This window comes from Gossypium arboreum, chromosome 1 (assembly GCF_025698485.1).
Source record: "Gossypium arboreum isolate Shixiya-1 chromosome 1, ASM2569848v2, whole genome shotgun sequence".
NCBI classification, from domain to species: Eukaryota; Viridiplantae; Streptophyta; class Magnoliopsida; order Malvales; family Malvaceae; genus Gossypium; species Gossypium arboreum.
In genome coordinates this window covers 4,205,852-4,277,301 of record NC_069070.1, presented here as the reverse complement: position 1 = coordinate 4,277,301, position 71,450 = coordinate 4,205,852, and the positions used below count along the sequence as shown (strand labels likewise).

Here is a 71,450-nt window from a genome sequence, read left to right as displayed (position 1 = left end):
ATTTAGATTCGATAAAAAGTTATGGAAAAGAGGTTTAATTGGTAAAATGAAAATGTATTAGACAAATAACAACTAAAATGAAAACATAAACCATCTTAGAATTTCTATAAATATGGTAGTAAAGAGCTTAATTGTTTAAGTGTTAGGTTTAAGGGAATGCTAGAGTGATGGAAATGATCTGATTTATGTGTTTCATAAGCTGATGAATAATTAATAAAAAATTGAATTCGCCAAAAGAAGATCGTAGGAGAGGAAAAGTAATGGAGTAAATTATTGTGGCGAATTATCATTCTGCCAGATAAGTTCACGCAATAGGAACAATCTGCCATTTTAAAAATCCAGAAGAAATGCTTCAAATTGAATATCTGCCTTACTTTTTGACTTAGGGATATCCGCAAAATAAGCTGCGATTTAATTATTTGAATTTGTGCACGTGACAAAAATAATCCGTCGAGGCGATCCACCACCTATTGGTCCGCGGTATGTTCCGCCACGATAGTTTAAAGTATGTAATTGTTTTGTGAATTCGCATAGTAACCCCTTGTGATTCAAGTCCGATAATCGGGCCGAGCAAGGGGTGTTACAGTTTAGGTACTTTCTTCAAACTATACAATGACTTAACTAATTTGTAAACTTTATTTTTATTTCCAGGAAGTATAAAACCTTTTGATTGTTTCATAAATACTTCTTCATTTAAGTCACCATTTAGAAAAGTTGTGTTAACATCCATTTTATGCACATGCAACTTATAAATATAAACCAGTGCCATAAGAACTCCAATGGATGTTATCCTCGCTATCGGTGCATAAGTATCAAAGTAGTCAACGCCTTCCTTTTGTTTAAAACATTCAACAACTAATTTTACTTTAAAGGTTTGTATAGAACCATTAGTGTTGTATTTCCCTTTGCACACCTATTTTACAATCAATAGGTTTAGAACCCCTAAGTAAATCACTTAAGATTCATGTATTATTGGACAACATTGAGTTCATTTCATCATTTACAATCTCTTTCTAAAAAGATGTATCTCTTGAAGCCATTTTTTCACTAAAATTCTTAGGATCTTCTTCTAAATTTAAAAGAATTGGTGTTTTGTATAACAATTTGGTTTTATCTCCTTTAACTAAGAAGATGATTGAATCTGGAGAAACAAAGTCTAAATTAATAAAGTCAGAATGTAGATGTTGTTCTTTTCTCATTCTTTGACTTCTTCTTAGTTCAATTGGTTCTTTTCTTTTATTACCAATTGCGGATGCTAATTCAATTTGTTTCTCATTTCATTTATCACAAGCAACATTATCATAATTTCATTCACCACAAGCAATATTATCAAAAAACAATTCATCATAAGCAAAGTTATTAGAAACAAACTTATTTTCTAAGAATTCTGCATATATGGATTCAACAATAACGTTACATTTTAAATCAATTAATCTATAAGCCTTAAAGTTTTTTTACATAACCAACAAGAACACTTTTTATACTTCTAGGGCCTAATTTTGTTTGATGAGAATCAAATGCTTTATAATAAGCTATACACTTCCACATTTTCAAATAATTTAAACTTGGTTTTCTGCCATTATTTCATAATCCATACGGTGATACTTGTAACTTTTTTAATGAAACTCTATTAGTAATATGACATCTTGTTAATAATATTTCACCCCCAAATATTATTAAGTAACTTAGCATTTAACAACATACTGTTAACCATATTAACTAATGTTCTATTTTTCTTCTTCTTTTTTCGACTATACCATTTTGTTTGGGTGCATATTGTGTCATTCTTTAATGAATTATTCCATTCTCTTCACAGAATATAGATAACGAATCTGGAAAATATTTAACACCTCTATCACTTCGAAGAATTTTAATTTTTCTTCTCCTTTTGATTTTCCACCAGAGTATAAAATTCTTTAAATTCCTTAAAGGTTTCCTCCTTTGTTTTAATCAAGAAAACATAGGTGAATTGAGAATAATCATCAATGAACATTATAAAGTATCTTTTTCCTCCTCTAGTTAGCACACCATTCAACTCACAAATATCAGAATGAACAAGATCTAATAAATTAGCATTTCTTTCTACTTTTGGAAAAGGTTTCTTATTCATTTTAGATGTCACACAAATTTCACATTTACCAACACGACCTTTCCTGTAAGATAAATAACCATGCTTGGACATATATTCCAAAGATTGATCATTCAAATATCCTAGTCTAGCATGCCATAAAAATGAAGTTCGTTCAACAGTATAGACAAAAGCAATATTCATATTATTGATACTTAGTTTGAACATACCATCACATGAGTAACCCTTTCCAACAAATACAAATTTCCTAGAAACAATGACTTTATTGAACTCTAGAATAATTTTGAACTTGTTCTTACACAAAATATATGTTGGTACAAGATTTTTCCTAATTTCAGGAACATGGAAAACATCAAGCAATTTCAACTGCTATCCTAAAGTAAAATTAAGTTCAACAATTCCTTTTCTTAAGACCTTAGCAACACAATTGTTTCCCAATAGGATCTCTTCTGGTTTCTCACACTTTCCATGTATTGAATTGTCTCTTGTTGTTGTGCACATGAATAGTAGCACCAGAATCTAGCCACCACTCGGAAGGTTTTGTTACTGTAGCCATATGAACTTCAATAACCATGCTAATTTGCATTTCAGATACCATTGCAACAAGTTCTTTCATATCTTGTTCAACAAGATTGGTTGTGTTTGTGTTTACTATGCCAAGATTAGTTTTTTTTCCAAAATTTTTGAAATCCTTGATAAAATTTCCTTTCCTTCCATAATGGAAACACATTTTATAAGTCTTTATTTTCTTGGTCCGGTTGAATTTTTTTTCTGAATTCGAGGCCTTTTTTTTTTTAACTTTTCCCATAACTCTTTTATTGGACAAGGTTAACACTCGAACCAAAAATGAGTGCATCACAAGTGCGATTTCAACCTCAAATTGTAAATAAGTAAGAAAATTATGCATAGTAAATGATTCCGGAGAATGCAGTTTCTGTTGAAAAAATATTGTTAAGAAAAATGATTTTAAGTCTCAACGAAAAATTAAAATTGTGAAAAACAAGCATTAGATAAAATTATCCAGAACTTATCATAAATTCTACAGAGTTATACTCAAAATCTTGCAATTTCAAGTACATCCGATCATATTTCGATGATTTATTCCACGATTAAGTGGATACTACATTATCATTTTTTTTTGTTTCAACCCTTCAGATACAATATTAATCAATTTCAACTTTTTGAACATATTTAATAACCAATAATTCAATATTCAATCAAATCTTTAAGCAAGCAAGGTAGATATTCATAGCAAGAGTAAATTCATACCAAATATAATATTTTCCTCATTCACAATTTCAATATGAGATCCATTAAAGTGAATATCTTTTAAAACTAATGCATTAATCATCACAAATTTTGTTCTTTCGGGTATTGGTATATTATCTCTTTTAGAAATTTCAACTAATTTTGTGCTACCGAATGATTATCTCTTTTGAAGCTTTCAACTAATTTTGTGCTATCAAATAATTATCTCTTCTAGAGTTTTCAACTAATTTTGTACTACCTAATATTGCATTAATATTTGTTTGTTTCAATGCCAATTAAGATAAATACTTCCTACTTGTGAGGATCAATGATCAATGATCTTTCGATGCGACAGACATGTGACCAATAATCTTTCATATCCCATTGATAACATAAGTTATCTCTACCTTTTGAAGGATTATTTTGAGAACTCTTATTGTTATTTATTTATTTATTACTATGTTTTCTTTTTTTATGATTATTGTTATGTCACTTATATTATATCCTTTAATTTTTTTTATGCTTTCATTCACTTCGGAGAATGCAACAAATCAAGTAGGATGAACTTTTAAATGTCCCAACATATTCTTTCAATATCACAAAAGCTTATGTTTGAGGACAAGCAATATTTATTTAACCAAAGAACATTTGATAAAAAAAGAATATGTACTCAAATATAAAGCAACATGGTATTATACAATTTTTTATAGACAATCATTTGAAAATTATATGTTACGAAGGTTCATTAGTAAACTTTATAAACCTACCAATATTTGATAATCTAACTAGATAATTCAATAAGGTTTAAATAAAAAAATCACAACCATACCTCAATTAAAAATATGTCAAGTTCCTTACTAATCTAAAATTTTACTAATGCTTGTACAATGATAAATCAAAAAATAGGAATCAAGATCCACTCTAATATTAAATCTTTCAACATCTTTATCAATGTATAAATAAAACCAGTTAATCATAGAATAAAAAAACAATAATCGTAATATAAGACATTCTTGCAAATCTCTGCACAACTTCAAGACTTTTTGTCGTTAATTTTGGCTTTCTTTAATTCTATAGGGTAAGAAACTGTTTGAATTTATAAATCTTGGTGTGTATCAATAAAAATTCTAGGGTTGCCGAGTGATGGAAGTTAATTGAGACATTGCTTAGGTTGTGGCATTGAATCCTATTGCAAGCGTTGTGTTTATTTTTTTTGTTGCCGGGTTAGAAAAAGTTAATGAAGGCAACTGGCAAGTGGTTAGAAAAAGATAGAAATGATTTGGGGTGTGGATTTCCCAAAAAAAAATCCGAGTTATCAAATAAAATATGGGTGTGTTTAAAATAGTGAAAAATAAAATTAAATATGATGTTAATAACGTATTATGAAATAAAAGAATAGCGAAAGTAAAAACAAGAAATGAGAGAGCAAAAGAGAAGTACGTATTTTTTATCGCTCAATAAGATGCTTACAATACTTCTCCAATGTTTATATTTATAGATGAAATAAATATCAACTTCTAATTAATATTAGAATCCTATAATACATCAAACTTATCTTGATTTTATGGACATCCACTTGACAATAAAATATTTATAAAGTATTTTTTCAAAACTTTATAAATATATATAAATTCAAAAATTAAAAATTTTAAAATTATATAATGCTAAATTATGATTTCTTTTTAAAATCTAAAATGATAAATTTGAAGCTTTAAACAAGTAAATTATTAAATCAAGTTTATCCTTCTAATTATCTCGTTTTCCTCTTATTTTTTTAAAAGAAAGTTATTAAATATATATGATATTTATATTCTTTAACTTGGAATTTATCATATTGTTAACAAGATTTCAATATGGTCAGTTTAATTTTTTAATTTAGCTCATATAATTTTTTTACTCAACTCGAATTTCATTTTAATTGACTCTATTCTAAACAAAAAAAAAATCAAGTTAGAATAATAAAATAGTACTCGTCAACTCAACAAATTTAAAATTTTTTCACTTGATTCAACCGAATGCTCATCCCTACTTAGAATGATGGGAATATCAAAAGGGTTCAGGCATCAAAGTGAATAATAGTTTCTTTGCGAGTGTTAAACCAACTCTTTATATAAAAAAAAAAAGGCTAAACCAAGAAAGGTAAAGGAGTAGCTAGCGAATTATGAAAATAGCTTTGGCAGAAAGTAAATCTTGAAAAGTCTCTTCTATATTTTGGTCCAAACACTCTGATAAAAAATATGGAATTAATGCAATTTTGGAGGTAATTATGGTGAATGATCCAGATTTGCAATTGGAATTGCTATTAGTTGTGGGAAAAAATAAAACAAATGCAATCAAGAGATTCATTGGCATATACCAAAGGATCCAGAGCTGGTGGAAAAGGCTATTGTCTTATGGTGTCAAAGAGATAATTATAAAATCAATTTTACAAGCTTTGCCTACTTATGCCATTGTGAGTGCCATTTGTAGGTTCAAGTAGGCAAGAAAAAGAAAGGACCGTGGTTGGTCTACGTTGGCTTAGGATACTATGATGATGCCTAAGGTAATAGGGGGCTTGGTTTTAGAGATGTTTAATTGTTTAACTTAGCCTTGATCATAGAGGTTGATGAATAGCTGATATACTCTTTGCTTTCAAGTACTTAGTGCAAAATATTTCCCATTGGTGATGTTATGAGTATGAAGTAAGTTGGTTAACCATCTTTTGTTAGGACCAGTTTACTTGTAGGTGAGAGTGTTCAGACATAGATGGTATGGCCTTGTCTCATTGGTACACTACTGTGCGGTGCGAAGGTAAGTATAGTGTTGGCTCCTGATTAAATTGGATGGAATGTTGCTTTTGTTTAATGGTAGTTCTTTCAATCTCAACAGTTGATATGAGGACAAGTAAAGCAAGGGTTTGGGGATGTTGAAAATATACTATTGCAAACAAAACCATTAGTACTGACAGGAAACCAAACTAAGTGTAAAATTCCCAGTAAAGATTGAAGGGGTTATAGACGATCCCACTTAAAACCCAATCTATTCGATAGAATATCGGACTAGTGTAATTTAGTAAAGCACCATAATTTTTAGAGAGCAAGAACATGAGAGAAAAGAGAGAATTGAGTTTTCTTGTGGTGTGAAAAATGAGTAGAATAGCCTGCTATTTATATTGTTTTCAGAAAAGGAAAAAGGGTAAAATAGCAGTGTCAATTTTTAAAAATAGTAAAGGATTTTCCTCAACCGAAAAATATTCTACAACAGAAAATATTTTGAAGAAATATTTCTGATTTTGCATTACCAATATTCTCCCCAATAATAGTAAAAGAATTGAAAAATTCTGTAAACATGGGAAAAGGTAAAACGTGAGAAGAGTAATAGAGAAATTAGCTGCTTAAGCACTAGGACCTTATAGATTTGAACTAGTACGTAGTGAAATGAGTGATTCTTCTTTTTAAAAAGTGAATAAATATTGAACTTGTTAAGATAGAGGTTAACTCATGACACACAACTAATTTCAGCTCCAATTGAGTTTTGCGATAGACCAACAATTTAGCCAATATACCTCGGGATGTTGGTAAGTACTCTAGAAAAATGACCTAACGTCTTTTATAGAAGGTGGCTAATCCTTCACACTTACGCAGGTGATTTCATCAAGTCTATCAGTATAGACCACCCAGACCAAGGTTATGAAATCATTAAGAGCATTTAATAAGCTCAACCTCTCAGTTTTATAATTCAGTGAATTCATCATGTCCGTCTCAATAGAACCACCCAAACTTTGGGATATGAATTCTTTAAGTGTAAGAAACTCAACCTCACACGTCAGTGAATTCACCAAGTCTGTCTCACTAGGACCACCCAAACTCTAGGCTATGAACTCATTAAGAGCAATGAGCTTATCTTTATGCATGTACATTATGCGCCATAGGGATAGGTAAAGATTTACACTATGAGTTTTTCCATGGTTTCATTTGACCATATTGAACTTAGAAGACTAAATTGGTATCCACCATGAATTCCTCAACTAATGGGTTGAAGACCCATCCCCCTCGACGAATCAAGAACCATTTTCCTACATATCCCTTTGGTTAGTGGATCAGCTAGGTTCTTCTCAGATTTTATGTACTTTGTAACACCCTAGGCAAATCCCATATTGGCAAAGCATGGGAGAGACCTGCGTTATATAAAGGGGTAGCAACACTTAAGTGGAAAGAGGTCTTTTGAAGGTGTATGAGCCCTCCCAAGAACAAAGTTATGACAGCTATGAGTACCCAAAGTAAACAATATTTTACCGGGATGGGAAATTTATCAATGTAACACCCTAGGCAAATCCTATATTGGCAAAACACAAGAGAGACCTAGCCTATATAAAGGGGTAGCAACACTTAAATGGAAAGAGACCTTTTAGGGGTGTATGAGCCCTCCCAAAAACAAAACCATTAGGGCCATGGGCGCCTAAAGTAGACAATATTTTACCGGGCTGGGTGTTGACTATGACACACTCCATGGCAAGTATTTCATTTTTTATTAAGTGTCTCACATATTCATGTCTTATGCATATATACTTTTTCTTACCATTATAAGCTTGAGTTTGAGTAGCACAAATGGCTGCTTGTGAATCATATAATAAGGACATATGAGGTGTAGGTTTCCTTTATAAGAAAATCTTTGTAAACAGATTCTTGAGCCACTCAGCCTTTGCCCGGCTCAGTCAAGAGTTATAAACTCTGATTCCATTGTGGAGTGAGCAATACATGTCTGTTTAGTAGACTTTCAAGAAATAGTTGATTTATCTAAAATAAAGACATACCCACTTGCAAAGTTAACTTTATCAGTTACCCAGTTTGCATCACAATATCTCTCTAGGACTGTAGTGTATCCAACTTTCAAGTTATTGTACTTTAATTTCACTCAAAATCATTTGGGGAAAGTTTAACCTTGATAGCATAATAACTGGCAAACCATGTCACTACTTTTCCCAACTTACTATGTGATGCCCTCATTGACATGAAGCCACACTTTTAGTAACCTTGTTGCGTTAAGTTAGCATTTTAGTCTCAAGTCTATCTTAAGCCTTCAAGGCCTAAGGTTATGGTCCATTCAATTTGTTAAATATGACTCCTATTTTCAGTCAAATTTAAAAAATAATCTTTCAGTTAAACTCTATTTACTTGTTTCAATCAAACACTGATTAGTTTAAATTATTTTATTATTATTTGACTTATGAATTTAACCTATAAATAGGCTCTTTTACAACCCTAGAAATATGACACCCATTCGATATTATAACTCATAACACATTTAGAGAATTTTGTGTTTACATTTTGAGGATTCTTTGTTTTTGGGTTTTTGGGTTTAGTCTTTATCTCCATCTTTTTTACTCTTCGTTCTTTTTCTATTATAGTAAAATTATGTTTGCCCATGAGGGGTTTTTCCACGTTAAATTCGTGCGTTCAATTTCTCAATTTATTCCGCTATTTTTTCTTGCTCGTTGCTTAATCGGGTTAATCCTAACAAGTGGTATCAGAGCTAGTTCACATAGATCAGCTCATTCAAAGATGGCAACAACAAGGTTTGAAATTGGAAAGTTTGATAGTGAGACAAATTTCAATCTGTGGCAAGTTCGGATGATGGCAATTCTAGTTCAATCTGGTTTGAAAAAAGTTGTTACCGGGAAAAAGCCTGAAAATCTAAATAAAACAGAATTGGAAGAACTTGATGAAAAGGCTTTGTCTGAAATCCAATTGTGCCTTGCGAATATGGTATTGCAGGAGGTATTGATGGAGAAGACCTCATCTGCCTTGTGGAAAAGGTTAGAAACTCTTTATGCGACTAAGTCTCTGGCTAACCATTTAGTGTTGAAACAACGTCTATTTACGTTTCGCATGAAAGAAGGTGAGCTTCTTAGAGATCACATCAGTCAATTCATTACTCTTTTAAATGATTTACAGAATGTTGAGGTTCATATTGATGATGAAGATCAAGCTATGCTATTATTGTGCTCTTTACCTCCTTCATACAAGTCTTTCAGGGAGATCCTGATTTATGGCAGAGACAAACTCTCATTTGAATATGTGAAGGGTCATTTGTTGAGTAGAGACAAACTCGACAATGAGCTTCATTTGGATAGCAAGACAGATAGGCAAGCTTCCGTATTGGTAGAATCAAAGAAACGAGACAACAAGTGTCGCTATTGTAAAAAGTTAGGTCACGTCAAAGTAGATTGTTATAAACTGCGAAATAAAAGAGCTGCTGAGAGTAACGAGGAAGATGTAGCTGGTGCTAATTTGGCCGATGAAAATGGTGATGATTTCTTGTTAGTGTTAACAAGCGATAATTCCAAGCTCACGTCCGAGTGGATCCTAGATTCATGATGTTCTTTCCACATGTGTCCCAATAAAGAATGGTTCTCCACAAACAATTTGGTTAAAAGTGGAGTTGTACGCATAGGAAACGATTCATCTAGTAAGGTAATTGGTATTGATACTGTTAAAATTAAGATGCACAATGGGACGGTTAGGACACTTTCAAATGTCAGATATGTACCTGATATACGAAAGAATCTCACCTCCTTGAGTATTTTAGACTTGAAAGGATGCAGAATTAACATCAAGTCGAGTGGCATTAAAGTATCTCGTGGAGCTCTTGTTTTGTTAAAAGGTAAAAGAACCAGCAGTCTTTATATTTTGAAAAGTTCTACAGTGATCGGTGAAATCGAACGTCCCTCATCCGTTATAGAGTTGAAGTCAACTTGTTTGGAGCGAAGACAACTTGGTCATAGGAGGGAAAAAGGTATGACCGTTTCATTGAAGAGAGGTTCTCTTTTGGATGCAGATTTTGAAAAGTTAGGGCACTGTGTTCGTGAAAATCAGACCCAGGTTAGTTTTGATTTAACAGTGTACAAGTTGAAGGCTAGAAGTCTTCCAGTTTCTAAGCACAAATTCGACTCAGTTAATTCCCTGCATAGTTCAAGATAGGCTCGTGACGGGCTTTGGCAAAGATGGCGTTGTGGAAATATAAGTCAAGGTGGAGATTTATTAAATATGACTTTGATTTTCAGTCAAATTTGAAAAATAATCTTTCAGTTAAACTCTGTTTACTTGTTTCAATCAAACACTAATTAGTTTGAATTATTTTATTATTATTTGACCTATGAATTTAGCCTATAAATAGGCTCTTTTACAACCTTAGAAATATGACACCCATTAGATATTAGAACTCATAACACATTTAGAGAATTTTGTGTTTACGTTTTGAGGGTTCTTTGTTTTCGGGTTTTCGGGGTTTAGTCTTTATCTCCATCTTTTTTACTCTTCGTTCTTTTGCCATTATAGTAAAATTATGTTTGCCTCTGGTTTTTTTATCCTCTTTGGAGGGTTTTTCCACGTTAAATTTGTGTGTTCAATTTCTCAATTTATTCCGCTATTTTTTCTTGTTCATTACTTAATCGGGTCGATCCTAACACAATGTGTATTGGACTTAGTATCATCTCAATTGTTAGTGTAGTCTTGTCTATGCCCGTTCCTCCACCGAACACTTGGATTCAATGCTACAACATATAATCATCAGGTTACAACCTTGAGGAACCCTTAATGGTATGACTCTTTGTCGACTGAATATTACCATGCCTTTGATACTTAAAAATGCATCCCTCTGGATATGGCACCAATCGCACTCTTGTGACCCTAACACTAAAGTTCTCAACATGAAAAATTTGAACACATTGGTCATCCCTAACTTAAGCCCTCTCGGTCCCTCCATGGTCACCCCATTGGATGTGGCCATCTTGGCCAGTCGCAACACATGCGGCATCACCGAACCAGGTTGATCTCAATATCAATTTTAGACTTTAATGCTCATTCACGCAAACTCTATCACCCTACTTCTTTCCCCTCACAATCTCATAGGTTGCCTGAACAAGATATCCTCCCACTAGTTCTCTTATTCAAGCCCTTAGACTAGATAATCTTGTAGTCTACTTTGTTTAAAAATTTTGTGACGTTTGGACTAGCTCCACCAAATCTAATGTATTAGTAACTCATTATGGACAAAGGCATTGTAAGCCCTATCCCAAACACAAGGATCCAGCGATCCGTTCATGGTCCTCCAAACAACTCAAACTCAAGGGTCCTCTGACCCACTTAAACTCAAGCTCGCTAGGCCTTCCAAGCCCATCTTGACTTCAATGGCCCACCAACACAGATAGAGCTTGCAACTACTCTAATGCTATTTAGGCACACCCTTGCACTACTCAGGTTCCTTCAAACTGATTGCCTCAATATCATACCAACATATTTGAATCAAATTTTTCCTTCGTTGTCTATTTTTTTTCCTCTCTTCTGAGATCGAACCCTAAGACCTTTTAGGAACTCAAGATACAAAGAGTTTACAATCAAGTCTCATAGGCTCAACTTTCAACTTAGGATGGGCAAGCCAGAGTGAAACCACCCGAGATCTGAAGCAACAAAGCCAAACCTGCGTTCCAACACCTTAAAGCCCCCTACTCAGCTTACAAGTTCGCGTTACCAAACTCGGTTTCTAAATTGCTTGTAGGAGTCTTCATTGGTTCTAGCAACGAGAAACAAAAACGATTCTCATGTTCAAACAGTAACAAATAAATCGCTTTTAAATTGTTGGAAATATACTACTACAAACAAAATAGTTAACACTGACAGGAAACCAAACTAAGTGTAATAAATAAAGCAATCACTATGTCGTTGAAGAACTACTGTCTTAGAAACAATTTCGCCCTGATCAATGTAATTGAAAATAGACGTTGCCCCAAGGTTAACACAGTACTTCTAAATTCGTACACTTGAATTAGGAAGATGGAACTCAAAAGGATTGCCCTTCTCGTAAAAGTCGGGAAATAAACTAGAAGAAACCTGAGTATTCAATTCCCAGGAAAGATTGAAGGGTTACAAATGGTCTCACTTAAAACTCAATGTTCTAGACAAAATATCGCACTAATGTAATTTAGTAAAACACCAAAATTTTTAGAGAGCAAGAACAGGAGAGATAAGAGATAACTGATTTTATTGTTTTCTATGTTGTGAAAAATGAGTAAAATAGCCTATTATTTATATTGTTTTCTGAAGGGGCAAAATGGTAAAATAATAGTGTCAGTTTTCAAAAATAATAGAAGATTTTCCCCAACAGTCAGAAGATTTTCCTCAATCGAAACATATTCTACAACAAACAATATTTTAAAAAATATTAAATATATTAAAATTTTAAAATTAGCTATACTTAACATTTTTTAATATATTTAATTTCTTTAAGTTTTAAAATTTTAAATATATTAAGAAAATATTTTTGCCTTTATCTATTAAAATATATATTAAGTACATAAATTTATGAATGTGTACTAAAATTAAAAATTAATATATAAATTTATAAATGTGTACTAAAATTAAAAATTATAACCAACACATAGATATTTATTAATTTCATGCAAGAAAATAGTTAAAAGGAATAATAATAACTAAATAGAGATCGGTTCCATGTAATCAAAACACGTTGAGCAAAGTAGTGCTTAATAAGAAAAAAAAAAGACTAAAACGATTTTTTATTTAATTCATAATTAATTTTACTGTTTAAATCGATCATCGATAAAGTGTAATCTTTATATTCAGAAAAGATTTTGATATCTACATAATATAAAAAATAAATACAATATAATTAATGATTATATTGCAATAACTATAAAATATAAAAAAATTGAAATAACTTACTTTTTTTTTTCCACTCTTTTCTTTCTTCCGAAGGGGACCAATCCCTATTATATAACATTGCTTTTTTATTTAATTTATATTTAACTTTATATCTAATCACATCATTGACATGATGTGATTTTATAATATATATTTTACTTTTAATTTAAATTTTTACTTTTTAATATATATATTTTTAAATAAACATATTTTTCAATAAATAAATCTTTTTTTAACAAATATTTTTTATTTTTAATTAATTTAAATTTCATTTTTTAAATAAAATATTATTTTTAATTTTTAAATAGAATTTAAAAATGGTTTGAATATTTTCGCTTTTTATAAAAATAACACAAAATTTAATTCATTAGCAAAATAATCTATTTTTTAATTAAGTACAAAAATGACCTAAAATCTATAGTAAAATTGGTGGAGCTAAATTAAAAAATAGGTCATTTTGATAATTAATTAAATCTTTTAAGTTATTTTTTAAAAAGCTGAATATCTTTAAAAATAATTTAAAATTACAATTTAAAATATTATAAAAAATTAAATAATATTTAAAAGGGTTTTACCAAAAAATATAAAAATAAAATAAAATACCAAAATAGGTTGTTTCAAAAATTAAGTACCAAAATGATACATTTGTTTTGGTGGAGGGTGGTGCATAGGCGGCACCACTCTGAATTTCTGACCCAAAACAGTAAAAAAATAAAAAATAATGATTTAAAAGATTTAGGAACTGTTATGTAATTTTTCCATTTTGAATGGTCTTTGAAAAGGAAGGGCAAGGTCCCCTAGCAGTGTGGCGGCACCAAAATTTAGATTTGGATAATTTCATTTTAAGCCTTCCTTATTTATTATTTTATTTTTATTCCCTTCAACTCACTATATTGTGTTTAAACAAACCATTAACCTATTTTTAGAAAATAATATGTTATTTGGAAAATAACTAATATTGTAATGAGATACATGTTTTATTAGGTATAAGTATTTAAATTTTGTTTTTGTAATGTGATACATGCGTAAATCTATATATATATATATATATATATATATATATATATATATATAATCATATTAGTGAATCTACTAATACATACTTCATCCGGATAAAGTATGCATTATTAAAATTAAATTAAAATATTAAATAAGAAATAAAATTATAAAACAATATGTTATTTGGAAAATAACTATTATTGTAATGAAATACATGTTTTATTAGGTATAAATACTTAAATTTTTATTTTGTAATGTGATATATGCGTAAATATCTATATATATAATCATATTAGTGAATCTGCTAATACATATTTCATCCGGATAAAGTATGCATTATTAAAATTAATGGTTTGTTTAAACACAATATCTTTGAGTAGAAGGGAATAAAAGAAAATAATAAATAAAGAGGGCTTAAAATGAAATTATCTAAATTAAAGTTTGGTGCCGCCACACTCATGACAACCATTCAAAATGGAAAAATTGCATAATAGGTTCCTAAATCTTTAAATCAAAAATGGAAAAATTTCATAATAGGTCCCTAAATCTTTTAAATCATTATTTTTTATTTTTTACTGTTTTGAGTCAAAATAATATTTAAAATATTATAAAACTAATAGCAAATTTAAAAGTTTAAAATATTTAAATATTTTATATTATTAAAAATATATTTAATATTTAAAAATAATATTTAAAATTTTAAAAATAATTTCAAAATATATATTTAAAATTTAGAAAAATATATATTAATAAAATATTATAAATTTTTTAAAGTTAATAACAATAAAATAAATAAATAAATAAACATAAAAAACAAAACATAAAAAAAAGTCAAAAAAGTAAAAAAAAAAAAAAGAAACTGCCATGGCAGGTAGGGAATCTGGTGGCGCCATATTAATTGGCTCCAACAGAAAATGGTTACTTTTTTTAAGTCCCCCATATTTTCAGAAATTTTAATATTTCCCTAATATTTATATAAGTGACGCCATTCTAAATGGCTCAACCAAAAAATTAATTTTTTTATGCTCCATGAAAAAACCCATCTTTCCTTTGTTATTTGCTGAGAACTGAGACTGTTTACCCAAGGCAGTAAAATGAATTTCTGAGACAACCCCAGCAGTAGCATATATTAGTCATACCTAAATCTAATTTCCTTAGGGTTTGAACCCAACCCAACTTTGAGAGACTGGGGATTTGAATCCACAACTCGTAGGTGGAGAAATCAACTCTTTGAGTGTGGCTCCCTTAGGTCGATTTTTGAGAACTACGAGCCTATCCATGATGGGCCATTTTCGGACCCCTAGATAGTCCTTTTGAGTTCATGGCTACAGGGCTTTGAAGGAGCCATGTTTCGTTCACTCTAAATCTTGGGGGATGTAACATAATGAGCTCATAAAAAATGAATACATAAAAGAGAATGTTTTTGAATTTTTGAGCTTATGATTGCTATAGTATAGGTGAATTAATCAAAGAGAGAAAAAAATGAAGTCAATCTTTTTTTTTTTTTTCTTGGGAAGTAAAATGCAGCGAGTCTTTCACTCACGCTTCCGTTCATTTTCCATGTCAGAAGGGAAAATATCACCACAAAGTATCATATCTTTGCAGTCAATCCAAATTTAATGAGAATACATAATCCAATTAATGTTAAAATAGGTTTAAATGCTATACTACTATATGAATCCACCAATTTGGTCTGTCACCAACATCCCTTTGAATATCGTTGTTGTTGTCGTTCCCACAGCCATCTTTTCATCGTTCAAGCGGCCAGTGGACCATACGATCAGTAATTGTATACTTTTTCAGCGTAATTTGTCTTTTCTTTTGGTTCCGCCCAAACAGCAATTAGCTTTACATTTAACAAAGGCTCGGATAGTACTTGGATGACATCTTGAAGGCTGCAAGGTCTTTAATGTGCTGCTGCTGCAAACAATCTGTTCTACTTTCACCCTCGTTTATGTCGGTGTTGCATCCCCATACACGAACTGCAAGTTTTCGACATTTAGGAGATGGTTCTTGCAAATACGTCTTATACCAGTTCACAATGTCTGCCTTTTGGATGCTTCTGAGTTCCTCTGCTTCCGCCTTTGATAAGTCAAACATGTACCTGACAGTTGATCCCATAAACAAACAGTTAACATACAGCATGGAGGAGAAGAGGAAGGCACAATGCTATTTTACATATAATATATAAACATCTCACACCAGCAAAACCCTCAATAATATTCTCCACTCAACTGATACATCTACTGAACCAACGCAGAAGCACAAAAGAAACAAAAGCAATAGTCTTGGTGAGGAGAAAATTAACAGCCGGTATGGACTAACATGACTACCACCTACTCTGCACAAGGTTGTCATATGATAGTTGTAATGCCACAAACCGAATAATTCTTTCCTCTTCAACTTCTACTTATTGACCTAAATATAAAATTTTAGCGCTTAGAAACAGAAAATCATGTTTCACCAACCAAAGTACCATACGGATAGTACCTATTATCAACAATCTGATTCCAAAGGCGATTGGTTTCATATAAGAGGGATGGATCTTTTTCCAGCAGCTTAGCTGTTAGTCCACTCCTATAACTCTCAAACGATTCATCATCAAGGCCTGCCTGCAATGCATTAACAAGTAAAACAGACAAACAACGTTTTTATTAAAAGATAACATAAGGAATACAGCAGAGCGTGCAATGAAAAGATAGCTGACTCAACACTGACCAACAAATCTGCCAAGCTGTTTATGAAGTTGTCTGTTCTCTCCTGCAAGTAAACCGGGCTATACTTGGAAGACTGAATACAGAAACAAAAGCCATAAACCCGATAGGTCACTCGTGGGCTACATTCAACAACATAACCAAGTTGCTCCTTTGTCCTATATTCCAAATTGAATAAACAATTAGATAACTCATTTTAATTTTTCAACTTAGCATTTACCAAAAAATAAAGGGATATATATATATGAAATGGCATGCTATCACATTCAATTTACACACGCATACAAACAGATTTTAGTTCGTAACTAGCGCAACCTAGACAATAAAGATCTCAAACAAGGCATGACTGCAGCCTCCACAGAATCAGGACAACCCTTTTTTACAAACAGGAAAAAGATCAAATGAATTTCAATCAACCGGCTTTCCCCAAAAGACAAGGAAAATTTTTCACTTAATTTGCCCATTTTGGTATGCTTATGTGCTCGAACACCTAAGACAGGCTAGCAGTATCAAAGATTGATTAGCACATTTTCAGACTTTCAGCCTCAGAAAAATACCTTAGCTGATTAAAAAGCGGTTCTTCCACAATTTCATCAAAGAGATCTATCAAAGCCTTCAATTTTACTGCTTCCACCCCTGCTTCTGGCTCAATTTGGAAATAAAGCTGCAACGCAAGGGCAAATGATGTAAACAATAATAGCATAAAGCATTAATAAGCAAAGAAGATATTTAACTGATATTTCATAGAGAAACTGACCATCATCATTTACCTCGAGCACTGAGTTCGTTTCAGACTTATTCTTTACACTGACATCTCTCACAAAGTTGGCACCAGAGGGAAAACATATCACTTGCTCCTTATGTCTCATTGTGACTGGCATCGTTTGTACAGAAAAGTTGCTTTTGAATATATTTGATATGTCAACTACTTCTTTTTCTAACAAATTACCATGGAAAAGGCCCTCAATATAAATCTGTCCAACATATGCAGTTAGAATTTAAACAAACTCAAACAAATGTCCTTTAAGAAGTAAACAGCAGTAACTATCAAAAAATAAACCCAAAGATTGAATTAATCGATTCATGTTACTATCAACAGTATCATGAAACATCAGGAAGTAGCAAAACAATCAACTTTTGGAATCTGTCGTTCTAATTTCATAGTAAATGCATCACAGGTGGGAAGACTAATTGTATTTTTACGTTTTCTTTAAAATGTTTTGGCTCCATTCATGTGTACATATTGTAAAAAGAATAATAAATAAATTACATTTACGATTCAAATGGGAAAATAACTCTTCTTAGAACAACCACTTCCCACTTTCAGAGGTGATTTAAGTGTAAGCACAAAATGCATTCCAAATAAGAAAGTTAATGATACTTTATCCAATCTTGAGATCATTAACTACAAGAATATTTTGGGCAAAAAAGAAAATACAAGAAAGTCCACCCAATCAAAAGAAAATTTAAGCTGATGGAAGAAAACAATCTTATGAACTTGCCAAAAACCAAACACCATGTGTCGGTGTTACCTGGGAACGGAGCTCAGGAATAAAGGCCCTCAAGTCGGATAGAGAAATGTCATTTAGAGAAGAAAGCTTCTCGTCAACATCATAAAAACTCTTGCATAAAATCTGCAGTCTCAAGTAGGATGAATGATTTAGAGGCTTCATGTTGGAGTTTCTTAAAGTTCTCTCCATGTTCTCCTTAATAACCTGTCCAATGCAGAGTCAACTTATAAAACACAGCAAAAGACCTCAAGAGATCTATAAGAACCAATTAAATTATCAATAGGTAAGCGAATAGTAGAATTAATTGATAACCTTTTCCTCTAGATAGTAAGAAAATAGATTAGTTCAGAGTCAATCTTTAAGGTGCCAATCTTAATCAAACGGCACTTTGCTCTTTTCCCAAAGATTGACAGCCATATTGAATGTACACCAAACACATCACAATTTGAGGAGATGTGTGTACCTTAAAACGGTCATCTGTAGGCAAAAAAGAGTTTGCGATTGCCAAAATTTTTCCCAAGAGAACAGGAAGCTTATCATTGAATCCAAAAAGCTTCAGCTCTAACTTGTCACTGTACATTGCCACTGAAGTTTCAAGCTTGGCAATACTGGCCTGGAAAAAAAAACCTAATCACATTCAAATTTCAACAACAAATGCAAGAACAAACCTAACATAGAGTTTGAAAGAAAATGAAAACAAATTATGACTATGTTTAGAAACCATGCAAAATAATACAGCGGGAGAAGGAAATTTTTGAGAGATTATTTGTCAACAACTCAACAAAAATGTCGGTAGGAGCTTCATCAGTGCACATTACTTATTAAATTGGTGCCGCAAAGACAGCTTAATACAGAAATGTAGATGGTTCAGCTGTACTATTGACTACTAATAGCGATTATAATATGCCCTCAAATTCAAAAATCCTAAAACACGTATTTCACAAATACTTTTGAGCCATGCAAATATTATTAAAATTTCTGTTTAAGAAATCAAATTGAAAAACAAGATACTACAAGTAGATCCACCGATCCAGTAATCCATGTCCTAAGGCCAGCAAAATACTCACCTAAAAAAACATGATTAAGTAGTTTAAGAACAAGTTAACATTTCAAGATTCCATGCAACAAATTTCAATAAAAACATGATCAATTACTAACAGAAAAGTTCAAAATGATAAATGATAAGTAATCAACCTGATATATAATCTCATTGAGCTCATCCTTAAGGAGGTGAATATAAAGTTCAGTCAACAAACAACTCTTCAAAGTACAGTATGCCCCTTTTAGATTAATCCGAAAATATGTATTTGCCCGAGGAAGTTTGAAAGTACGATCAAGCTTGTACCAGAACTTCATCAATGGTTCATCAAAAATGCATATAGGCAATGTTTCATTTGCAGAATTGATTTCTGCAGTGTCAGCTCGAATGGAGAAATCACATGGAATGAACTCATTTTTCAAAGGCAGATGCAATGAAACATCAATTTCTGGGGGATCTTCCCATAATTCCATCAAAGATGAAGAAATTTCTTCCTCAGAATAATGTGATTCAAACCAGGGCTCCAACTGGACATCTGCAAAAAAGAGAGTATACAAAGCTTAGTTGCTTTCCTACAATTATCAGTATATTATATTGATTAGAAGCAATTATACACATTTTAGCTGAGCAGAATCACCATAACATAAGAAACATGCTAATAGTGGAAATTCACAATGTAAAAGATGCAACCCAACCATAATAATCTAACCATGTAGCTGCAAATTAAAGAAAGTTTTATAGCTTCAAATTAAATTATTTTTCTGACTCTTATAACAAGAAACATAGATAGTCTAATAATACTAACTTCATAACAACAACAACAACAACAACAACAATAATAATATGACGGCTAAACAGAACAGAACAGAACACGGTACCTTGTGACTTGAAGAATTTTGATACTACATCAACTCTCATGTTTTTGGGAGTGAAGAAACCAAGAATCTTTCTTATCATTTCCTCATCCCAGAACTCAAAGACATAGTCTCCATAGATAACATGTTCTGGTGGATAAACAAGCAAATTTTCTGCAACAAAGAAACTTAGGGAATAGTTAATGGTGAAAAGAAGAATCATTGTAAACATACTCTAGGAGCAGCATCAAAATCCCAGATTTAGAAATAAATATAGCTTTCTTACTATATTTATCAAACTGACGTTAAAAGTTATCCCTTAACCCAGACAATGATCAAACGATATAATGTGTTCCCGGTTGCTAACATTTGTTGCTTCACAAATGATATGGATGTACCAGTAAGTGTAAGTTTGCTTAATTTACATGAGGCACATCAACAAATTTCAATGTATATAAGCACCATATCAACTATTTTCCAGTTTCAAGCCAAAAGAAAATTCAAGTATGGCAATGACATTAATGTAAGCAATTTAGATGAATCATAATTTTTCAACAGATGCAAGTTAAAAATTTGAAAAACAAGAGGAAAGAACCTGCAAGCCCTGCAGCATAATCATCCTGAGGTTTTTCCTCAGCAAAACGAAAGTCCATGTTTCCAATATCCTGCAGCTCCTTAAATATCCATTCTTGGGGGGAAAGTTGACGCAATAATTTAAGATATTGATAAACATAACCAATGATGTCAAATATCTGTGAAGAAAAAAATGAAGCACCATTAACAACTGTGGGCAGAAACACAAAATTCAAGAAGCAGCCTTAACTAATGTAAGCACGTACAATATAGAAACACAAATGCAGAAATAATCATAGTAGCAGTAACTGACTATGTACAATTTATTATAAGATTGAGCTAGCCTTAACAGCAACACAATGGGAAGATAAAGCCAACCAATATCCTTGGAATTTGAGATGGTTTTTTCATGCACATTCCACATGGAAGTATATGTAATACAGCATAAAATGGAAAACAAGAAAGAGAAGTTTTATAAAGAATGTTATTTGCTTTGAAGATGTAACAATATATGCTACCTTTCCCAAACCACAATCTGTAAGATATATGGACATGCTAAAGATATAAGCAACAGAGGATCGCTCCATTCCGTCGTCTGAAACACCAGCAGATAGAGAGGTTACCCATCCTTTAGCTTTGAGAAAGTAATGCAGGCTTCCTTTGCCCTCTGGAAAAAGGAGGGGAAAAAAGATATTACATTTGCACTTTAGTACAGAATACCAACCATATAAAATTTCATCAAAGTTTAAGAAGCACAAATATGTCTCAATGAATTAGCCAACAATAAAAAGAGAACAGAGAAAACAAGGAAAGGAACTTCAAGGAATAAACATGAAACTAAGATCGAAGCATCGTTTATCTTTTCTATGGCTCTAAACATGAAGGGAATAGTAGCAACCATATTAGTTATTGTAAGGCATGGAAATTGAAGCAATAAGGAGGTATAATCATGGAAATTGAAGCAATAACAGGGAATAAGCATAGAAATTGAAGCAAATGAAAAATACCATCCACATTCACAGGCAAATCAAGAATAACTTATAAGGCATCAAAACTGAACAGTTCACATTTTCTTCATATTTGCACATGCATCCTTTTCTTTGTTATTATTATTTCCATGAGCAACCTACTACTTAAGCATTAGGATAACACAGAATTACATACCATGGCCAAGAAGATGAGCCAGATAATCTTCTGGTTTCTTCAGATACGCTTGCAAAAGACAAGGCAGTGCCCACCTTAATTCAAGGATATGGACATCCTTAACTGCCTCTAACCTGTAAAGTTTACCAGCTCTCCAGACAGGACCTTCCACCTTAAACTCTGGCTTTCCTTGAAAACCTTGTCTGACATCAGAAAATAATTCAACAACCCATTGCTGAAGTACATCCAAAGGCTCTGCACCATCAAGAAGTATTATCATGATTATTCTATTAAAGAATGTATACAAATAATTTAGATAACAATTACACCATAATTTTCTTCCAACTGACATATGTACAATAAGCACTGAAATTCCTTCAAAAAATTAGAATAAAATGCTTTAGTATGTTTAAGCTTTTCATGGAAAAGTTATAAACTTAAAAAAATTAGTTAAAAAATCAGCTGTCTAAACAAGGTAAAATGGATATGAAAAATAAAACAAAATTTTGAACAGAAATGGGGGAAAACAGAGGCAGTGAAAATAAATTCCATCCAAGTTAAAAGCACTGTTTCCCTCAGAGACTAGAAAGAGAGAGTAAACAATGGCCACAAATCTAGAGAATCACAACAAAGTAACTTACCACCACCAATTACCGCTAACTTCATCAGTCCGCCATGGTAATAATGATTATACAGTTCTAGTATTTGTTTGCGTAGATCAATCCCTTTCTCAACAGCATCAATCAGGCTCTTCTTGTTTCCTTCCATTTAAGTCAAGGAAAATTCTCATTTTTCATGCCAGTAGACATAAACAAGTCATTCAAAGAGAGAACAATGACAAGAATCTCACCCCAAGAGAATCTATTAAAAGGGTGACCATCTTCAGATGTATGGCACTGAAGTTGCTGAAGGCGGAAACTATCATTCTGCAAAACCTGGTTAAATTCTACAATCCCATTTTTGTTTAAATTAGAGTTCCATTGAGAAATCATGAATATACCATCAGTACATGTAATAACAAGTGTAAATGGAGGACGAGAAAAAAACTATTTTCGATTTTAAGGGGGAAAAGGCAGGGGGGGGGGGAAGGGGCGCAAGAAGACATATAGACTCAAATTAATCGTGCACACCAGAATCCACAGCAAGCACCTCTCGCTCCATCGCTTCAAGTTTCACAAGGGGTGAAATAAAAAATTGGGAAAATCTGGTAAAGACAAGAGACCAACATAAGTCCAAAATTCTGATGACTTAGGGAATCAGTATAAACAATGAAAGACCAAACGACTACTCCATTAAAAATCCCTATAGTGACGCTCGAATCAAGCAATGGAAAGTAAAAGGAAAAAGAAAATTCAATAACTAAGCTCTGCCCTTTACAGTTTAATCATTTACCTTCTCAAAGCACCCTTGAGAAATTCTCTTTCAACTTCAAAATGGTAGCATGTATGCTCAGCTTCAGTATATGCATTTGATGAGCCTCCGTGTTTGGATAAGTAACTATCATACTAGCAAAGAAAAGTGTCAATGGAGGTACGCCAAACAATTATTACATCACCAACTAAAAATAAACACACCGTTTAGAAGTAGGATAAGAAAAAAAAAAAGTTTAAATTGACAATAAAAGAATCAGGCAAAAAAAAAATTGTGAATATCATTTCTAAATTCTGATAGGCTAGCAAAAGAATGACAAGTTAGGCATCTAGAATAGCAATAGGAAAGATTATGGATGAACAGACCTCGTTTTCATCGGGAAATTCAGTACTACCCATGAATAGCATGTGTTCTACAAAGAAATAAAGAAACTTCATGAATATAGGCAGAGCAGAAATGCAGTTAAGAAGAATGGGCAGTGAATAAAACTGTACCTAGAAAATGAGCAAGACCCGGCGCCTCAGGAGGGTCAGAGAAGCTGCCAAATCCTACACACATTGCTGCCGCTGCCTGCGACCAAATTCGCAATCGATGAATCAACTAATGTCTGGACTTCAATCAATAAAAGGAGGAGAAAAGACGAACCTTTTTAGTCTGAGCAGTCTTCTCTTTCTCATTGTCGGCGTCGGCTTCATCTTCGTCTTCGTCTTCTTCTTCTTCTTCGTCTTCTTCTCCATCATCCTCATCTTCATCCCCATCCCCAACCTCATCTTCACTTTCATCTTCATCTTCAGCTTCAGGCTCAGTCTTATCTGGCAAATGAGAAGGTTGAGGAAGTCCGTCGGGGTAAATCTGGGGATCGTGAACCAACAAAGCGACGAGACCGTTGGAGAGCTGGATTACCCTGTAGAGTCGGCGGTCGTTTGCAGACTTAATTACCACACTGTCCGATGAGTACTTCAATACGCTTCCGCCGGAAACCATCATCAATTTTTCCACTTTGATACGAAGTGTGACAATTTATTAAGAGACTAAAACTTCGATTTATGAGTAAATATTTCAATCTTCCAACAGTAAACTCTAATTCAGCACTTCATCAGCTTAACTATAAACTATCACTGTCGCCCTTTAATTAGGTCTTCCCCCGTGGACGGTTTATAAGCCCAAAGCACACACCCCGAATCTTCCTTCTTTTTTTTTTAAGACTTGGGTTTTCATTTTATGTGAGCCCAAATATCCAAATCCATCCAGCAGTTACTAGTAACTAAATATTCACAAATTTCTTTAAAATTCAAATTTGTTTATTATTTCTATTAAATTCAAGTATTATTATCTGAATTTAAATAAAATTAATTAAATTATCCTTCAGATTGAATTCCATAAATATTTTAATTTATTAAGTATTTTATTTTTTTAAATAAGTGAATAATAGAGTACAATAATCAAATCCAAATCGTTATTTATAAAAGTAAAATAAATTCAAATATTCATTATTTGAATTTGAATCTTGTACTCATAAAATTAAAGTAGATTTGGATAATATGTATCTAAAGATTATATCTGCATCTGCTCCAAATCGTCTGAGATAATAATTAGAATATTTAAATTCATAATCTAAATTCAAAAAATAAATTAAATATCCGTAAATATTCAAATTTGCACTATCCATTACCATTCCTACGTAGTACATACATCTAAGAGACTGGATGAGAGTGTGTTTATGATTAGGATTAAAAAATTTAGAATGAATACCAATTCAAGCTTTGCCTCACCTTAACTTTCAACCTATTAATATTATCAGATGTTTCTATCCACATACGAAATTTTTTTTTGAATAAAAACAGATCGATTAAAAGGGGTAGAGAAGCATTACATGGTGTTTAAAAAATAGTAAAAATAATGAATGCTCTTGAATCCACATACCAGAGTTTGTTTTCAATCCTAAATAATCTCAACCTTACCTCAATTATAAAAAAGAAAATAGATACTCAACAAAGTGAATATATATTAATTTTTCCCGTGATTTGATAAATAGCATAAGTTTAAGAGCTAAAAGAGATGAAAAATTAAATGGATGACTAAAATGACTTTTTTACAGTTGAAGGATCAAATAAGTTATTATTACTTATGTGTTTTGCACCTATACATAAGCACTGCCCTTTGAATCGTCATTCTTCCTAATCTCGAGCTTTCTAATGATGGATCTAAAACCTCCTTCAAAGACAATGTTTCTAAAGTCCATGGCCTTGGCAAATAAGTGCAGCCTGTAGAGTGGCCAAAGCTTTAACAGCAAAAGGGGTAGGTATATTCCTACTTAAGTAAGAGCAAGCCCTTAGCACAATCCTTCTTGAACTCTTAGGATATCTCATGTCCTTGATGTTTTGTTTTCCAGAATATAGTAGGTGTCAAAGTTCATCTTCACTAACACCAAAGTAGGAGGGACCAGTGCACCTTTTCTCTGACCATTAGAGTATCCTAAACATTTGTCAATGCTTCAATATATTTAAAGCAGCCAACAATAAAGTTAAAGATTTCTCTGCTATTTGGACTACCTTCATGAATGAGTTTATTTCTAGAACACAGCAAAGCCCAAATTGTGATTGCTATCTTAGTTTGTTTCAGAAGATGATATTTGTCAAACAATTTGACTAACCATTCTGCATTGTTGTTTTACATGTTGTCATGTCGACGATCAATGCCCAGCTTTGTTGAACTATACTATGGATACTAGAGTAAAGAGAACGAAAGAGAAATCTAAGATATTTTATTCATAGCACTAATACATGCATTTATAGAGTGGCTGTACAGTCTTAACAAACTAACTGCTAGTTAACTGCTACTAACAACTAACTAAATTTCTTTCAACTACTCTAACATTCTCCTGGTTATTTCCTCTCCTGAAGATCATTACTATCAATAGTGTTGACTGGAGTGACTTGTAGTGCATGTCGAAACTCAGCAAACTGTTTGAGTGGGATAGGCTTTGTAAGGACATCAACAACTTGATTGGCTGATGGAACATAGTTTACCTGAAGAGTTCCATCAAGAACTTTCAAAATGATGGTCAATTTCAACATGCTTGACTCTTGCATGATGAGTCAGATTTGCAGACATGGACATAGTAGAAGTGTTATCACACTAGATCACTGGTGTCTATTCTAAGCCAACTCCAATTTCTTCTAGAAGTTGTTTAACCCATAGCACTTCAGATACACAGTTGGCAAGACAGCGATATTCTGCTTCTGAGGATGATCTGGACACCACAGTCTGCTTCTTGGAGCACCAGGCGATTGGATTCTCCCCAAGGTAAAGAACATAACCTGTAGTGAACCTTCTGTCTTCAACTGAAGATGCCCAGTCCGCATTTGAGTAACCAACAAGCTTGTACTGCCCTTGTGAGTAATGCAATCCATACTCTAATGTCCCAATTAAGTAGTGCAAGACGCGTTTAACTGCTCTCTAATGATTGTCACTAGGAGAGTTCATATACTGACTTAGCTTATTTACACAGAACGATAAGTCTGGCCTTGTAATACACAAATATTACAGCATTCCCACAGTACTTTTATATAGATGACCATTTGGAAAAGCCTGACTTTCATCAGAGGCCACCAGTTTAGGTATGCACACCATGGGTATTGGTGTTGCAGCAGCACCTGTCATACCTACTTTAGTTAAAATCTCCTGAACATATTTTCTTTGACTAAGATACAACACTTGAGACGTAGTGTGAACTTCTATGCCGAGAAAGAAATTGAGCCTGCCCATGTCTTTAAGTGCAAACTTGCTATGAAGCTGCCGAACCATATTATCTATAGCTGCATTGGAGCTGCCAGTGATGACTATATCATCCACATAAGTCATAAGCAACAGTTGACTATCAGAAGAAGTACGTATGAAGAGTGAGAGATCAGCTTTTGAAGTATAAAACCCGAACATGTCAGTCAAATACTGCTTGAGTGTATGGAACCATGCACGAGGGGCTTAACGTGGTCCATATAACGCTTTGTTTAGACGACAGACCAGCTTCTGGCCAGCTAAATCAAACACCTCAAATTCAGGATGTTGATCCATAAAAATTTCCTCAGTCAGCTCCCCATTTAGAAACGCGTTATTGACGTCGACCTGTCTCAATTTCCATTTCTTCATTACTGCAACAGCAAGAACAGATCTGATAGTAATAGCTCGAACCACCAGACTGAACGTATCTCGAAAATCAATACCTGCATGCTGTGAGAATCCCTTGGCAACCAGTCGGGCTTTGTAACGATCAAGAGTATACAGGTATTGATTTTCGAGATACGTTACAAATGGATTCTCACAGCCAATGCATGCTGTGAGAATCTCTAATGCATCTGCTTTCTTTTTTACTTTAAATAACCATTTACAGCCAATGGTTTGGTGATGTGAAGGAAGGGAACACAAAGTCCAAGTATTATTGCCCTCAAGTGCCTGAAGTTCAGCATAAACAACATCAACCCAACACTTATGCGCCATAGCTGTATGTATGTCAACAGGAATATCAGAACAAGGTACGGTGCTCAGATAGGCCTTTGGTTTAAATATGCCTACTTTGCTGTGAGTAATCATTGCATGAGAGTTATAAGAAACAACAATTGGGACACTAGCTGTTGGTTGAGTAAGAACTGGTGAGCTGGATGCATTAGGGAAGGGTTGTATATGGACAGTAGAGCTAGAAAGAGGTAGGTAAGATGTCTGGCTATTAGAGTTACTGTGACTCAGTGTGGGGGAATTGGGTAAGCTTGGGACGGGTAGGTTGACACAGGGTGATTGACTTTGTTTAGAAGTGTCAGGTGATAAGACAAGTAATTTTGAGCTATATTGAGGGAATGGCTTGGATGAGGAATGACTAGTGGGGATACTTGCAAAGGGAAACACAAACTCATGAAAGGTGACATGTCGAGAAATATAAACTCGGCCATTGCTAGCTTGACACCTATACCCTTTTATGAAGAGGTGAGTAACCCAAGAAGGTACAAGGGGTAGAATGAAACAAAAGCTTATGGCTGTTATAGGGCCTGAGATTTAGAAAGCAAAGGTAGCCAAATGTTCTAAGAAAACAAGTAGCTGGGTTTGGTTTGAAACAGCTTCTCATAAGGAGAGACAAAGGCTAAGGGAGTTGTAGGTAATCGGTTAAGAAGATAAACAGCACAGCTGAAGGCATCATTCCAGTAGGTAATGGGCATGGACGCATGTGCCAGCATGGAAAGGCCTGTTTCAACGATCTAACGATGCTTACATTCAACCAAGCCATTTTGAGCTGAGGTGTAGGGACATGTAAAGCACTATGTAATCCCATACTGACTAAGATACTACTTCAACACTTGAAACTCACCCCCTCCATCTGTCTGTAAGGTTCGAAGAGACACCTCAAGCACTCTTTCAGCCTGTTTATGAAATTGAGGAAAAATAGTAAGAACCTCAGATTTCCTATGCAAAAAATAGACCTACGCGTACCGAGTGTAAGCATCCGTGAAGGCTACATAATACCGAAACCCATTTAAAGTTATCGGAACTAGTCCCCAAACATCTGCTACTACCAGTTGCAGAGGGGCAGAATATGCAGATACTGAATTGGAGAAGGGAAGCTTATGTTCCTTGCCAAGGTGACACGCAATACATGCAAAATCTTCTTTATTGACATCAATTAGCATATTACAACTTTGTAAAGCTTTGAGCAGAACACTTTTACAAGGGTGTCTTAGCATAGAGTGCCATACACTTAGAGGAACACGGGTACTAGCAGTGAAGCAATGAGCATTAGATGTAACTTGATCACGTTCTGCAGCAGCTTTTAAATGCAACTTGTAAAGCCCATGATGCATCGAGCCATGAAGAAGTACCTCATTGGTTTTCAAGTCCGGCACTTGACATTATGTAGGTAGGAACTCAAACATGACCTGATTATCTCGTGTAAATTTAGACACAGAGAGCAGGTTTTTGGTTATTCCAAGAGCAAATAATAGAGATTTCATATACAATAGCTGTGATCTAGTAAGCAGAAATGACTGACTAGAACATAGTACAGGTAGGGCATTACCATTTCCAACATAGACCTTACCTGGTCCACTTTGAGAAGAACTTTCACCAAGATTAGAAGTTGATTGAGTAAGGTGATGAGTAGCCCTAGAGTCAGGGTACCAAGTGTTATCATCGACTGTTTAGCTGTGGCAAGATAAGCATTAGACGGTGGGGTAGTAGAAGGAGATGTATTAGCAGGTTGTAAATGATTGCTCATAAATAGATTTGTCTAAGATGGTGGAGGTGCTGCTTGATAAGACTAGCCTGGTGAAGGTGGGCAAGGTATAGGCGGCAATGAAACCATAGAAGGCATCATAGGCACAGAGAGCTGCATCCAAGAAGATGAACCAAGACCATAAACATACATATTTACTTGCGGTGGAGGCCTGTAGCTCATGCTTTTGTATGAAGTATCAAACCGATGGTAACAACGGTCAACAATGTGTCCCATTTTTCCACACAACTGGCACTGAATGCGACCTCGAGTAGTGGAAGGTCGATATGATGAAGAACGACTATTGCTATCTGAGTCTGACGCTTGCTGAGAGACTAAATTGGCTGAGGTAGGAACCTCAGTCATTATAACTTGCTGTCGAGCTTCTGTAACGGCCTAATTTTCAATGGTGTCGGAAATGGTGATTTGAGATCACTAAATTCGACAAATAAGATTGAACAAGATAGTAATTTAATATTTATGAGTCAAGTAAGAATTTAAAAGAATTTGTGAAATGGTGAAATTAGTGAATTAAAAGAATTTATTAGGTCAAACGGGTTAAAAACGAGGTATCGAGACCTCAAAATTGAAAATCGAGCTATAAATATTTTTATAAATATTTATGGAGTGTCATTGAGTTAGTATTAAAGTTTCGTTAGAAAATTTTAACGTTTGGATGGCTAATTAATTAAAAAGGACTAAATTGAAAATAGTGCAAAATTTGTTAAATTGTGAGTAAATAGCTTAAGTATTTAAAAAGATGGATTTAAAGAGCAATTAGACCCAAAGGTTAATGGCTGGACGGTTTAGGTATGAAATAAGCAAGAAAACAATGTGAACAAGGGGCAAAATTGGAAATAGCATAAAAGTTAATAGTTAAATAATGATGTAATTGAAAAATCTAGACATTTCTTCATATTTTCTCAGCCAAAACGCCATAGAAGGTCTGGAGAAAGCTGGTTTTTCATATTTTTACATCATTTGAGTTTAATTCTTGCTTTTTCTTGATAATTTTTATGTTTTTATGACTTTTACAATTAGGTCCACTTATAGAATTCATTAGTTTTTGATTTTATGGGTGAAATTGGAAGTTACCCTGGATGGATAAAGGAAGTTTATGATGAATTATTATGAAATTTAAGTTCTAATTTCATATTAAGGTAGTTTTATTAAGTGATTTTGATAGGAAATGATATTTAGGACCTAATTGTGAAAAAGTTGTGAATTGAAGGTTGCTGTTAAAATTCAAAATATAAAAGGTTTTGAAATAGTTTATAATGATAAAATAAAGTATTAATTGAGAAAAATTAGTTCAATTGATGGGTGAATTGAGCAAGGACTAAATTGTGAAAACTGTAAATTTTGGGGTAAAAGTGCAATTTCGAAATTTGAACAGCATAATTTGTGAAGTGAAATAGAAATCAAATAAATGCTAATGAGTAGAAATATTTTATATTATAGATCAAGAATCCAAAGAAGAACGAGAAAAAGAAAAAGTTGCGGAATAGTCCCTAAATTTCAATATCTTCTACAAATTAGCCGGGTAAGTTCATATGGTTGAATTTAGATGTTTATTTGTGAATGATTGAAGTATATAATGTGTTATTATATATGAATTTGTTGTGGGATTATGTAAAATTTTGTTAATGAAAGAATAAATGTGGAAATGCAAATTAAGAAAAACGCAGGATTGAGTACATTCGTATCGTGACGTGTGATGAATTGACGGATAAGACCATGGTTGTTCCATGGCAAAGTGTGAAATGTAGGTATGGTGTCATCCATACTGAGTTGTGAAATATATGTATGGTATTATCCATACTGAGCTGTGAAATGTAGGTATGGTATTACGAAATCCATACTGAGTTAAGAAATGTAGGTATGGCATTTCCCATACCGAGTTGAAAAATGTAGGTATGGTATTTCAATGAGGAAAACCATACTGAGTCGTGAATCGTGGCATTGAGCAATGACGTACTCAATTTCGTAAGTCGTTTCCTAATTTGATTATAAGAAATAAAAGAGAAGTGATCCAAATAAAAGAGATTGAGTAGTTGTTACTGTTGAGCTCAACTATGTGAATTATTATAACAATGGTTGTGAATCGCAGGAAACTTTAGTAAATGTTTTGGTATTTTTTGGAAATATTATGTTTGGTAAGCATTACTTTTAAACCTATGAACTTACTAAGCTTCAATAAGCTTACTTGTGTGTGTTTAATATTTTTATGTAGATTGACTTGAAGTGAAGTGGGTAGATCAGATCAACACAACAAAGCACACTATCCAGATCAATTCCGGTAGCTTTTGTTTTATGTTTGAAGATTTATATGGCATGTATAGAGTTTAAATGAAATGAAGTAAAGATGTTATAAACTAGTTAACAATATTTTGTACTAAAAGCAGTTTTGGTTAGTAGCGATAGTTTGAGTTTGAAAATTTACCATAAACCATGAAAATCTAATTAGAGGTTGAATAAAATATGAAATTAAATCTTATTGAATCTAGTTTCACATAGAAGAAACGATGTAAGCAAAAGGCTTTCATATCAGGAGATATTTGAATTTTTGTAAGACAAGGTCAGAGTGATTTTGAACTCCCATGTTCTGATTTGTAAAAATCATTAAAAATTGTAAAAAATTAATTAGGAGTCATACTATATATTTATGGATTTCTTATTGAGTCTATTTTTAAGAGAAACAAACGGCTTGGTTATTTGAATTCTGTACATGGAGAAATTTGGTTCGTAGTGCACAGGGATCAGAGCAATCGAACCCTGAAACAAGGGAGACTTCAACTAATAAACTGTACTAATTGGCCCAACCAAAAATTATAGAAAAAAATTAGTAAGTAGATATATGAGCCTAGATTCGGGAAAAATTTACAGATTTGGATTTTGAGTTTTTTAACTCGAGATATGATTTTTTTTGCGTCTGTAACGTAGTTGGACAGCTTGTCTAGAAAGTATGATATAAATTGTTTGAATTTGTTTAAGTGCTCAAATAAGTTTAGTAATGCCTCGTGCTCGACTCCAGCGACGGTCTCGGGTAAAGGGGGCGTTACAGCTTCAGTATCTATTAACATGGTAGTGACATTCTGAACACTGTAGGGAAGTTGGCTAGTCACAATAATCAAGATAACAGACTCATACTCTAAGGGTAGCCCATTGAGGATTGCAGTGACATGTTCACGTTCACTGATAATCTCTCCACAGCTGGCAAGATTGTCACAATAGGAATTAATTTTCATCAAGAACTCTTTCATAGTAAGATCCCCCTTGCGTTGTGAATGTAGCACTCGACGATAAAACATCAGTCGATATGTAGTTTTACTTCCATAGAGAGACACAATGGCATTCCAAATTTGAGCACTTGTATCCAAGCCAATAAGACGAGGTAAAACAGATTGACTCACCGAGGACAAAAGCCAAGAAGTAATGGCGCCATCTTGCTGTTCAAACAGAGTGAACTCAACATTTTCTTGAGACACACCATCCTCTCCTATAACTACTTGAGATGGTGGAACAGTACTGAGATCAAGAAACCGTTGAAGCTTGTAAGTTTTAACAGCTAAGAGAACCTGTTGCCGCCATAAAAGATAGTTGGAATCATCAAGGAGAATACTGATTCGTTTGGTGGAGAAGAATCGATTGTCAGCAACACTATCAGCAAGACCGGACGTCGTCATGGGATCAGCAGACTGAACTGCAGACGGACTCGACGAGAGACTCATGAATCAACTACCACCCTAGAAGAACTTGAACCACCGATACCATGTTGAACTATACTAAGGATACTAGAGTTAAAGTAAAAAGAACGATAGAGAAATCCAAGATATTTTATTCATAGCATTAATACATGTATTTATAGATTGGCTGTACAGTCTTAACAAACTAACTGCTAGTTAACTGCTACTAACAACTAACTAACTTTCTTTCAACTACTCTAACAAGCTTCACCCACAATCCTTTTGCAGTTTTTATAACCCCTAAAAATGTACTTTGAGTTTTCCACTTTCGGTGAGCATCTTCGGCATATAGGATTAGATAGCAGTCTCTTAATGCAAAATTTTATTTTGAAGAAAGAATTTTTGTACGAATTTTCCATAAGATGATTTTAATATTTGTTGGGGATGTAATTTTCCATATTCTTTTGTACAAGTTTTTATAAGCACTAGGGAGAGTAGTTTGTAAAGTCCCATCAAGCAATATATTATATTCACTATGCACCGTATAATGCCCAGTATGCTTACCCCTTAAGATAAGCTTCTCTTCCTGATAGTTAATTGGAATAGGGATGCAAAGAACACGGTTTACCTTACCAGGTGAAAAAAAAGGGTGCAAATCTTGATTTATTCATTAATCAAATCTCTCACCCAGTTTAGATTCTTAATCCTTGGTGATTAAATCATGCTGCATCCACTTCTAAGGAGGCTTTTATCTTCCCAAATATAAATGCAGCTACCTGTTCCAACTTTCCACCTCAAACCGAAATTCAGTAAACCCCTCGCACTCTATATGCATTTCCATATCATCGAAGGTTGTGATCCTATCCTTGCTCTCATAAAATTACTATTTGCATAATTTGGCTTTTAGAACATGTTCAACAAGAGAACTAGGATTCACAATCAATTGCTAGCCTTGTTTTCCGAGTAAATTTGCTTAAATCACAAAATCACATGCGCTCATTTTCCTTTACAAGGCAAAAGGTAAACTATAAATACCAATCCATGTTTCTCTTTAGAATTTTGCAACCAATACTAACTAGTAATCACTTCAAGCTCCTTGCAAAAAGAAAACATGTGCGGGCAAATCGATATCACCTGTAAAACTAATTTAATGAACACTTCTTTACCACATTGAGATAACAAATAGGAACTCCAATTATAAATTCTCTTTTCTAACTTATCTCCGAAACTCATAAATGCTATTTTATTATTTTGACCCATCATGATGTGTTAGAATCTGATATCCTTAGTGTAGTATATTCGTCAATTTATATTTGTAATTTTTCGAATAAATTGGTTTAAATAAAATTTCGTTATACAATAAGATCATTTATATATGTCTTTAATGGTTTTTGGATGTAAAGGAAAATATAAGCCAATATTGACCATTGATGATCTAATGTTTAACTAATATTAAGTTGCATTATGTGATCAGATAATAATACGAAAAGATAAATTATATTAGTAGATATTCTAAATAGCCTGTAGTCTAATTGAAATTGAACAGATTGATTGAAAGATTATTATATCATTTATCAAGTCCAATTTGAGAGATGTCTTCTCTTGGGCATCAGAGTGGATGACTCCCAAAAGATAGAGCTATAGATGTCATTGTCTGGACTAACAATACATCAAACAGGATTCAAGTTAAATTTATCCTAAATCCTTTTATGGATTCATTCACTTATGATATTCATAGTGTGACATATCTTAATCCTAAGTGGATGATAGACTATGTATGCATGACTCATATACTTTGATGTAAATGAAAAGCTTGATTTCAAATAAATAAGGAACCAAAAGTTGGTACATTGGGTATATGTCTTTTGCATGATGTAGCATCATTCTGCAATAGTGGAATTCATATCCCAATTAAGGGTAAATGATATCGTCTCATTGGCATTACATGATTAATAAAAAAGAAACATAGTCATGGGCCATTTGTCATAAGTGTAATGACCCGATTTCTTACGGTGCTGAAAAATGCACTTTTGGAACCCAATTATGTAAACCAAGTCAATGAGATCATGAACAGAATGTGATATGAGTCACAAGGCCCAACCTTAGACCCATGGATGTGATGGGCTTTCTTTAACTCAAGACTCAATAATAAGGGAAAAAACCAAAGCAAATTAAGGAAAGATTGAACAAGACTTTTCAAGACTTTGTTACAAAGGTCTTAGAAGGACATACGAGGATAAAAGCAAATCAAGATTCACTTTCTTGTTTTCAAGAAAATCAAGAAATGAAATTTTAGTCCAGTTTTGCTATTTCGGGTGATTTCAAGAATTAAGAAAATCAATGTTTCAAATTTTAGAATTTTTTTATCCAAAAAATTGAACCTTGAAGTTGGTGCACAATGGATTACACGTGCAAGCTTAAATGAGCCAATTTTAGGAGCGAATGGATCACAAGTCCAAGCTCTTGAAAATTGGTTCATTGGGATGTCCACAAGCCCATCATGAAGTTTGGAACATGACTTAGTTGAACATCAAGACAAACTGTTAAAGTGGCCCAATTTGAAAACATTTTAATTTTTCTATTTAATTTTACTTAATTTGTGGACCAACATGTTAATTAGTTAGTTAGTTGATGAGTTGTTATACTTAGTTGACATATTTATCACATTCCTTACATTTAGGAGATTAGTTAAGCGTTAATAGGCTATAAATATAAATAGGGTGTGACTCCATTGTATTCTTTATTCATTGATTATTTAGAAGAGTTAGAAAAATTAGAGTTGTTTTAAGGAGGATGTGAATTCATCTTGTTTCCAATCCATCTTTTCCATCTATCTTTTTCTTTTTTTTTCTTTTGTTTCCTATTTTGTTCTTGTTACTTTGAATCTAATCTTTGATTTTTCTTAATTCCAAGTCTTATTTCAATCAAAAGGGGCGTTCTCCTATCTTTTCTTGCTGTTTGAATTCTTTTGTTACAAAACAATTTGCTTTTGACTTAATTCTTCATTCTACTAAACTATTTTTGTTATTTTGTTTCAGATTTGATTGGAGGTTTCTTTAGAGTCCAAGAACGATTTCTTCTCTTCCAAGAAACCTTATTCTGCTCATTCTTGGACTCATTTTGGCCGTCCCTCCCTTTATTTGTTGTTAGGTTTTCTTTTAATTTGTTTTCATTCAATTTCTAATTTGTTTTTGTTTCTTTTGTTTAGATCTTTGTTTGACAACTTTTTCTTTATCAACAACGACCCAAATCACTCCAAACACTTGGTTACTTATTGTTTTTGATTGATCGAACCTTCTTTTTAGTTTTTCTTGTGATTTCATTTGGGTTTTAGCCTCAGGTCTTCAAATTTGTTTTAATTGTTTGCTTTTACTTAATTGACAGTGTTATTTCGTTTGGAATTCATCAAAAACAAGTATTTTCTTGATTGACTTGGACTCCTTTAAGAACTCTAATTCTTAATTTGGTCTATTTGTGCTGTTATTACTTGATTTTTGTTGTTACCCTTTCAATTTTGACTTGGATTGTTTGCGTTTCAGGTTGAGTTGAACTCCAAGTTTCCTTTCGTTCGTCTAGATCCCTAGATCAAATCTGCAACTTGGACAAACTTGCGATCTTATTCCGCACACGTCCATATTATTTGGTATCAATTTCTTGGGCATTTTGGGTCTTCTTTGAGTTTTTATAAACTAATTTCTAGCAAAACAGGCTTAAAGTAGTTTTTTACCCATATATTTTTCAGTGGGTAAACATTTTCCAGATCATGTGAAATTTTACACACCAATTTTTAGCACGCTATTGGAATATAAAAAAAATCCCACAAAAAAAAAAGATGGAAAAAGTGAAAAAAAACCTCAAAAAATATGAAGAAAATTTTAAAAAAAAATTCTAGATTGAATTTCATGCCAAAACTTTCCAAATCAGATCTATTCTATTTGAGAATGTTCTAATTTAAATTTTGTGGTTTTGGAAATCGGGAACACCTTGAACGAAGTTTGTCAAGTTGCTTAGCGATTTTCAGGTTTCACCAATTTTTATTGATAACATTTTATTGTTTCCTTTAGGTTCTAATACATTTCTGATTGATTGCTTATTAACATTTTTAAAAGACTTAAAAGATTAATTCTTATCTTGTTGAGAATGTAATTTTATTTCTAAGTGCATAACGGTGATGTTTGCTTAATTTTTCTTTCTTTAGTGTTGTGTTTTATTAAGGATTTCACAATGACTCGTGATACTCGTAGTAACAAAGGAAGTGATAATAGTGGTGAAAAGCCACAATCAACAAAAAAATCATGTTGGTTTTGTGACGAATCATGTTGATACTCGTAGTACCATGAAAAATCATGTTGGTTTTGTGACGAATGATACATTCGATACTATACTAGACACAATCAACAAAAAAATATTTTTAATTTAAAATTCAATAGTTTTATAACTTTTATAATATTTTAAAGTTTTTATATGTTTGTATAAAATATTTTTAATAATATTTATGATTGTTTATATCTTTTACAATCTCTTAAGATTTTTATAATTTTTTAAAATATATTTTAATAACTTTTTCATAATTTTTATGATCTTTTATATATATATATATATAATTTTATGATTTTATTAAAAAATAAAGGACTAAATATCGAGTTACTAAATGTTGTCATATGATTAATCCATTAATTTAATTTAATGGTCAACATAATCAAGTACTGAAACCATTAATAGATAGGTATAATCGATTTTTTAATTAACAATAATGATTCAAATGGAGGTGAATTAAATTGAAGTACTAAAATGACTCTCTGATTTTTTTCATTATTAATTTTAATTAAATGAAAATTAAAAGTATGAGCTATAGTTTAGAAGAAAAGTGTAATCTATCCTATAATAATTAAAACAAACTTGTGATAAATAAAATTTAAGGTAGACTCAAAATTGTTAATGATGAAACTTTGTCTTTTCATAAATTAAAATATTATAGAACGTTTTATTAAAAATAAAATTTTATGCTTAGAATTAGAATTATTATATTTTATTAAAATCGTGCAAATTCATCTATCATAATGGCTATAGCGATAAAAGCGATGCGACTGAACATGACCGCAAACACCATTTAAATCCTTGTTTGGTAAAATTGGAAATTTTATTGTTCTCTGATGGGTGTTGAAAATATTGCAAATAAGTGAATATGTATTAGGAAAATTGCCTGTGAGGTACTAAGAGGTGGCCCTTCTGACCCCATGATTGGGAAAAGTAGAGCAAGTAATAATGGTTATGCAGGCTTGCTGTAGTTATTTGAAAAAGATGAATCAATTATTAAAGGAAAAAATGAGTGGGTCACAGCCTGCAAACCAAAGGTAAAAGGTGGTGCTGGAGTTGGAATGAAGCTAGCATTTTACAACACATTTAAGCTATCTTGAATCAGGTAAGACCCCTAATGCAATTGCAGATGGCAACCAGCACATATGTAAAGATAAATGATTCCGTAATTATATCTTTTTGTATAGCTTAGGGTATAAATCAGGAGGGTTTGGCTTCACCTGTAAATAGCTATATTGATTGCACTGTAGTAGGTACAGTTTTGTTTCGTAGCAGTTTCCTGCAAATTCCTTTGGACGGTAAAATACAAAGTAGTTAATGCATAACATCCTATTTCTGATAGGATGGAAAGAATTACGAAACAAAGCAACAATATAACGAAGGCTTAAAGACCAAAAATAATTAGTTCAGCTTTGACCAAATAAATATTCAATAGAGAATAATAGAATAATATAGCAAACTAGATGGGAAGGTGGTGATGAGAATAAGGGGAATAGGCAGGTGAGGTAGCGACAAAAGATGGGGTGCTGCTAGTAGTAGTAGCCATCGTGGTCCTGGTCCCGGTTGGAGTCCTTTGAGGGCTTCTTGACCTTGACATCATGCTCAGGGTCACGGTACTGCGCCCATCTGCTCTCTCCCCGCTTCTCCGAGGCCCTTTCTCTGCCCACTTCAGCTCTGCTTGCTTCACCATACTCGGGTACCTCCAACAGCAGCCCATCTTTCCTGCTCTTTTTATGTACCTATCCAATCACTCATAAAACGTTCTCTCTTATTGTTTGCACATCTATATATTTATATAATTCACTCCAAAACTTAACTCTTCATGGGGAAATGTTATGTTACCTTGGGCTGAATCTTCTTCCCAAACACAGAACGCACTTTCTGCCTTCTGCCATTTCTCCCATCCCAATACATACGCATTGCCTACAGTACACCCTTCCACAAACCTGCATATATATCCTAGCTAGTGGTAATCTTGAATTGTTCAAAAACAGAGATATGTAGCATATATATTTTTGAAATTGGTTTCTAAACTAGAAATTAAAGTTTCTGACAACTTATTGACCATATCCTAACTGCATAAATTCATTAAACATCAGCTTCCAGTCATATAGTGTCTCGGCCATGCAGCCGTTGCTTTTCTTTTGCACAAATTAAATGAAATTAAATATCTTGGTTACCAGGCATCGATGGCGGAAGATGTATATGTAAGTACTGCAGATGGTGCATATGTTGGAGTGAGGAATCCCAGGGCGGCGTCTTTGCCCTCTTTCCGGATAGTTAGATGCCATGCTTATGACGCTTACGTCATCGTAGGACACCCCATGCCTAAACTCCATATGACCCCTGGGACTAGTTCGTTGAGTTTGATCCTTCCAGGCACGATGGTGATCCATTTCCATGTGGGAATCAAAGTTGTCAGTGTCTTGAACATAATGTTTATGGTGATGGTTGGTCCCTTGCAGGCCTCTGCTGAAATCAAGGCTGGGAAGTTTGGTCAAAGATGATCCTAATTGTTTTGTAGTTGGAGTATTGTCTTGCTGAAGGGGATCCATCGCGCTGGTGCTTCTCTTGTTATCAGATGCGCTTGCCTTTTGCTTCATGTCAGCTAGGTCCTGGAAAGTGAGATTAACAGAGTCATCGGGGATCCCCAGATATAGTTGTTCAAGCTCCACTCGGGCCTTGGCCAAATCTCCCATTCTGATGTTGATGATTCTTAATTGCTTCGATGCACAAGGGAGAGAGATTTGTGGGGGAATGAAGTGTTCCAAGTTATTAAGGGGTGAAAGCGCGTTTATTGTAATGTTTCATTGAAGATGGAGACGCGTATGTATATTTAATTTAATAAAATGCATGGCCGGACTTGACGATGTTATACTTTGGCGTGAGGTTCTTCAGCCTCATTATCAAACCACAATTCTCACCAAACTGATCTATCATTTGATTGCAATTATTTTAATGTGGTGTTGGAACCAAGGAAAGCCATATATTATTTGGTTTATGATTCATGGGTTTAGCTTGAGAGATTTAATCTTTTTCATGGTTTCGATGTATGAATTTGCTTCGAGGTTGATTTCTTGACTCAATTTGAGTGAATGAATTTGGTTTAATAATGGTGGAACCAGAGAGGAGACCATTAGCGGCTTTGACAACCCATCTCTATGATTCATTCACAAAGCTACTTATGAAAAACTTCATAACCTAACCTATAATGTATGTGGGAAGATAAAAATGAAGCAGGTGAAGGCCGGACTACATATTCATATAGAGATAAACAAATAAAGATGAAATTATATATTTGTCATGGTTAGAATTAGTGAAGGATTGAAGTAAAGTTAAAAGTAGGGTGTGAGACATACACTATAAACAAATGCATGCACTTGTTGATAAGTAAACGGAAACTTCCCCTCTTAATTACCACTCATGCATGTCGCATTCCATATTTTGGTTTGTTGGATGCAAAAGCTAAGTATAATATTAAATAACACTCAACCTAGTATTATTATATTAAGATGTTTGGTTGTTAAATATTGTGATATTTATTATTTACCATCTGTCTAAAAGCAAATACTATAGCAATTAAAACAAAACCCTTTCGTCTTAGGAATCGGGAAGGAATTACTTATTCCCCTTGTATTTTATTTTATTATTTTCCTTCAGAGTTGAATGCACTTATAGAATTGTAAATAAACAGCTTTTCATCAACAATTCATTTATTAAATTAAATAAATAAATAAAATAAAATTTTGAGGCTTATTTATTAAACGGACCAAATACAAATAAGAATAGTTCAATTCATTTATGTTCATGATTAAGTTTGTTTATATTTGTTTAAAACTCATTTAACAAATCATTTAAAACTTATTTATTGTTCCATTCACATATGTTAATAAAATTATTTTGTTCAATATGATTATTAATATTTATATCTAATTATTTTATATCAAAAAATAATATATATATTTATTTATTGTTTGTTTATTATTCATGAATATATTTGAGAACATGTTAATATTAAACAAATGAGCATAAACACATAATTTTAAATAAACGAAAATAAATCAAAAATTTAAGTTAAGTTTAAATTTCTTAAAAATAAATAAACAAACGCGAAACGCGAATAGAAGCACATGCGTTCAAACCCAATTCATTTACAGCCCTATGCCACTCACCACTCATATCGAAAAAAAACCTTCCCCACCAAAAGAACAGGAAAAGGAGAATAATACAATTCACTGATTAAATTATTCGATCTGCAACAGCCTGGAAAAAGAAGGAATTAAACCAACCGATTACATTTGAATAAATTTAATATGTTATGTTCTGTTTTAGTGAATTCAACTTGTTTCTATCGTTACTTATAAATATAGATGATTGATAAACCAAATCACGGCCACCACCTAGCACCAGCAGAATATATGGATAACAAGACAGCCCGAGCCTTAGCCTGCCATAATAAATGTGGAAAGAAACAGACAGAGACAAAGACAAAGAGGCGCCCCATTTACTTGGTATAAAGGTAACCAGCTTAACAAAGGTTATTGCAGTGTGTGTGTGTTTGAAGATGTGAGGCTAACACCTACAGAACTAATATACCTGTAAAAGGAAAGGAAAAAAAAAAAAAAAAAAAGGAGCAGCAAATCTGCCAAGGACATTTTCATTGAAGACTATTTCTCTCCAAGCTGGGCTCCTTATGCCCTACACGCTCCCATCCTACAGATGCAAGAAACTCTTCATCAGAGAGGGGTCTCTCATTCTCTCTATTAGCTTCTGACTGAAAATGGGACCCAAGGCTACCCTGTTGCTGTTGCTCAGTCTTTAAGCTTTCAATTCCATTTTGCTTAATGTAATTTTTTACTGGCAAGCTGGTAGCTTCAACAAAACTCATCATATTCAATCCTCCTCCAAGTTGCACATCTTCACGAATGGGGTGACAATTCAGGTCTATTTCTCCAGTGCTGGCCTCTGCTACCTCACCTTCAATTCTGCTTCGACTTCCTTCATTTTCTGAATGATCGTTTCTTGTGTCCTTCAGCTCTGTTTCATCCATTTGCTTCTTATTATCCCTTTCGGAAATTTCTGCTTCACGTTCTGATTGGCGTTTCTTCTTCCGTAGCATGAGTGTTTTAAACCGGCGCTTTACTGTCAAGCACACATTACAGGTGCAATTCGCTTTGTGCTTTCCCTTCCCACTTGGAGGCTGAATGCACACAATGCAGGTACAACCAGGACGGTGTCTAGGATGTTTTGTTGTAGCTCCAACTGAAGACTCCCCCACATCACCCATTTTGTCACCTAGAACTGCAGCGCTTGCCAGAGCATCCAAGCCTGTAGGTTCAGGTTCTGGGGCTACCTTAGGGCCTTCTTGAACTTTTGTCTTCTTCAAATCTGGGAAAAGGTTTCAAGTGGTGATAATAGTCAAGAAGTATAATGAAAGTCAAATAGGACACCAACTATAAAGGCTGAAATATATATACACGCAAATATATATGCATATATGTGTGTGCATGTATGAGTGTCTATGTGAGCGCATGGCACATTTATTCATGCCAAATGATGAAAATAATGCAGCACTGTCACACATACACCAAAAAAGATAAAAAAAGCAGTTTGTAGCTAGTCAAGTATCACGGGATACAAAGATATGCATATGTCTACTTGCTCAAGTGTGTGCAAAACTAATGCAGCATTAACACATGAATAAAGGATCATTTACAGAATACAAAACGTTCTGAAACCATCTTCCTGTAAAAAGAAAACCTACTTTGTTTTCCTAAAATTATCCTAAATGTGCCACAGAACCTCCTCTGGAATATTGCCCTACCTGTACCCACTTTGAGAATATTCTCCAGTTCCTTTGGGCTGATCTCCTCTGGTGCAGAACATGCACACCTAGGAACACATTACTCAATCAGCAAAGCATAAACATCTAGACTAAGGTTTCATCCCACAAAATGGTCCCTCAATAGTAGCAATCTCATTTAAAAGTAAAACAAAATGTCGCACCTGCTAGAATCCCAAACATTATCAGAACATGTCCACTTTGAAGGGAGGAGAACATCAACTGGTAACCTTCGCCATTTGGAGCAATCATCGCACTGTGCCCATTGCTCCTGTTCCCTACAGACAATCCTCATATATTCCGGTTAAACAAATATAGAAGAAAAGAAGCTATACAAATATGTTCTTTACCAAATAAGCAGCAATGTGAGACCTTAAAAGTTGTTCCAGCATCTATGGAACTAGAATTCATAGCAAACTGGTATCATTCCAAAAGCAAGAAAAGTTTCAATAATTAAAGTAAATGAAGGAAACTGGAAAGTCAGCAGTTATGTTCAAAAGAGACTGCATAACAAAAGATTTAGAGAGACAACAGATCAGAGCATGAGTATAAAACCAAAGTTTTCCAAACTGAAAGTTTGACCACCCTACAGAAGGATTTTAATGCTTTGAAACATTGTCAGCATTCACAATCAGGAAATAGCTCCAAAACTTAACTTCTGCTAGCAGAAGCAAGACTGCTATAGAACATGTTCAAATAATCTTTTACAGTTCAGACCCTTTTGCAGATGCCCTAACCATAATCTTGCATGACCAATGAACAATGGCAAAACAAAGACAAATACTAGAACCACATTATAACTTCGTCAACTGCCAATTTTTCCAATGACAAATGAGAAAATACAGAGAAATGTGTCATGTAGGCTTACCCAGATGGCCAGGCACCAAATATAGTCCTCTTTCCAAAAACTGGGGGTTCCTAAACAAACAAACAGCATTGATCACAAACTTTAAATAAACATGGTATATATGAATTTGCATCAACAAATCATCACGGCATTGTTATAACAAAAGGAAAAAACTGATTGCTACATACATCATATTCTTCAAATTCATGGTCCTCAATAGTCACAATGCTAGGCCTGGCACTTGGGGGTGGACGAAGCAAGTCCTGTGCTTCTTCCCATGTGAGCCTTAACTCCAACGCATCTACACTATGCATCAGCAACCTCTTACTTTTGGATCCAATATTTCTAGTCTTCTTCTTCTCTGCATTCATTGCTAGTTGATGCCCGGAATTCTCATTTGCCCTGACTCCATGGTTCTCATCTCTACTGCGACTAATATTTCCATCAGGTAAACCAAAATGTTCAGACAGAGCATTTCCAAGAAGATCCTTTCCTCCTTTTGGGGTCTGAAAAAGACCAGAGTAAGCACTCACTGTAGACAAATACTCAATTAAGTTTGAAAATCTTCATAATGATTCCAAAAAGGTTTGCATGGAGCTTGACCTGTGTATCAGAGTTTGCTGCCTTCCGGAACCCCATAACAAGTTTACCCCCAGGATCTATTCGACTAAATGTAACTGCAATGGGAGAAAAAAAATTATTACTAGTAAATAAGAGAAAGAAAACTTTAGGTCTGCAATGCAAGTTGAGTTCCCACTATCATTATAAAGCTATCAGATTATCAAGGAAAGAGGATACATAAATGCACTAAAGATCTCAAAAATTAATAAAATTTCACACAAGGAAGCTGACATATAAAGTGAAACAAACAATCCAAAACCATGGAGCACACAAAAAAATGCAACGCAGGAGGAAAAGAAGAAGCAAGTACTAGTTATGCTCTTCAGTTCTAATGGAAAAGAATTTCACACAACCTTACTGGAGAAATCTAGTGTTTTCTTTTCCTGTTTCACATCATAAATAATTATTACAAAATGAATATAGATGGAGAGCAATGTTATAACTTTCATAGCTATGCATGTACCATGAGGAAAAAATAAAGTTCCTCAACTAGGATGTAATACCTAAAGACATAGAAGGGACATCCAAGCTATTAATTGGAGTCAAGGAAACTAACTCTAGACACAGCATAAAAGCAACAGATTCAGACACCTACAAGAGATTACGGTCCATATAGAGAAACCGAAGTGATGGAGGGGTTTTATCCCTTTAAGAATCATAAAGGGACAGTTCCTAGTCATAGCCCCCACAACTGAGATCCTTTAAAGAAAAAATTATCTTATAACATTTTCAGATAAAGACACATAATAGAAGTGCATAAAGTGATCACTCTTAAGGCTTGAACCATTCTCTTTTTGTTCTCAGATCTCTAACCTAGAGGTATATTTCACCAAGCAAATTGCATTTAAGTTCTAATTCTTGGGGAAGTTGTTTCATTAGACATAGAATTATTCCCACTACAAAACCACTGAGCTATTCTGTACAGAGCACCATTAAAAGGATTCCTTTTCTATCACAATAAAATTATCAATACAAAATCAAATAAGGAACAATAGCATAGATATCAAGCAAGATTATACATCATGCTCTTAGCAGTAAAGTAACAGATTATACCAGTATCGCCTGCTCGTAGTTGCATGGACTGGATACAAGGAGTAACACCCTCCAAAACATACATCCTACTATTGTTATTTGGCCAAAATCTGAACTGAAATGTCCATTCTTTCCCATTTACATCTTGAATCCTTAGAGGAAGGCCTTCTGATTGTGAAATTGGAGGAAAATATGCCTGCATTGATTTCTAGTTCATACAAATGCAATGCCAGGACAAGAATGAAGGGTAGATAGGGGGAATTTGTTGCAGAGGGTGGGGTACAAGGAAAAGGCATGAAAGTGAGTATATTGAAAAACTTACTTCAGCACATGCTTTTGGAAGCACTAATCGACCAATTCGACCAGCATCACTGGCACTGAGAACCTTCTCAAACAGTGGCACAATGGTAGATTTTAAACTTCAAATTTGCAACTTAAGGTGAACAACAAATTTGAACCAACAGAGATAACAAAAACTACATACATAAATCATTCTAGGAAAACCAGAATTTAGAAACTTAAGCTAACAATCATGGATACTCTCCCGATAGTTTCTGTAGCTCTTGGTCAGTAATCCTGGGCCAATACCGAGGAAGTAAATGATTTTTCCCACGTCCCTCAATTGGTGGCCTTGTAATACGTGCCTGAGGAATCATGCCTTTATTCAGTTCTGAACTTGTTGTTAGACCATTTTTAGAGGGTTTGGGCAATATGCGACGAGATTGCTGCCCTTGTTGAAAAGAGGACCATGTTTTGCTTGGTTCTTTTCCATCAGCTAGCCCACCGGAAAAAGGCAGTAAAAAATTGGGATTGGCAGAAGATCCTCCCAAAGACATGCTCAAATAAGGTTGTGGAAGTGAATCCTGAATATCTCTAAAGTCCAAAGCTGGTCTAGCATTGTCTAATTTTGCAAAGTTAGCTGGTCGGACATATGGTTGTGTAGCATTTGAAAACCCAGCACCTACTTTCTCAGTGGGGCATATGACTTCCTCTCCTCTGTGTTGCACAAGAGATGCATTTGCATCACCTCTCTGAGATTGAGGCAAGAGGTTGCATTCATTAGCCTCCATGGATTTGCACAATGGTGCAAGTGTTCTCTCATCAACATGATCACTAACTGCTTTACCTTCAACAGCACTGGATCCAGCATTATTCATTGGCACTGCTCCAACTCCTTCAGGGATTTCATCACCATGTGTCTGCATCACAAAAGGTAAAATAACAGTAGGAAGCAACAAGAACACGACCAATAAATAGTCCAAAGACCAAATTACTTAATGTGCCATTTCAATTGTTAAAATATTGGTTCCTAGATCCTACTTTCCGTGGACTTCGGTGCTACAACTGAGAGCATCACTACAAATGAAGCAAAAGATTAAAAAATAAAAGGCTAGCAGAAGAGCTACGTTGGTGTAAAGAAGCATCAACTTTTTCCCATGATCTCAAACCAGGGTTACCATATATGTTTGACTGAAACGAAAATTCATGTTAAACATCAAACAAAGAAATCAGGTGAGGAGTGACAGAAAAAAGTACCTGAATTCTTTTAACTGAATGAAGTCGGGAGCTCTTTGCGCAGCTCATACACCCAACACCACCATAATCTAGGAGTTCAAGCAGATAATTGGAGGCTATGCACCCACAGTGAAGATGCTGCCATATCAAGTTTAATTACTTAAAAATGATAGACAATTGATTGTTGATTGAACTATAATAAGATCAGCAGGATTATCAGCTTACATTGCCGCATATTCGGCACTCCCTCCAGCCAGATTCCTCCAAGTGGAATGTATCGCAATAGACGCCATCCTCGTAGGCAGAGCTTAAGCACAGAAGTCAGAAGACAAAAAAGGAAAAGAAAAGAGAAAGCATTGAAAATCAATAGAATTAAACAGTTAATACATGAATAAAACAACACTATCGCCTTAATAGTTCAGGAAAAAAAATCTAAGTCTCTATTGGAACTAGAATATCATGCACCAATGCACACCGTCTAAGAGGAGGGGAATTCCATGCAGCTCCTGATCTATTTTAGCAGTATCAGCACTTAATTTAGGTACATTGATGATGCGTATTCTACAGCTTTTCGCAATAATGACTTGAAATTTAGAAGACCACTAATGAAGTGCAGTTTTGAATGGTTGAATGACATATATGTTTTTGAACACCAGATTAAGCGCAAAATCTCACAGGTACTTATACGATCTATAAAATTAATACTTGTTTTGATAAATTTCTGAAAAAAGGGTGAAAGTACCTGTGAGATTTTGAAAAACGTAAAGCAATAAGGGTGATAAAATAAATCCAAAATTGTAGTACTAGTAGCAAGGAAAGCGTTAAATTTGAAACCCAAAACCCAAAATGTGGAACTGATAGAAATGTGAAGATTGGAGTACCCGCAGGGGTAGCAGAGATGAGCAAAACCACCAGATCGCAAAGGCCAACCCTTCTTCCATTCATTGCTGGTAGCAGCTCCACAGGAGGAATTCATGCAAATCTTGGACCCCATCCAGCACAAGCTGCTCAAATCAAAATCAAAAATCAAAATCAAATCCCCTTTCAAAGTCATTCATGAGTCCAATTATAATTTCATCAATGGAACACCCCCATGCACAACATATATCGAATATTTCCAAAAAGAAAAAAAAAAAGCATGATGATAACATTAAAAGGAAGCTGACCTCGCTCAACTCACAACAAATCAGTCATTCAGAGAAGCAACCCACTTCACTTGGAATGAACAAGAAGGAGGAGGAGGAGGAGGTAGTCAACCAGCAAGAAGTGGACGAGTGAATAAAACAAAGAGAAGAGAAGAGAAGAGATGAGAAGCGTAACGGCGGTGGTAGATGTAATTATGCTTTGTTATTGCTATAGTTACTACTACAACTACACATAAATTTAGGATTAAAAAAAAAGGAACCCAAAGAAAACGTGCCTATGTTTATGTTTTGCGAGAGAGAAAAGAGTGAGTGCATGCACGAGCAGCGTCAGAGCATGACACTTGAAGACACACCACACCGCTTAAGCCTTAAAGTTAAAACCCCTTTCAGTTCAACCCAAACCCGAACTAACTCTCTCTCACTCTCTGCCCTTTCTCCTTCTCGGGCACTCATACACTCACCCAGCCGTTTCCTTGGATTCTGTGACCTCTTCTGTCTCTTCTTACATTAATTTCAACTTGGATTGGGCCTGTGGGCTGTGTTTTTTTTACCAATGGGTACGCCCTTTTTCTGTCACTTACCAGCCTCATCAACTTATTTATGTTACTTACGACAATTTTAACTCATGCTTGACTCCCCTTAATTGGATAGTACGTGCATGTGTTGTTGTTATGCATGGTTGTACTGCACATGACATGGCCATATTTAAAAATTAGTCCTTCATTAGGAAATTACTTGCATGTTTGAGTAGCATAGGAACTCTACACTATAAAGTTTTTAAAATATAAAAATGGAAGAATTCTATTCAGCTTCCTCATTACATGTCAAAAATAGGCTGTTATATACTAATTTACTTAATTAATCAATGCCTAATCATCACTCACGTCACAACCTTTTAAAGCAAACAATTATTAATGCAGCAAAGCATCCACCTCCCTCGATCCTTGTTTATTGTGTTTGATTTTGGTTCTACTAGGGTATATAAAAGATTTGACTTAATTTCTTATTGCCTTGCTTCTTTTTTCATCCAATAAGACTTTCATTCACACACAACCAATCATCTTTTTTCTCTTTCTTTAAATCACTCTTAATTGTTATTGGTATTATTATTGCTACTATAATAATGCATTGGCAGTTGGCACTAATGAACCCAACAACAAGAGATTAAACCATATAAATGTAATGTCATGTGCCGTGCGTCAAATACGATGCATACTATGCCTGCATGCATCATGCATAGATGATAGATGGATGGAGTGGTGGGCAGTAAAGACTACTGGAGAAATGAGATGCTTGGTTAATTGTTGTTGACTTGGCTGCTTGAAAACGTTGCGTTGCGTTTTGGGGAAAAGAAAAAGGCTGTTCATTCAGAATGGTCAAAAGGGAAAGCGAAATGGGTTTGGTTGCTGGATCCAACCTTAAGCTTTTTCAAGGGAAGGATTATTTGGTGCGTGGTGAAAAATAAATTTACGAGAAATTAACAAAAGTTTTAAATAGTGTATCAATGTTATTTTTTTAAGGTTTTATTCACTTCACTTATATTATGGTGTGTAAAAGAGTTACTGACAAATAAACCTCGAGGATACAATGAAACCAACTGACTGGTTACGTTTTGCATTAACGAAAACAATCCACTGAGCATTGAGCGAAGTATAGTAAGGATATTAATTTCTATAAAGAATTAATAATCTAGGAATATAAAAGAGTTGGGAGAAATAGAAAGAAACTTTGTTTATATGTTTTGGAGTGTGTCATATGGTTGATTTATAAGATATAAATGGCACTCTTAATGGCATATGTTGGTTGATGTGTTGAATAAGAATTGGTATGAATGGCATATAAATTAGATGATAATAGAATTTGAAATAGATGTATGTTATTGATATAAACTTATATTGCATTGACTTGAATCATGAAAATATCATTGAGTATTATTACTAAGCATACGATTTGTTTTACCATGCGTAGGTATAGGTACATCTTGAGGTTCTAAGAAGTGATTCCAGCATCCAAGAGGTGATCTCGACTCAACAATGTTTGTATAGTTTCATTTTGTTAAATATATGGCATGCACCTAGGTTAAGTCAATTTTCGCATAATGTGTGAATACGTTCATAATTGAAGCTTGAAACGGTAACTTGGAAGTGGTCAAATGGTTGATTTGCATATGTGAATTTGGTTCTTATATGGATTGTATGAAAGGTTGCAATATTTAGATTTATATGTGAATGTATGTCAATTTGGTAAATGAATGGTAATTGTCATAAGTGTTTAATTTAATATGTATGTTTAAGTAATATAAAGGTATAATGATGAGATATGATAAGAATGAACATTTGAGAATGACATAGTTGACAGGAATGGTGATTGATTGTGATGAATTTGTTTTCTAGGTGATGCAGGTTCGGTGTTATGTTGGATCATTTAGAAATAGATGATCAAGTCATGACGTCAGACCCTTAACGTTGTGACAAAACCAATTCAGTGAGTTGCGTTGCGACGAGGAACCTCTGAAGTCGCAACGTCAACCGAATACTTTAAATTTTTTACAAAATGGTCCTATTCGATCTCGGGTTAGTAAAAGAACTTTTATAAGATCGTATAAGACTCAAAAAACATTACATATCATATTATACACATATGTTACTTGTATTTGAATATTTAATGACACTAAATTGAATATAAATTATTGTAGTTGCTCTAGTAATAAATATGGCATCCTATAGCTTGAACCCGACGATTGGATTGGGTAACGGTGTGTTACAATCGCACTACCCCTATGATCCAATATTTGGAGGAGGAAGTTTACAACTATAAGTGCTTATATCATATAGGCCACATCTCTAACAACTGCCTCAACTTAAAGGATGCAATTGAAGCTGCGATAAGGGAAAGATGGTTGGGAAGGTTTATAGAACAAAACCTTACTCCCAAAAGCAAGGAAAGGAGGAAAAAGTCTTAGGAGCCTTAAAATATTGGTGCAAAAGGAGGAGCGATCTTAGGATACTGATCCACGACGACCAACCACTTGAAAGAACAAAGACCAGAGGGGGAAAGGCGACTAGGCTCCTTCGAAGGCTAGTGTTTAGAGAAACAACTTCATTCATCATCTAACTTGAATTGAAATAATGCTTGTTTATAAATGGGTGAAAGAGGTTGACAACGAAGGTGGAAGTGATGGCTTTTCAAGATAGTAGGTACACGAGCTTTGTAGGAAAAAAAAACAATCCAGAGTAGCTCGATGTGCCTTACTCTTAAAGCCAAGAGATAACACCCTGCAGACGCCAAGTAGAATACCACCAAAATAGACATATGAAGAAGGCAAGGCATAAGGAGGAGATGTACACTGTATTGGATATTGGATTTCCTTACTGGAACTATAATGCCTAATGACGTCTTGAAAAGCGGTTTGATAAGAGGAAAAGATAATTATGAATAAATTATCTTTTAGGTGCGCAAAGGCGAAGACCTTCCCTCAATGGGAAGCAATGAAGGTACAGTCTGATGGTCTCCTTCATCTAAAACAACAAAAATAAATAACAAATAATAAGACTAAGATTATTTATATGGTTAAAAAATAATCTTATGTTTGCAAGGCCATACTTAAAGATTTAATGAATCTACAATAAAATCTCACAAGTAATTTAAGTACAAACTACCCACCTATCATTCTCCACCCCAACACTTTCCTTCAAGAAGAAAATAATCACTTAACCGACCAAGTGAAATTACAAAGCAAATGCCCAAAAAAAAAAGTTGTTCCTAATTTAACAAAATATGGTCTCAATTCCCGTCTGCATCAAGGATGATGTCAAGCCTTACAGGGAAGGCAAGTAATATTAAATTCAATCTTTCATGCCCACCTTGATTATTCTCCTATATTTGAATTTGAAATACCATACTTATTTTAAAAAGTAAATATAGTTAGGCATCACCTTATTCGATCGATCAAATGATCAGCATTATTTAATAATACAATTTGAAAGTTTCTCACAAAACTCATACTCTTCTAGAATATATCTAGTTTCACTTTTACAAAAAAAATCATATATTTATGATCTAATTTTACAAGCCAAAAGTGTTTGTCATAAGCATCGTGGAAACTAATATTGCGACAAATAATTTAGACAGCAAATATTCTAATAATTTTCTCTTTTTAACATTTTTGACAGAACCTTACAACAAACTCAATCAACATACTACATCAATAAATCATCAAGCATCATAAGCAAGAAATTTAACATTAAAAAGTCATGCATAAGCCATAACATATCAAGTGTTGGTAGTATAAAAGTTGTAGGAGTCGTCAAGCAAATAACAGTGGGCTGGCAAGTGACAACGTATTTGAACTTCAGCCCATACCGATATTGAGCTCATGGAGACATGAGATGATTAAAGTTCCAATCTGTTATATCTACGTTTTAACTCGAGGTTAGGTACAATGATGGATCGGGTTAAAAATTAGTATTAAATTTTGAAATATAATAAATAGGAATTTTGAGTATTAAATTAAGAAGTATATAGATCCAATAAGAAATTAGAAAAAATTAAAATAAAAAATACTCTTTAGATAGAAAATTTTAAAATAGATACATTGATTTAGTTGAAACAATAAAGAAATTGTTGTGGCCAAAGTAGGAAAAATATTAAGTTAGGAGATATATAATAGTAGAGGAAAAGAAAGAAGGATTAAAAAGAAATTTAATCAAAGTGTTGTATGGGTCATAGTAGGAAAAATGAAAGATGAGAAAGGACAAAGTGGTAATTAGCCAAGTAGATATTATTAGGTGTAATGATGGTAGGTAAAATTATAAAGATGGATGACTTAAGGACTTGTTAGTAGCTTGACCATTTTAATTAAAAATGTGAGATATTTTAGTTGGAATGACGTAGAAAGTGGGAGAAAAGACGAAAATATATCATCTTCTACAAGCCAAACCGTCACTTCTTTCTCCCAAGTTTCAATATCCAACTTTTCTTTTAATTCCCTTCATATCTTTCCTCTATTGTTGAACCATTCAAGCTTTAAATCTTTCTTTCTTTTTTGAAATTTCTTTAGTAAAATCAAAGAGAAGGCTAGTGAACAACTTTATTTCATAAGAAAATTTTCATAGATGGGTTAAAATAGAGAAAATCATGAGTTAAGGTTTTAAGTGTTCAAAGAGCTAAGGTAAGAGATGATGAAATTATCATACCATACATGTTTATTTTTATTAAATAGTATAGGAAAGTCACTTGATTGTGGTTTTTAACATATAAATGTTATATATGTTATATGAAATTGAAGAGAAAGAAAAGAGAGGACCTAATTGAAGGAAAAAGGGAAAGAGAAGGCTAAGGAGTGAAGGAAGAAGAAAAAATATCATCTCAACCTTTTTGTTGTAAGTACTACAAGATTTTAAATTCTTTTTATTTAAATGCTTATATTGTAGTATGAAATTACTTAGAATAGAAATGTAAAATATATATTTAAATTTGTAAATAGATTAAAAAAGATTAGATTATGAAATTTGTAAAGAAAATTATAGGTGGAGAATATGAAATGGTATATTGTTTGAATACTAAGTAATGATGTTGTGGTAAAAGTATGTGTGTGTAAAAGGTAAGATATTTGTGGTTTGTGAAATGGGGACTAAATTGTAGATGATGGAGAAATGAGAAATCTTTTTCAAAATATTTATGTAAAGTATTTAAATGTATGAAATTCAGCTTTAATGACCAAGTAGATGGAATTTAGAACTATTAGAATATTAGTGGCATGCCATTAAGGGACCTTAGTGCGCTCTTCGATTATTAGCACATTCATGCTCTCTGTATAGCATTTTAGTGCTCTCTGTTCAATAGTGCATAATAATACACCACTGTATTTGTTTTGTATATCCGGCGTGTTCTATAATGTCTACTTTGGACTAAGAATATGAGTTGTGAATAAAAGTGAATCACCAATGCGTTGAGGTAAGTTTGATAACTTACAAAAAGTAAGTTAAATTTTATTAAAGTAAGGTATAGTTAAAGAAACTTGTATGTGTATAGATATGTATTAACTGAATAAGTTTAAAATATTTTGTTATGATTCATTTACCTATTTATTCTTGTAGTGCTTACTAAGTCTTCACTGGCTTAACGCGTAGGAACAGTTAGACTCGAAGAGGTAGAGTCGGATTAGGAGATCTCTTATCTCATCATATCCTCAAGAGCTTCAAGAGTAGGTATCATATTTTGAATTAAAATGGCATGTACAGAGGTAGACCAAATGTGTTCCCATGTGTTAGGGACTAAAATACAAACTCTTGAAACTCCATCTATTTTGGTTTTACTTAAAGTATTTTAATTCTATATGAAATGAATTATCGAAACTATAAGTACGTTTACAAATGTTGTTTGCTAATATGATGGTTATGATTGATTTGGAGTGGTTTTAAGTAATTTTAATATATTTTGAATTGGTCTTAAGTGTTGAGAAGAATATATATATTGCAAGGGGGTTTAGTGAACTTTTAAACTGATTTTTGTCAAATTTTACTCAAGGGTATAGGTATCGGTACCTAGGCTTTGAAATACAAAATTTTCAAAACAGAATGTGATTTTGGTATCGTTTTTGTCATTGGCATCGATATTTTCTCCTGTTTTGAGTAGAAACAGTGTTAAAATCATTTCTAAACATAATCTAACATCCAATAATGACTCTAAATACTATTTATAAATAATTTTTTAGTTAAATAAATTAAAATACTATTTATAAATGCTTAAATTAATTAATGTCTAGCCAAAACTATTTTGACACTAAATATAATAATCTTATATCGGGTAGGTACAATTGGACCGGGTACAAGGGTGTTACCCAATCCAAACAAAGACTACTCTCGCTAAAGAAAATAAATAGAACGGTGGTTAAGCGTCAGCAAGCTATGGAAAGTCAACATTGTTTCATAGGAAAGTGAGCAGAGCAAGAGATGAGCGAGACAACTGAAAAGCTTCACTTCGTTATGGTGCATGGATTCGGTCATGGAGCCTGGTGCTGGTATAAAATCAGGAGTCTACTGGAAGCATCAGACTACAAGGTCAGCTGTATTGACCTTAAAGGTTCGGGTATGGATCCATCGGATCCCAACTCCATCTTCAGTTTCCAAGACTATAACAAACCCCTGATTGACCTCCTCTCCAACTTACCTCACAACGAAAAGGTCATCCTCATCCAATTAGTTTAGTAGCAACCCTACAAACTTTACCGTTACTACTCTTAAAGGATTTGCTAATATATATTAATTAGTTTGGCTATGGCAGGTGATACTGGTCGGACACAGTGCTGGAGGTATGAGCTTAACCTATGCCATACACAGGTTTTCTCAGAAAATTCGTATGGCCATTTATGTCGCCGCTACTATGCTCAAGCATGGGTTCGTCACCCCTCAAGATTATGAACATGTAATTACATTCCTTTTTTCTTTTCTTTTCTTTTCTTTTTTTTTTTATATATAAATACATGATATTCACAGCTTCTTTTTATCCATATGTGTATATATCTTGATCACTTGATCTCTTTCACTAATTAATTTGAGCATCCTGGTCATCAAGGAGAAAGAGATTACCAATACTTAAGTCATAACATGTGTGGATAGATTCAAGTGAATGTAATTTATGTATTGGATTTTTACGATAATACTTAGAAGGTGAATTGTAAAATATGTCAAACCTTGTACGTCTTCCGATGAAACTAAGAAATTGCAGCAAGCAGTAGGGTTAGCTTTTCTAATTAATGACTCCTATACATATATGTTCTATTTGCATGCATTTGAGTTTTTGTTTTTGTTTTTCAATTCACTTTTGGCTTCTAATTTATTACTTAAATATATAGTACGGTGCAATTAGTTGCTAATATCTTCTCTCCGTTGCAGTGGCTTGCACATGATTCCCTGCTGGTTAATATATATTATTGTCTAGTTAATAACAAAATTGAAAATTAACTGTAGTACTGCCATGTGCCTATCCTTTGAATGTGAGCTGCATGCATAGATTAAATAAATGGACAATATGATAAATTTCATTAGAGTGCTGTTCAGTTTGTGCAGAATTTAAGTTTCTTTTAATTCATACTTTTACTATAGCTACGTATATATTTCTTTTGTTTAGAAAAATAAATAGTGAAAAGCTAATGAGGAAATGTAAGGTATGTTGAGTAAATTGGAGTATGCAGGGAGATCCAGATTTATCCATCTATGGTGATGTATGTAAGATGACATACGGTTTAGGAGCTGACCAGCCCCCAACCAGCATGATAATCAAGGAGGAGTTTCAACGCAAAATTCTATATCATTTAAGCCCCATAGAGGTGAGCACAAATTAAGATTTAATGCCTAGCTCGCAAGTAGCTGCTGTATAATAATAGAGTGAGACTTGGGACATAATGATGACGATGATCAGGACTCCACATTGGCGGCGATGCTGGTGCGAGCAGGTCCATTGAGAGCATTAGTAGGTGTTCAGTTTAGAGAGGGAGGTGACGCAGACAGCGTGCCAAGAGTGTTTATAAAGACATTGCAGGACCGAGTGTTAAAGCAAGAGCAACAGGAAGCGATGCTGAAAAAGTGGCCCCCTGCTCTAGTGTTTGCTTTGGAAAGTGATCACTGCCCATTTTTCTCCATGCCTACTCTTCTCTTTGCCTTTCTACTCAAAGCGGTGGCTTCCATCAAAGCTGCAACTTAATCTATACTCATCATCCCATCCCTTATTTTAAAATCACTTTTCTTTTCAAATAAGTCTCAGATGATGAAGGTCTTTATTATTATATATGTAGCAGCCCATTTTTCTCCATGCCTACTCTTTTCTTTGCCTTTCTACTCAAAGCGTTGGCTTCCATCAAAGCTGCAACTTAATCTATACTCATCATCCCATCCCTTATTTTTAAAATCACTTTTCTTTTCAAATAAGTCTCAGATGATGAAGGTCTTTATTATTATATATGTAGCAGTAGCTCATGATGCAGGAGAATTCACTTCATCAGCATACATAGGCTTCCCATCACTAGGAGAGAAAAATAATTTATAATGGAACAGAATTGCTTCATCTTTTTACTTAATTTACATCATAAATAATATGACCACCATTAAATTATGCATAATTTAAATATGGGGCTGAACCATCCAATTAAATTTATTAGTGTAAAATTCACCAAAAATAAATTATTATAAAACCTGGTAGGTAGTTGTCGTGTTTACGACGTGTGTTGATTTGTAAAAAAAATAAAAGGAAGAGTTTAATCTAACGAAGAACAAAAATAAAAAAATAAATGAAAATTGAAATTACAATAAAATAAATAGCACGAAATAAGATTAAATAAAATGAATGGACACTCTAGTTTTATACATGATTTAGGCTCCTACTTTAAACTGATCCCAATGAATTTTATTCTCCAACAGATAAATTAGTTATAATGATCAAGGATGTCTCAAACCACCAACCTTTCATTATGTAAATTAATTAAGAGAACGCTCGACAATTAACCCTTACATAATGAAAAACTCTGAACCATGCATCCACGATTTAGCTCCTCAGTAGCCTTGCGAAGTAGAAGTACCTAGCTTGAATCAATGGTCTCAACCACGCGAGTTGTTTAAATTCGAATTGTTACTTCCCTTGACGAATCTAACCACTCAATTAGTCACATTAATTTGCTCTTCAATAAACTGATTATGACAATTATTAATCGTATCGGTTCTTTTAACTGGACGCCACACAACACCAAATCAATGAATCTTTTTTGACTTGATGCTATTACGGCTTTATGAGACAACTGAGCTTATATCCTACACGAAAAAAATAATGAATACCAATATAGAAAAAATTTACGTATAATTTCAAATCTCACAGTTTTAAAAATCAAATAAAAAATCTACCTAAAACTAAATTCAAACTAATTCATAAAACAAAAGAATAATAAAAGAAGAAATATGAAGGAAATTTTATAAAAATAAAGAAAAGAAAACAAAGTGGCTATGCGCTATTCCGGCCCCCTTCTATTATTCTCAATTGTCTATATTATAAAATAAATGTATTAAACCTAAAACTAAAAAAAGAGGTGGCTGTAAGTGTGGCCTCCTCTACTATTCCTCATAATTATATATTATAATAACAATAATCATAACCTAAATTAATAAAACTCTAAAATAAAAAGAAATAAGAGTAAATCAGTTTTAACGGAAAGAATTAAAATTAATTCGGTGTTTAATGTAAGTGTGTCAAAGTTTGTTTGTGCAGATCAAGTGATCCTGATCGAGACAAGTCACAATGAGAGTAAGTAAAAGCAATGACCTCTTATAATCGATATGTAGAAGAGAGAAATATAGTTCGAGTCAGGTGATGACAAAGACATAAACCAACACAAATGTTTCGAGGAGCGGAACTAACCAACAAAGAGAATGATTGGGAATCATTCGAGGCGTCGAGATCGTTCCGATACAAGCCAGTGTCATTCCAAGGACGTGACAAGGGCATCGCGAGAATGGGTGAGGGAGAATGTCACGGGCCGTGGATCAAAACTCATGAACATTGCGTACAGAACGTCCCATGGAGATCAACTAATTAAATTAGACTCATTGAACTTACTTGAACTGGCCCGATTTGTAGAATATATATGGAAAAACTTATCTACTTTTGGAAACACTTGGCGTGCACTATTTTTCTGTGACTTTTTGTTTGTTCATAGCTTCTTTCGTTTCAAGTTTATTTTCGTGCCTTAAAAACTTCTACAAAAATTCTTATTTTTCGAAAAATAAGTTAACTTAGATAAATTTAAACCCAAAAAATCGCCAAAAACTGTAAATTTTATCAAACTAAAGTTGTAACCCTATAGCACTTCAACATAATTTATTCCAATATATTATGAATGGATTCCACCCACTAATCCAGTGACAACATTGTCGTCTACTAGTTCAAAATCATCACCATCATCTATAGATTCATCAGAATTCCTACTATTCCCAAAAGAATTTAAAAAATAAAATAAAAGTTGGTCTTTTAAAAGAAATTTCAACACCTATTGGTACCTTCATCGCCGCATCCCCATATTTACGAAGTGATATCGGTTCAGTTTGTTTGGATTTTTAAAATTTTTAATTTATTGCAATTTTTGATTTTTTCATATTAATTTTTATTTTGAATTTTTAGAATTATTTTGATAAGATAAATTTTATTTTATGAATTTAGAATATAATTTGAAAAAATTGAAAATCTTTTTCATAAATATTTTTAAGAAAATAAATTTTCAAGAACTTTAAAATTATTTTCATCATTTTAAATATAAAATATTTATGTTATATCATAAAATTAAAATAAATTATCTCAATTCAATTTCGATTTTTAAATATACATTTCATAAATTATTTAAACACTTCGAGTGAAATCGATTTTCTGGTTTTTTATTTTGTCTTGCTGAATCCTACCCACATCAAGCAGGTTGCCGTCCATTATCCATACCTTCGTCGTCGCGCTGCCACCCCCTCCATTATTGGACGCGTATTGATCATCGACCATGGAGTTAAAATCTAGAGTTTTATTTCTTATTGTGTTTGTGAAGAATGAATATAAATATTTTTAAAGTAAATTCATAGATATAGTAAGTAATTATGAATTACTTAATTTATATTATTTTTAATATTCAAATTTAATTATTGATTAGGTATTAGTTTGATTAATATAAGTATTATTATTAATATAGTAATACATAAGTTCAAGTGCATTAAATAAATTATCTCACTATTCAATAATGAGATTATTAAAAAAAAAAATGAAAGCTACTCTAGTTCTGTATAGCAATTTTCATTTTTTATTCTATTTCATTCTCGGACTCTTCGTCTACCCGCCCACTCTCACCATGTACAAAAAGCAAGCAAGGAAGAAGAGAGGATGCGCACAACACAAAGTTCATAAATTTCATTTCGTTAAAATCCAAATCAATTGCCCAAATTTAACATTACAACAAATCAGGAAGATCTAAATACAGATAAATGTAAAAACAATAAGGAAAACCACCCCTAGTTAAATTAACGAGAAAAAAAAAATCATAAAACTACATTCATCTCTCTGAAATATTACACAACACCTACACCACTGATAATGTCGATAAGGCATGCATGCATGGATGGGAAAACCTTGCTTTGCCCATTCTTAAAACTGCAATGCAGCAGCGTTTGATGTTCAAGGGGTCTGCACATTTGAATCTTTTGACTTGTTCTCTTCAGAAGATGGCCGGTTCTCTGAGTCGGATTGCCGGACTTCTTCAATCATTCTTACAACTTCATCCATGTTTGGTCGCATGTCTGCTACCTTTGCTACACATGCCATCGCTATTTGTAACATCTGGACCATCTCCTCTTCAATGTTTTGGAACCTCATCAACTCAACATCAAACACCTCAGCTGTCCATTCCTCCCTCACCACAGATTGTACCCACCTGGGAAGATCAACCATGTCATCCCTTCTAGGTGATTGTAGTGGTGCTTTCCCAGTCAGCATCTCTAGGAGCAAAACACCGAAGCTGTATACATCTGATTTATGCGTATGCTTACGGGTTTCAATCACCTCGGGAGCACGATACCCCACTGTCCGGGATGGAGTTGCAGGGACATTCATAAGAGGGGTCAAACCCAAATCAGAGATACACCCATGATGTTCTTGATTGATGAGAACATTTGAGGACTTGATGTTTCCATGAGTGAACTTTGGACCGCCCATAGAATGGACGTGGGAAATTCCTCTGGCAATTCCGAGGGAGATTTTTACTCTGGATTCCCAGTCTAATGGGCTTCTTCCACCTCCTCTGTCTCCTGTAGTCAAAATGCTTGAATTCTTACATGCTTCTTTTCCACAAACTTAATTATTTTAGAATTTGTTTGAAATTGGAATTAGGGAGAAGGGAGATGGAGTCACAAGGAAAGAAAGAAAAGGAAAATAATATATGTACCATGCAAAAGTGTAGATAAGCTGCCGCCTGGTATATAGTCATAAACTAAGAGCTTCTCATCCTTGGAGTAATAATAAGCACGAAGTGGGACAACATTTGGGTGCTGCCCAACCCTTCCTATAATCTCCATCTGCTGCTCAAAATCCTTCTTCCCCACAACCACTTCCTTCAACCTTTTCACTACCACTGTTGTTGATTCCTCCAGAACAGCCTTGTATGCTGTGCCATAACTACCCTTTCCCAAAACTTCAGCTGAAGCCCTTAATAAATCCTCAAGGTCAAAATTATAAGAACATCCTTCAAAGAAAACTAACTTGTTTTTCTCAGGTTCTTGCACCCCACTCCCGAACTCCTCTTTTGGTTTCTCACTCCTGCCACCCCCAGAAGCCTTCCCCTTTAATACACTACTTCCACCATTATCTTTTTTCTTCAGACAGCAGCATAAGACGATTAAAGCTAAAAGAAGTAGCACTACAGACCCTCCAACTGCGATGGCAATGATAACTCCCAAACTCAGTTTCTTTTTGGATCCTTGTTTTTTAGGAAACTCTGGTGGGGGAGGAGAAAATGTAGGAGATGGTGATGGAGAGGGAGAGGGAGAGGGAGAGGGAGAGCAGGCTTGTAGAGGTGGACCACACAAGAGTGAGTTCCCTATAAAGGATGAACTGGGAAATCTTTGAAGGGATGATGGGATCGGACCACTAAGCTGGTTATAGCTTAAATTCAACTGCTTGAGCCTAGTAAGGTTAAGATTAGGTATTGCTCCAGAGAGATTGTTGTTCTGAAGGTTCAATCGAGTGAGAGATGTTAGGTTTTGTATTGCTTCTGAAATGTTGCCTGTAAAAGAATTGAATGAAAGATCCAATACATTGAGCTGGAGGGAAAATGAAGCAGGAAGATCACCAGTGAAGTTGTTATGTTGAAGGTAGAGGTATTGGAGTGATGGAAGAGTGGTGATATCTGAAGGAAGATCACCATTGAAGCGATTGGACCTAAGGCTGAGAATGTTAAGGGCACCTAATTTACCTAGAGTGTTGGACGGGATTCGGCCTATAAATCCAACCCCAGGGAGCCTGAGGGCAAGCACACTAGAATTATCTTGTGTGCAAGTGATGCCAACCCAGGATGTGCATATTGGGTTGGTTGAGTTCCAGTTCAGATTTCGACGATGGGGGACAGCAGCATGAAACTCAAGAAGGGCTTGCTTATCAGAGTTTAGATCAGCTACTATTAGAGGAAGAAAAATACTTATGATGACAAGGAAATAAAACACTGAACTCATGCAGAACTTCATTGGTTGTTGTCTGCAGAGGGGAATATGACAATGATTATGGTTATGAAAATGCAACATCTGTAGTCCCAACTGAATTCCTGTTCCAAAGAAAAGACCAACAAATACATCAGGGGACTGTATAATGAAGAACTCAAAGAAAAGAATGCGATACTCAACATGCTGTTGCAAGAATGAAAAGTACAAAACACAAGGGGATGACATAACACAAACACAAACAATCTGAGGTATCTGGAGCAAAGTAAAATAAAGAGTCAAGACCATATCAAATGACCTATTAATTATGTGGCACAAACCAACATCCAGAAGGTCATTGAAATTTATGCTCAGAAGCAGTTGCTGAATTTCAAATTAGCTATGCTTTTATACTTTTCAAAGGAAGGGGAAACACATCCAATAAAAATGTACACCAACATTCTCTTCTATTAGGCAGTTGGGAACTCTAACTGGTTTCAATTATATCCATTTTGGAACTAGGGAAAAGTCCCCGATGAGAATGTACTTACACGCTCTGCTCTTTGAGGGCCGTTGGCTGCTAAAATCTAACTAGCAAACATATAATATAATATCTGACAAGCAAGGGAAAACGCATCCAAGAAGAAAGTACATTGGCATTCTTCGGCACAATGCACCTTTAAGAAGGCACTGGTTTGGACATCCAGTCTTGATGGTGAGCAGTGACTTAAAATGTGGGGTCCAAATTATTAACATCTCCCTATTAAACAAAGAAAAGAACTAAAAACAACCAACTTATTCCATAAGAAAATTCTCTTTTAGTTGTTACTAATTAGAAAAAGGTATTCTCTTGATGTCTTCTAATAATATAAGTCGGATCTTTATTTTTCTTCCTTTTGTGAATGATTTTTTCTTCTTTTTTTCATTTTTCAAGTAAGAAGGATGTCTTAGAAGGCATAAACCTGAGAAATATGACTTCACCTATTCAGCTAAAAGGAAAAGGAAGATATTTGGAATAAAAATCTCTGTTATCCTACCAGCATAAAACCAAAGGGCCTGAAAGGGAAGTAAATTTTTCTTTTTAAATATAATCCAAAGTTAAAGTGAAAAGGGATTCTATAAACAACAAGAGGGCAGCATAAGCTCTTTTCCATCAAACAGCAGCAAGAGAAGAATATACTTGGGAAAAAGAAAAGCTAGACCTTTTCAGCACTAGAAATATAGGAGAGTTTTCACAGATACATATATAGTGACAACTAAGACAGCAATTTCATAAGAGGGTTTTTTTTTTCTTTTAAGAAAAGGGAATATTCAAAATTTTAGACTGGTTGAGGAAGATAGATAGAGTAGTTAAACCTCCTAAGCTGCATTGTGCAAGAAAAGAGGTGGAAAACATGAAAATGAAAGCCACATTAGCGCAGAAACAACCAGGGAAAAAAAGGGGTGTTCTTTAACGAAAAACAAAAACTTAAGAGAGCATAGAAGAAACTCACAAATTGTTGAATCACCATTCACTAAAGAAACATGATGGCCATACTTTGAGCTGATGTAAGAAACTAGAACATTCCTCGGATGGCACAGATCTACAAGCTTGATTATGAGAGGTAAAATGAATACTGAATGACTTAACTTCTTTATTTTACTTAATTCAAAATTAAAAGAAAGTGCATGTGAATTTAAGAAGAAAGAAAGAAGAATGAAACCTGGGAAAACAGCCTCCAAAAATCCAAATGAGGGGAGAGGCAGGAGTTGGGTGGAAGTGAAAGTCAGTCAGGGTTGAAAGGAGATAGCCCCAGAATTCAGCCGCATTTGCATTTACGAAGGAACAAAATAGGATTTCAATTTCAGATCCGGAAATTGGTGAAACTGAAATGAGCAACGAACCGCAAACTCCAGCTCAAAAGTGAAATTGACTGAAACTCAAGCAGCTGCATCTGTTACAAAAATAAAAATGTCGGAACTCATTGAAACAGGAGACTGCATTTAAGAGCTGAAAAAATTAGAAGTGGTTTTGTTTGGGATGGGATGGGATGGGGAGGAAAAATAGACTGAAGTGAAAAAAGTGAAACAAACCAAACCAAACCACACCAAACTAAACCAACCCTATTCCTTAATTTTAATTATTTTTGTTTGGTCTGCAAGAGAGATAGAAGCAGCAGGTGAGGGACGAATGACTTTGCTTGATTAGTCATAGGAATGCAAAACAGAATTAAGCATCTTCCTAAATAATCCACTCCTTGTTTTGCTCAACTATTACAGCTCTAGTTCCTCAACCACTCACTCTTTCCAACCCACACTTTGACCATAAATAAATAATTCACTTAAGCATCCTTTAGTATTGTTTTCTCAATTTCACATTTTCACTCAATTCTAATTACTGAATTTAACTGCTTTCAACTTTTGGAGAAGTTTCCATGTGAAATTGTATACGAAATTAAATTAATGCTGATAAAAGATGAGGTGTTACATATTTGAGCGATTCACAAGGTGTATCAAGAGACACTAGTAGCTGTTTAAGAGTACTTGGAGAGTTGTGAGATTTTGGCAGAATGGAGTAATAGGTTAGAATTATTTTAGTAAGGGTTAATATAATTTTTTTTGTTTTTAAACTTGATAACTAGATTCACACTTAATCTTAAATTTGGTAATTATTTAGCCCTTAAACTTGGATTCTATTAAGATTTAATGATGTGACCAGTGTTATTGGAATAGGATCGAATTGGATGGACCCAGAATTTATTGATATAGCAATCTGAATAAACGAATTAGACCAATTGACTCAAAAACTGCTTGAAATTGGAAAAAATCGAAAATTGGAACAAAATAATCAACAATCGAACAGATTGAACCAATAAATATTTTTAATTTTTAATTTTTTTAGATTTTAATGAATTTTTAATTATTTATATAATTATTGTTAGTCTAATGATTGAACTGGCTGAATCGAGAATTAGTGGTATGACATGTTCAACCATTGATTCAATTATTAAAACATTGAATGTGACACTCTAAGATTTATAAAAATTTCTATAGTTTTTTTCAAGTGATGATGTTATACAATCTCAACAAGTCACATCATCAAACTTTTATATTTTTTAAGTTCAAGGATCAAAATAAACCTAATTGTCAAGTTCGTGAGCCAAAAAGTATATTATACTTTTTAGTAATTAAAGGAGTTTATACATAAGAAAAGCTTAGTAAGGGCCCCTTTAGATGGATGTCCTATTGTACAAGGTTGTTAATAATGTAATGAAAAGCTCTATTGGGATGTGGCTCAACCACACTACGAAGAATTGGTAGTAGAGTTATAGGGACTTTACTACAAGTGAGGATGGATGCGATAGAAAGAGTCTCCAAGTAGATCTTCATGTGATCTAGCACTGGTTCATGTGGTAAGCATGTAGAAGTTTTTACATGGGTGAGCCCCTCCTTATTCAAAGTGGTTGACTTGGTGAGGTACCCCAAACGAAATGATTATGTATAGCAATTGCACCCCAATCGAGGGATGGACTATAACATGACATTTCCCGAGATAATGCTTCTTGGTGAGGTGTCTTTTCTAGCGAAATCATATCATAGTGTTATTGGTGTGTCTGAAAAGGCATAACAATGATTTTGACGAGGGAAGTACTATATTTTGTAGCTTTTAGTACTCTGAAGAAAAAATTTAAAATTTTCTTATTTTAAAAGTTTATTTTGGGTAGGTGACAACTTAAGATTTTTACTTTTGTTTGGGAGAGGCTTCAGTGCCTTCATCTCATAGATGACTTTTCCAAATGGTTCCTCAATTGTCAAAAGCTCCTTAAGTTTGTCCCTATTGATACTCCTGTAAAATACCGTTTTAACTCATTAGTGACATGTAAATCACTAATTTCTTAAGCTAAAGAATCAATAACGTTGACATTAAAGACATTCGACACTTTACGAGGATGACACATAACCTCATAAACATTTAATTTAACAATATTGATAATACTTTAAAATGTCATACTTTTATGTGTTAATTACATATATATTTTAAGTACGATCCTATTAATTTGGGTTGTTTATGATTTTTTATCTTATAGGGACTAAATTGAAGGCAAAAGGAAATTTGAGGGAAAAAAAGTGTGAATTTAAAGACAAAACAGGTTAGCATGCGAAATTGGGAAAAAATGGTACTGAAAATACAAAGTGTAAAAGACTTGGGGCAAAATTTCAAAGAAGAAATTTATAAACATAAGAATTTCTTTAAATTTGAATTTTATTTTTAGGATTACTGTTAGGATTATTATATTGTTTAGATTTAATTTCAAATTATATCTCTTAAACATTATCATTTAGAGTTTAAATAAGAACAAACGAGGTTATTTCATATACTATAAGTAGGAGATGAAGTGACATGGATATTCACTCATCACTGCTGTAAAAAACTCTTTCCCCCTAAGGCTCTTAGCTTTTTTGTTTCTTTTTCGATAAAATTCCATTTCATTATAACTTGTGTTTTTTACCCAAAAAGCATGAGTAACTAAACTCATATAGCCAAAGGTTATCAAGACTCCTCCAAAAGAGTTCATAAGGCTTAGCCTTTCTTAATGAGTATTCATTATTTCTCCATATTACGGAACTGACGCTTCCGTCCATGTCCTTCAAAAAGGTAATATTTAATCTTGTGCAAAGACAACCGCTTTGTATATTTTGGGAAGGTTACATAATCGGCTTGCTAACTTACTACATCAGAGGTTGTCGAGCCCAAGAGACGAAATGGCATGACATTCGCCATTGTGAAACAATGAACTAGTGTAAGACAGTCCCACAAAAGTGACAGTTGACTAAAGTCAGGTTCCTCTAGGTCATAAGACTATAACCTAAGTGGAGTTGTTGATCGTAGGCGTCCTCTTCCACTATAATTAGCTTATTCGATTATGAGAAGAATCATATAAAAGCCTATGATTGAACAAAAGGAGGATCGAGATAATCGGAGGCTGGAATCCTTCAATCAAAAAACCTTTTTTTTTCTCAATTCTGCTTCTTATCACAATTACGATTTCAATCTATTTAATTTTAGCTCAATTATATTTTTAATTCTGTTTTATTTTATTTTTTCCAGGTCAGCTATTTTTCTTGCGCACGACTGTACCCGAGATTTTGAGAAACAATAAGTTATAGCTATTCAGTCTTTGAGGATTTGACCCTACTCTCCCTATTACTATTTCTTTTTGTTATTTAGGGATATGATATATTTGTTGCTCTCAACGGCACACCAAATATCACCATCGAACTCCATGGTGAGCATGCCACTTCGAACATTGATTTTTGTACGAGTAGTATTAAGAAACGATTCTTGACTAAGAGATCGAAAGAGCCAGTCGAGTTATCCTTTTCCATGTCTATGATATAGAAGTTTGCAGGAAAGATCAATTCATTAACTTTAACTAAAACATCTTTTAAGACTCATCTTGAATAAACTATCGACCTATCCGCCATTTGAATCATGACACATGTTTCTTTCAAAGGACTTGCATTAAGTAAATTATAAATAGATATTGACATAATATTAATAGAAGTACTTATATCGCACATAGCTTTCTTTATGCTTACATTACCTATTTTGCATAGAATCACAAACATACCTTGGTCTTTGTATTTTAGTGGAATTTTCTTTTGGAGAACTACAAAAGCGTTCTCACTCACATTTACCCTTTCATTACCAAGTAACTTCTTCTCGTTAGTGCATAACTCCTTGAGGAATTTTGCGTAGTGTGACATTTGCTTAATGGCATCTAATAAGGGTATATTTACCTCAACTTTGAGAAATGTTTCAAGAATTTCTTCTCCTCCTTCTCTTTCTTGTTTTTCATCAATCTTCTTAAGAACGGAGGTGGTATTGCAATAGGCTGCGATGATTCTTTTTTTTTTTTTTGGTTTTTGGCACATTATTTCATTTTTCTTGACTGGAATCGTATCGTCCATTCAAGTTAGGAAAGGGTTCTATGATCGTTCCACTTAAAGACATTGCTCTCGCATTTTACCTCAAGTTTGGTTCTATTTAAGACGAAAATTTCCTTGAGACTCCCATTCTATTGATCAAAATGGTAATTTTGTTCACTTGGCTTTCTAGATTTTGGAATTTCACCTTTTGTGTCCTGTTGAAACACTTCTGTGGTCTGTTGAAACTTGAGGGAACTAGCAACATGAGAATTCATAATGTTCTCTAGAGACATACCTGAGGTTTGAGACTATCAAGGATGAAAAAGCTTGGCGTGGTACGGTTGATTGTATAAGGGCTTCGCTCCGTAGCTGAAGTTAGGATAGTCTCTCCATCCAGCATTGAATATGCTAGAGTAACGGTTAAATCGCTTCTATGGTAGTCCTGGAAAGTTTACTACAACACCACTTATACTGTGATGTATTCATGTAGGATAGGACATGCATCAGTCGTATGATCTAGGACTGCACAAGTGCCACAAACTAAAGGGGGTATCTTACCTACAACTAAAATTTGAACAATACTAAAGAGTTTATCGATCTTGTCTTCCAAAGAAGGAGTACTTATCTAATGATCCATTTTCATGGGTTCCACATTAGTTCTTGTTAGGATTTTAATCCGATTAAGTAACGAATAAGAAAATGGCAGGATAAATTGAGATATTGAACACACAAATTTAACATGGAAAAACCCCTCCAAAGAGGATAAAAAAATCACGGGCAAAGAGAATTTTACTATAATGGCAAAAGATTTAAGAGTACAAAAGATGGAGATAAAAACTAAACCCCGAAAACCCGAAAACAAAGAACTCACAAAACGTAAACACAAAATTCTCTAAATGTGTTATGAATTCTAATCTCTAATGGGTGTATTTTCTAAGGTTGTAAAAGAACCTATTTATAGGCTAAATTCATAGATCAAATAATAATAAAATAATCTAAACTAATCGGTGTTTGATGAAACAAGTAAATGAGTTTAACGAAAGACTATTTTTCAAATTTGACTGAAAATAGAGTCATATTTAACAAATCTCCACCTTGACTCATATTTCCACAATGCCATCTTTGCCAAAGCCCGCCACGAGCCTATCTTGAACTATGCAGGGAATTAATTGAGTCGAATTTGTGCTTAGGAACTGGAAGACTTCTAGCCTTCGACTTGTACACTGCCAAATCAAAACTAACCCGAGTCTGATTTTCACGAACACAGTGCCCTAACTTTTCAAAACTTGCATCTAAAAGAGAACTTCTCTTCAACGAAACAGTCATACCTTTTTCCCTCCTATAACCAAGTTGCCTCCACTGCAAACAAGTTGACTTCAACTCCGTAACGGACGAGGGACGTCCGATTTCACCGGTCACTGTATAACCTTCTAGAATATAAAGACTGTCGATTCTTTTACCTTTTAACAAAACGAGAGCTCCACGAGATACTTTAATACCGCTCGACTCGATGTTGATTTTGCATCCTTTCAAGTCTAAAATACTTAAGGAGATGTGATTCTTTCGTAAATCAGGTACATATCTGACATCTGAGAGTGTGCTAATCGTCCCATCGTGCATCTTAATTTTAACAGTACCAATACTAATTACCTTACTAGATGAATCGTTTCCCATGCGCACAACTCCAACTTCAATCGAACTGTATGTGGAGAACCATTCTCTATTGGGACACATGTGGAAAGAACATCCTGAATCTAGGATCCACTCGGACGTGAGCTTGGTATTATCACTTGTTGACACTAACAAGAAATCATCCCCATTTTTATCGACCAAATAAGCACACCAGCTACATCTTCCTCATTACTCTCAGCAGTTTTTTTATTTCGCAGTTTATAACAATCTGCTTTGATGTGACCTAACTTTTTACAATAGCGACACATTTTATCTCGTTTCTTTGATGCTACCAAAACGGAAGCTTGCCTATCTGTCTTGCTATCCAAATGAAGCTCATTGTCGAGTTTGTCTCTACTCAACAAATGACCCTTCACATCTTCGAACGAGAGTTTGTCTCTGCCATAAATCAGGGTCTTCCTGAAAGATTTGTATGAAGGGGGTAAAGAGCACAATAATAGTATAGCCTGATCTTCATCGTCAATATGAACCTCAACATTCTTTAAATCATTTAAAAGAGTAATGATTTGACTGATGTGATCTCTAAGAAGCTCACCTTTGTTCATGCGAAACGTAAATAGACGTTGTTTCAACACTAAACGGTTAGCCAGAGACTTAGTCGCATAAAGAGTTTCTAACCTTTTCTACAAGGCAGATGAGGTCTTCTCCATCAATACCTCCTGCAATACCGTATTTGTGAGGCACAACTGGATTACAGATAAAGCCTTTTCATCAAGCTCTTCCCATTCTGTTTTATTTAGATTCTCAGGCTTTTTCCCGATAACAACCTTTTTCAAGCCTGATTGAACTAGAATTGCCATCATCCAAACTTGCCACAGATTAAAATTTGTCTCACCATCGAACTTCTCAATTTCAAACCTTGTTGTTGCCATCTCTGAACGGGCTGATCTATGAAAATTGAACTAGCTCTGATACCACTTGTTAGGATTTTAACCCAATTAAGTAACGAACAAGAAAATAGTAGAATAAATTGAGAAATTGAACACACAAATTTAACGTAGAAAAACCCCTCCAAAGAGGATAAAAAACCACGGGCAAAGATAATTTTACTATAATGGCAAAAGAACGAAGAGTACAAAAGATGGAGATAAAAACTAAACCTTGAAAACCCGAAAACAAAGAACCCACAAAACTTAAACACAAAATT

The 71,450-nt window shown here is 33.9% G+C and overlaps 5 protein-coding genes and 1 long non-coding RNA gene across 15 annotated transcripts; 2 read left to right on the top strand and 4 right to left on the bottom strand.

The window, feature by feature from the left end:
- Window positions 1-15,511: 15,511 nt before the first annotated feature.
- On the bottom strand, window positions 15,512-24,432 carry LOC108483371 (nardilysin-like). The gene is made up of 19 exons (XM_017786730.2): window positions 23,882-24,432; window positions 23,731-23,806; window positions 23,602-23,648; window positions 23,258-23,370; window positions 22,996-23,069; window positions 22,716-22,811; window positions 22,507-22,626; window positions 21,887-22,120; window positions 21,241-21,389; window positions 20,745-20,901; window positions 20,174-20,323; window positions 19,451-19,830; window positions 18,720-18,869; window positions 18,278-18,460; window positions 17,516-17,719; window positions 17,303-17,409; window positions 16,750-16,903; window positions 16,522-16,643; window positions 15,512-16,135 (listed from the first exon to the last, which is right to left on the bottom strand). Exons 1-19 carry the CDS (start codon window positions 24,221-24,223, stop codon window positions 15,886-15,888), a joined length of 3,108 nt encoding a protein of 1,035 aa, XP_017642219.1. The 5' UTR covers window positions 24,224-24,432; the 3' UTR covers window positions 15,512-15,885.
- A 14,464-nt stretch (window positions 24,433-38,896) lies between these two features.
- On the bottom strand, window positions 38,897-40,194 carry LOC108480964 (uncharacterized). Its single transcript, XM_017784123.2, has 3 exons — window positions 39,676-40,194; window positions 39,338-39,441; window positions 38,897-39,234 (listed from the first exon to the last, which is right to left on the bottom strand). The coding sequence occupies exons 1-3, from the start codon at window positions 40,192-40,194 to the stop codon at window positions 38,955-38,957; spliced, it is 903 nt and encodes a 300-aa protein (XP_017639612.1). The 3' UTR covers window positions 38,897-38,954.
- LOC128290995 (uncharacterized) lies at window positions 39,051-40,370 on the top strand. Its single transcript, XR_008280777.1, has 2 exons — window positions 39,051-39,191; window positions 39,679-40,370. It is a non-coding gene; the product is annotated as an uncharacterized LOC128290995 (long non-coding RNA).
- A 1,193-nt stretch (window positions 40,371-41,563) lies between these two features.
- LOC108483229 (B3 domain-containing transcription repressor VAL1-like) lies at window positions 41,564-49,062 on the bottom strand. Of its 2 annotated transcripts, none has more exons than XM_053026416.1 (13): window positions 48,519-49,062; window positions 48,234-48,356; window positions 47,578-47,659; window positions 47,374-47,490; window positions 46,378-47,036; window positions 46,160-46,256; window positions 45,859-46,033; window positions 44,788-44,861; window positions 44,373-44,690; window positions 44,206-44,255; window positions 43,502-43,615; window positions 43,260-43,387; window positions 41,564-42,883 (listed from the first exon to the last, which is right to left on the bottom strand). In XM_053026416.1, exons 2-13 carry the CDS (start codon window positions 48,344-48,346, stop codon window positions 42,153-42,155), a joined length of 2,658 nt encoding a protein of 885 aa, XP_052882376.1. In that variant the 5' UTR covers window positions 48,347-48,356; window positions 48,519-49,062; the 3' UTR covers window positions 41,564-42,152. The 2 variants fall into 2 exon arrangements, with proteins under 2 accessions (XP_052882376.1, XP_017642000.1); XM_017786511.2 differs by having other exon boundaries at window positions 43,320-43,387; window positions 48,519-49,061.
- Window positions 49,063-53,338: 4,276 nt separating this feature from the next.
- LOC108480825 (methylesterase 17) lies at window positions 53,339-57,424 on the top strand. 7 transcript variants are annotated; one of them, XM_017783946.2, is made up of 7 exons: window positions 53,339-53,667; window positions 53,785-53,878; window positions 54,635-54,702; window positions 55,309-55,681; window positions 55,782-55,922; window positions 56,692-56,826; window positions 56,919-57,424. In XM_017783946.2, the coding sequence occupies exons 4-7, from the start codon at window positions 55,451-55,453 to the stop codon at window positions 57,198-57,200; spliced, it is 789 nt and encodes a 262-aa protein (XP_017639435.1). In that variant the 5' UTR covers window positions 53,339-53,667; window positions 53,785-53,878; window positions 54,635-54,702; window positions 55,309-55,450; the 3' UTR covers window positions 57,201-57,424. The 7 variants fall into 7 exon arrangements, with proteins under 7 accessions (XP_017639435.1, XP_017639432.1, XP_017639434.1 ...); XM_017783943.2 differs by having other exon boundaries at window positions 54,635-54,706; XM_017783945.2 differs by having other exon boundaries at window positions 54,629-54,702.
- A 2,999-nt stretch (window positions 57,425-60,423) lies between these two features.
- LOC108483299 (probable inactive receptor kinase At5g58300) lies at window positions 60,424-65,126 on the bottom strand. 3 transcript variants are annotated; one of them, XM_017786608.2, is made up of 5 exons: window positions 64,804-65,126; window positions 64,405-64,635; window positions 64,195-64,291; window positions 61,456-62,826; window positions 60,424-61,318 (listed from the first exon to the last, which is right to left on the bottom strand). In XM_017786608.2, the coding sequence occupies exons 4-5, from the start codon at window positions 62,804-62,806 to the stop codon at window positions 60,690-60,692; spliced, it is 1,980 nt and encodes a 659-aa protein (XP_017642097.1). In that variant the 5' UTR covers window positions 62,807-62,826; window positions 64,195-64,291; window positions 64,405-64,635; window positions 64,804-65,126; the 3' UTR covers window positions 60,424-60,689. The 3 variants fall into 3 exon arrangements, with proteins under 3 accessions (XP_017642097.1, XP_017642095.1, XP_017642098.1); XM_017786606.2 differs by having other exon boundaries at window positions 64,775-65,082; XM_017786609.2 differs by having other exon boundaries at window positions 64,195-64,284; window positions 64,405-65,082.
- Window positions 65,127-71,450: the final 6,324 nt, after the last annotated feature.

Excerpts from the sequence above, each read along its gene's own strand:
- LOC108483371 (XM_017786730.2), bottom strand. The coding sequence starts at position 24,223 with ATGATGGTTTCCGGCGGAAGCGTATTGAAGTACTCATCGGACAGTGTG. Across the intron at positions 22,812-22,995 it reads GGTGCTTGCTGTGGATTCTG|AATTTAACCAGGTTTTGCAG; the intron begins GTGTGCACGATT and ends ATGGGATTGTAG. Across the intron at positions 16,904-17,302 it reads CCGCTTTTTAATCAGCTAAG|GACAAAGGAGCAACTTGGTT; the intron begins GTATTTTTCTGA and ends TTTGGAATATAG.
- LOC108480964 (XM_017784123.2), bottom strand. The coding sequence starts at position 40,194 with ATGGGAGATTTGGCCAAGGCCCGAGTGGAGCTTGAACAACTATATCTG. Across the intron at positions 39,442-39,675 it reads TCTTCCGCCATCGATGCCTG|GTTTGTGGAAGGGTGTACTG; the intron begins GTAACCAAGATA and ends ATATATATGCAG. Across the intron at positions 39,235-39,337 it reads GGAAGAAGATTCAGCCCAAG|GTACATAAAAAGAGCAGGAA; the intron begins GTAACATAACAT and ends GTGATTGGATAG.
- LOC108483229 (XM_053026416.1), bottom strand. The coding sequence starts at position 48,346 with ATGGGGTCCAAGATTTGCATGAATTCCTCCTGTGGAGCTGCTACCAGC. Across the intron at positions 44,862-45,858 it reads ACTACGAGCAGGCGATACTG|TTACATTTAGTCGAATAGAT; the intron begins GTATAATCTGTT and ends CTCCCATTGCAG. Across the intron at positions 42,884-43,259 it reads GATAATTTTAGGAAAACAAA|ATTTGAAGAAGACAAAAGTT; the intron begins GTAGGTTTTCTT and ends ACCTTTTCCCAG.
- LOC108480825 (XM_017783947.2), top strand. The coding sequence starts at position 55,451 with ATGAGCGAGACAACTGAAAAGCTTCACTTCGTTATGGTGCATGGATTC. Across the intron at positions 55,682-55,781 it reads ACTTACCTCACAACGAAAAG|GTGATACTGGTCGGACACAG; the intron begins GTCATCCTCATC and ends TGGCTATGGCAG. Across the intron at positions 55,923-56,691 it reads CCCCTCAAGATTATGAACAT|GGAGATCCAGATTTATCCAT; the intron begins GTAATTACATTC and ends TGGAGTATGCAG.
- LOC108483299 (XM_017786608.2), bottom strand. The coding sequence starts at position 62,806 with ATGTTGCATTTTCATAACCATAATCATTGTCATATTCCCCTCTGCAGA. Across the intron at positions 61,319-61,455 it reads CTTATCTACACTTTTGCATG|GAGACAGAGGAGGTGGAAGA; the intron begins GTACATATATTA and ends TTTTGACTACAG.